Below are 72,089 nucleotides of genomic sequence, written 5' to 3' on the forward strand. Positions count from 1 at the left end.
CCCCATGCCTCCTCTTTTGCCTCATTCACAGGGAAATTCCTAACACCTTTTATACACTAAACCCTTGGTCATGGGCACAGTTTGACCTTCTCTCTTCTTTCCACTATATTCTGTTCATTGAGTGATTTTAAGTATCTCAGATGGTTGTCCACACATGACAGGTCCATGAAAGGTCCATGCTTAGGGCTGTTCAGGTGCTTCTGTGAAGAGCCCTCCTTCTTTTTTCCAGTATAGAGTCCTTCCACTTCTTTCTCCATTCTCTAAGTTGCCCTCTACCTCTTCTTCTCCCCATTCTTATCTGTAAGTTATATCTGAATCTCCTCTTTTACAGAAATTTTTTTTAAGATAAGGAAGAGAAAAATGATCCTAAAAACACTGGTGAAAGAGCAGGGCAGTAGGGGTTTACACAGAAAATATGACAATTAGTATTTTAAGATGCCTCTCTTAAATTCATTACACAATTGATTAGTTGTGGGAAAAAGATAGTCATAATCATATCGCTCATAGAAAAATCCCACAAAAATAGCCATAGTCCTATCATCTATTAAAAACTCACTTTTCGGGACATCTGGGGGCCTCAGTCGATTAAGCATCTGCCTTTGGCTCAGGTCATGATCGCAGGTCCTGGGATCAAGTCCTGCATCAGGCTCCTTGCTCAACAGGAGGCCTGCTTCTCCCTCTCCTTCTAGCTGCTCGCCCTGCTTGTGCTCTCTCTCTGACAAATAAATAAATAAAATCTTTTTTAAAAAATTCACTTTTCATATTTATGCATATAGTTTTCAAGAATGTTATCTCTCTGTTTATGTATTTATCAATAACATTAGAAAATCTGAGTCAATCTATTTATAACCTGCTTCTTTTACTTGTTATTTGTGAGAGAACACGAGCATGGCCGTAAATTATTTGTAGCTCTGTCCATCAAGAGGTAGAGTCTATTTCCTCATCACTTGGATTTAGATTGGTCTTATGACCTGCTTTGACCCATGGAATGTCATAGACATGACACTGTAAATTCTGGAGCCTCAGAGAAGTGAGGCACCACAATCAACAGCATGGACTACCATTCAGATGAGGGAAGGCATCTTGAGTTCTCTAGTCCAGGTAAGCCAACAGATAACTAGAGATGAGTGATTTTAGACAGGACAAGCAGAACCACCCAGACTGCTAACACACAGTATCAGAGGAAATGAATTGTTTTTGTTTTAAGCTATTAAGATTTGGGGAGATTTATTATGCAGCAAGAGATAAATGAAACAACCTTATATAATGAATATTATCACCTGTCACTAGATATGCATAAATAGTTATGCAGTATTTTAATGGCATTATAATATTCCATCATATGAACATTTCAAAACTTACTTAGCCAAATCATTATTATTGAACATTTAAGCCATTATAACTTTCAACTGTTATAAATTACTTTCTTTTTTCCACACAAAGTGTCTTAAGTCTTACAGTTTTATATACAGAATTGTTTCCCTAGGATAAACTCTTAGAAGTAGGATTAATAAGGCAAAACATTACCAGGGTTTCAATGTGTACTGCTAGGGTGGAGCAATTTTAAAGTGTCATTCACAAATGATTGATTGGCACAAAAAAAAAAGAAGGTAAGTGACCTTAAGAGATGATTTCAAAGGACTGGAGAGCAATATTCAAATATTGAAGAACCATATCATAAAAGAATATTTGATTTCATAGAGTCCCTATAAATCTAAGTGGCAATAATATGGTTCAATATATGGAAATAATGTAATAATATAGCTATTAGAGAAAATGCACTTCTTTAAAACAAGGAGCTCCTATTACTAGAAGCATTTAGGTAGAAATTAGTAATTGCCTTTGAAGGCAACATAATGATATTAGGTACCACTATATCCCTTCCCCAGGTAGCCTTCCTGCTCAATGTCAGAGTCAGACAGTGATGACTCTCACCAAAACATAAGCCATGCTTTCAGACTGACAGAGACTAAAATCCACTCAGCTAAATAAATTCATCTTATGACCACTTGCATCTTTCCAGGATTCCTCTAGAATCAGTGACAGAATCTGACACAAGCTTCGATGAGGCGTTTTCAAGAATGAATGGTATCTCCCTAGATGAGAGGTACAAGGAAATCAAATTAATACTTATGGAAGTGCCATATGTATATAGTACCATGTTAAGACTGAATAAGATAGAATATAATTTTTTTCTTTTTGGCATCTTTTTTTCATTATTTTTTAGTAATCTCTCTTTCTCAGTTAAAGCTAAGTATGGGACCAAGCTCACAACAATCAGAGAAGATAGATGAAAAAGAGAATTCTCATAGCAATCCAATTGTAGACTACTAGAACTTCCCTGGTTCCTACAGCTTTTCACTCAGCTCTGTGATCTACCCCAGTATTTTTCAAAAAATTCCCTAGTTGAAATAAAGTTGCTTTGAATTGTTGCCTGCAACCAAGAATCTTGACTAATATAGTTCTTCACAACAAGAAGCTTACAAATGAATTATAACTACTAGCTAAATACCAGATAAAATATTTGCTTCTGATAATCTTGTTAAAGCCTCTGGAAAGCATCAGTCTTTGACACACTAGGTATACTAGCTTGATCTGAGATACAGAATTCAAACATACCTACTGGCACTTAGAACACATTTTTAGCACTACAGTAATGGTGTCTACGTTGTGGTCAATATTTTTAAATATCATGGTTACTACAGTCTTGGCAAAGTTCCCAAAGATGCAGACTCAGATTCAGCAAGTTCCAACTGGTCCACAGTTGCTCCAGGCATTCAATAATGGCAGCTCCTAGTAGCTGGTGAAGTAAGTTTTACCACTTTAGACCACCTCCTCCTTCTTCCCCCTGATACTTTATAGCTATTGCTACCCACCTCCTCTCTCCCTGTTCTTGCCAATTCACTGTTTTGTGTTCAGATCAGGAGTTGTCAACTGGTGACTTGTAGGCCTTAGTCATGATGGGCATGGGCAGGAGGTGGAAGGGAGGGGGGAGTTAGGACCATTTTGTTGTTTCTCACGATGTTTTAAAAGGCAGCATATCTAGACAGATATTATTCTTAAAGAACAAGAGCCTTTTTCATTGTGTTATTAACTCTGTATTCCCTAAAGTTTGCAACTCTTGGTTAATGAGGCTAACAGCTCACAGTACACTTTAAGTAGAGAAATAGTATTCTAGACAGTGAAACCTTTTTGGTACTCAAAATGTACAGCCTCCAAAAGCAGTAAAGCTGAGATCCAATTCAGATCTCCTGAAACAGACCTATGCAACCTAGTCATAGCTAATTACAAACTGCTAGGATTCTGAAAAAGTCAGGAATCAGAAAACAAAACACAGTAATACTGATCTGTCTATATTTTACTCCCTTTTCCTCAAAAGCCAAAATTTTATCCTGACTTGGCAACTGAGTAAAATCAGCAGGGAAAATTGAATAGAGGTCACAAACAAGGTAATATGAAGTGAAGGATATGTCTATGAACTTCCATTGCAATCAAACACCTGAGGAGTAAATTTACTTGCAAATGGGAAAATGTATTTCTTTTTGCTACATATGAACTGTTTAGATATTTATACCACTTACTGGCAAACTCTCTGAAGTGATAAGCCTGAGAAGAAAGAAGTTCTGGCTGAGAATTCATGCCCTCTGGTCCCATCTCCCTCTCCTCTCAAAGATAATCAACAACAAATTGAATAGCTCCAGTAAGATGTAGGCAACTTCCAGAAATTAAAAACAACCTATAAACTGCCTTTTCCCAAAATATGCTCTATAAGACACTATTCTCAGAAAATGACTTATGGAAAATAAGGAGTGGGAAGAACTTGTGTTCAAATAAGTTTGGGCAACAAAGAATATAAACTCTACTGCTAGCCAAGGGATTCTCTATATACATCTCTATATAGCCAAAGCTTTGGGAAGCTTCACTTTAAACAGACATGTTTAACTTTATTTCAGGATAACTCAAATGTCCTGGCTTGCCCTGTGAAACACTTTTTTAAAAGATTTTATTTATTTATTTAAGAGAGAGAGAGAGAACTAGCAGGGGGAGAGGTAGAGGGAGAAGCAGACTCCCTGTGGAGCAGGGAGCCCACCTCGGGACTCAATCCCAGGACCCTGGGATCATGATCTGAGCCAAAGGCAAATGCTTAACTGACTGAGCCACCCAGGTGCCCTGTGAAATACTTTTTGTTGTAATTTTTTTGAAATAGTGTATCCAAAATACACTTTGAGAAATTCTTCATTCAATGAATGAAAGCTTCTGGTATAAAGTGGCAAATATGACTGATGCAGCCTTTCCTAAATTCTCACTGAAACATCTATGAAGACCAAAAGCATGGAAATTCACACCATCCATTAAAATTAGGATTGATGGTCAGCTTAATGTCAGAATCTAAGAGGATTTCCCATTACCCACTACAAACCTCATAGGATCAAATTTTTAAATGTCAAGCTATGCCAGTCCACAAGCTATGCCTCACCTTCTGCCCCTAGACCAGAAACTCAGCGTCTCTACCAACTAGGAAACTGACCAAACATCAATTGCTATAGTTTTTCAAGTCATCAAGAATTGAGCCCACAACCTCAGGCAATATTTCTTTTTATATGTCCAAGAGAAGATAGAGTTCCCAGAAAACTGGTTAATGATGCAGAAATGACTAGAAGTACCATTTGGCATTCTAGGATGCATATTTCCTATGAATAATTTAGTAGATAGGGAATAAATAGCAAAAGAGGCTTGGAAGAAGTAGATTCTGGGGATTATCATTTTCATGTTGAGAATGTTCAATTCAGCAGTGTCAGCATCATAGGCTAGCAGAACCACAAGAGATTAAAACCTGCTTTCAGTAGGAGTTGGGCTATATACAATTTGTATCAACTTGATGACTGGCTGAAGATCTAAAAGAGGTTTGACTACCACTCAAGTGGTCAGAAAAGCCAACTTGATAAACACAGTGTCTGGAAAAACTATTCCTTTTCCAAAAGGATAAAACAAAAGTACAAAACAAAGAAGTCTATCGTGAAGCATGAAGACTCGTAGGAATAGCAGATTTCTAAAAGTGATATACGAAACCAGAAGAAAATTTGAAAAAAAATAATTTGGCATTCTTAAGAAAATACCAGAAGATAATGGCCACTATAAAATTGTAAATCAGTGATGCCTGGGTGGCTCAACTGTTAAGTGGCTGCCTTCGGTTCAGGTCATGATCCCAGGGTCGTGGGATCGAGCCCCACATCGGGCTCCTTGCTCCGCAGGAAGACTGCTTCTCCCTCTCCCACTCCCCCTGCTTGTGTCCCTCTCTCACTGTATCTCTCACTGACAAATAAATAAATAAAAATCTTTAAATTAAAAAAATTGTAACTAAAAGACATTTAGTGAGAATAATAATAGTCTGGGATGAAAGTATAGAAAGGAGTTTCAAGGTGATAAGAAGGATTTTGTGATGATAGGAACCTAGTAATGATACTTAACCAGAGGAAGCCAAATGAACGAGCTTGCTATTATAATAAGTGTGGTCAGTGTGGTAATCAGAACATGCCGATAACAGGGACTTTTGGGGTCATGAGGTTCTTAGGAACAAAATAGATGAGCAGCTCATTGGGATGCTACTTGATTCATAACACTACTGAGAGTCATGACTCCTCAACCTATTCTCAGAACTGAGGCAATTTACACACCTACAGTCCTTTGAATGCAGGGAAGGTTATAACTTGAGGAAGGCCCTTGAAATAACATCACAGTATGTTCTGTCATCTTTCTTCTGGCCTTTCCTGATGGAGCTTGCACCCATTTACTAGGGTTACTGTCCACTAAGGAAGGGGACATCTCCAAAACATTCAGATATTTAACATTTACTCTGAGTTAACATAAATTCATAAAACTCATATTGCCACTGTGGTCCACTTGTCAAAATGGGAGCTTACACAAATAAAGAGATAAAAAGAAGTTTTAGCTAAGACTACCTCATTACTGGCCAGTGATACTCGGAACCCACCATATTATTAACCCTCATTATCTACCTGAACCTTGAAGAATTACTACTACTTCTACTAATAATAATCATCACTAACACTTGAGTACTTGCAATGTGTCAGGCATTGTTATAAATTCTTTACATGCATTCACTTATTTAATCCTCACAGCAAACTTATACTATTATTATCCTCATTTTATTGATAAAGAAATTAAGATACACCCAAGGTTACAAAGCTAGTAAATGCCAGATCCTAGATTCATCCCTGATGATTCTGACGTGAATGCATGCTTCTTCTAAAGGCTATTACAATAGAACCAAGTGGAAACCCCTAAAGCTTCTTCTTCCTACCAAGATGTAAGCCAGAAGCCATAGAACATTTCTGGGTGAATCATGAAGAACATCAAGAACATCCTGGTTTTTCTGCCAAGAAAGTGGAGGAAGAAATCACAAAAGCATCTGTAATTTCATGACTAGTTATAAAAGTAAAGGCTGAAAAATGTGTTGTGTTAGTTTCCTTCAATAATAGGTCACATGTTTATGTATGTGTACATATACATATGCATTCTATACAGATTAAATGTGTATATTATATACATTTAATCATTAATAATTTGTTATTAAATAATAATTGAAAATTAATAAATATAAAAGTATATAAATAATTTTATAGGTATAATTTCTTTTTTCTTTCCCCTGCCACTTTATATAAAGTTATTTTGGTTACATAACTCAATAACTTAGGCTATACATTGCAGAATATCAAGATGGAGTCACAACAGAACTAAAGGGAAGCTGATTACAAGCCAGACTCTGAAGTTGCCTGTTTATGGAGTATGGAGTACTGAGCAGGAAATAGGCCTGTATTTATGTGTATGAAGAAAAGTTATTTTACATTACTTGTTTTATATTTTATATTCCTTTTTTATGAATATGTAAATAAGTCTTTTCAATCAGATCCTAGCTTTCTATGATTCCCCTTGATTTGATGACCTTCTGGAGACCCCTAGGTAAAATTTTTTTTATATTTAAATTAACCGGGGAGCACCTGGGTGGCTCAGTCGGTAAATCACCAACTCTTGATTTTGGCTCAGGTCATGATCTCAGGGTCATGAGATCAGCCCCACATGGGGCTCCGCGTTGGGTGTACAGCCTGCTGAGTATTCTTTCTCCCTCTTCCTTTGCCCCTCTACACTTCCCACTTGCACTCTCTATCTCTCTAAATAATTAATTAATTAATTTAATTAAATAGCCAGAATTGGTTTCCATTTTTTTGCAACTGAAAAACTTAACTACCAACACTTATTCTGTGTCTATACATTTAAGGAAGGGGATTTAAGACTATTTATGGGTCTTGGGAAAGTTGCCATAAGAAAAAGAATTGATATAGAGAAGAAAGAGAGAGAAAAAAGTAAATGAAGTAATGAACAAGAATATGAAGAGACAAAGAGAAAAATGAGAGGATCTCAGTGTACTTATTAAGCCAAAAACACTTGTTAAGCACCAACTATGTGTTAGGGAGGTTAAAAGTCCTATACATATTTTAGCTTGGAAGGCAGAAGAAAACTCAGCTATGAAAATATAAGAACAATTCTTGGCAGAAAAACCAGGATATACGAAGTGTGGTGGAAGCCAAGTAAGGAGAAACATGCAAGAAGGAATAGAGGGAAAGAAAAGAGGAGCACTTCCTTTTGTACCCAATATATACAGGTATTGTAGAGGCATAACAGTGTAGAATGCTACAGAAAGTCAAAAAGAACTAGAATTGAGTAAAGAACACTGCTGAGTAATTAGGGAATAAAAAGGCCAAGTAGAACATTAACACCGAGGAGAAAAATTAAGTGAGAATCAAATTTAAAAATTATAATTCACACTTTTCTGTAAATACAAACCAAATAAAGTACTAAAAGTTAGAGTTGTGAGCTAAAGCAGAATTCAAACCAACTGGAAACTGCCACTTCCAGTAACCAAATAGAAGTCAACAAGAGATGAAACAAAGAATTTCTCAGCATGGTGAACACCCAGCATGAAGTTATGGTGAGTCCAGTAATAGTCAGAAGCTCTGAGAACAGACAAAGGGACAGGCTCACTCAGTCATGGGAGTTGTCAAAACAGGAGCAACAGAAGACCAAGAGGGCAAAGGATTCCAGCACAGATTTGAGTATTCAACTGGTATGTATTTGTGGGAAATCACTTGCTATGAGAGGCACATTTTTACTTTACTTAATAGTACAAGCATAAAAATAAGTATAGCCCCTTTATCTAAAAGAAATCAGGCAGATTGTATTAAAATTTTTAGAATATTTAGTATTCTTATAAAATATTATCTGTGCAGGGCAACGTGATAGTCATTGTATAAAGTGAGTTTTGCCAACTAGGATCAAAATCATCCTATGATTTTGTATTGGCATAGGGATTTACAGTTCTTTTTCTTGTTCTGGATGCTTATTCCAGATACTTGCTTTGTGGAAATTTCATCATCAAGTTGTATACTCAAGAGAAATTTTCTCTATACATACTTGTATTCTACAATAAAACAATTATTTTTTACAACTCTCTACAAAAAACATAACTGAAACTTTAACTATAGTTGAGTATTTTTTTTCTGACTTCCATAGTCATCACCAGAAATCTTTCATACATTAGCCTGAAAGCCAAGTTAGTTCCTACCTGATAAAATTTCCTAACAACTAGAATTCTCAAGCAGAACAACTGTCCCGGAAGAATAAAAATCATCAAGACAAAAATTTTCATTAAAATTAGGTCAGAATTAGATACAAAGCCTTGTTAATTTTTAATATTTAACTAAATAGCTATTTGGTGCAAATAATATTTTAGAAACTATAAAAGGATACACAGTATCCTTTTGCACAGTACTTGCTCTTAATGTTTTCATATTCTAGCAGAGGAACAAAAGAAATAATATTCAATTCTATAATTACAAATGTGTTTGATTTTTGTGAAATTACTGTCCATCCCCAGTGATAGACCACAGGTTCCTAATTTATAGCAAGGATTGGTACATGTTTTCCTAAACACCTAATACAGTTCCAGCAATACATTAGAAAATACTATGGATTGAATGAGTAAGAAAACAGACAGGTGAATAGATGGATGGTTCAGATTCACACTGCTTTGACAGTTCAAAGTAGAAAATACATTCAGTCATCTGGGAGGGTGGTGGTAGGTTATCATGGAAGTTTCATGAAGAATGGCATTTTAGGAATATTGTAGAGAAGGTTTTCTTGGTTTTCTGGTTGTTTTTGTTTTCTATCAATCAAGAGTGTATATTTTGTTAGTGTCAGATTCTCCAGTTAAGCAGGATGGCTAGGAAAAGTTTGTACAATCAACAACCCAACAATTGTTGATTCCAGAATATGGATTAATTGAAGTAATTTTTTCTCACAGATTTTAACAAAATTATTTTTCTTGCTATGAGAACTTTTAAGATCTACTCTCTTAGCAACTTCCGAATATACAGTACAGTATTGTTAAATATAGTCACTGTGCTATACATTACATTCTGGAACTTATTCATCTTATCATTGGAAGTTTGTGCCTTTTAACCAACTTTGCCCATTTTTCCCATTATACCTCTGTCAACTTCCAATCTGTTCTCAGTTTCTGCAAGTCCAGATTTTTTTAGATTCCACATATAAGTGAAATCATTCACTATTTGTCTTGCTCTCTGACTTATTTCACTTAGCATAATGCCCGCAAGGTCCATCCATGTTGCCACAAATGGCAGGATAACCTTCTTTTTTATGGCTGAATGATACTCCATTGTGTATATATGTACCACATTTTCTTTATCCATTCATCCACCAGTGCACACTTAGGTTGTTTCCATGTCTTGGCTACTTCAGTGAATATAGGTGCACAGATATCTGTTCTAAAATAGCGATTTCATTTAACTTTGGATAAATAACCAGCAGTAGAATTCCTGAACTATATGGTAGTTCTATTTTTAATTTTTTGAGAGACCTCCATACTCTTTTCCATAGTGGCTGCACCAATTTATATTGCTACCACCAGTGCACAGGTTTCCCTTTTCTAGAGAATTTTTTTCACTTGAGGACTATAAACAATATTTGAGGAGCAAGAAAATACTTTTAAATTGAATAGTGCGAGTAGAAGGCACGTGTGCTTATTATATGCGTGAAGGGTTTATTTATTGTCTTCTAGCTTTTTATCTCTTGTGAATGCATATATAATAAATGTATGTGATATTTGTATGCCTATATATGTGTGTGTGTGTATGTGTGTGTGTATGTATTGGAGATGGCTCATCTGTATCTTCTCTGTAGCTGGAAGTCATTGGACTATATGCATCCATAAGAGTATCAAGTTATAAAATTTCATTTAAATAACATTCTTTATTTTGTAGCTGTTAGCCATATTTAAAACAATGCCATAATATCAAAAGTTAGGAAAACTTCAGTAGCTTCATCTTGAATTTAGCTTAAGTTAATATTGGAAAGACAAAGTCTTATCCTGGGTTAAACTTTAAAAAAAAATCCACATTAATATTATGAGGTTTTAGGTGGCATTTCTGTTTACAATTCCCTTTTTTTTTAAGATTTTATTTATTTATTTGACACGGGGGAGAGGGGAGAGAGCAAGCATAAACAGGGGGAGTGGCACCGCTGAGCAAGGAGCCTGATGTGGAGCTCCATCCCCGGACTCGGATCACGACCAGACCGAAGGCAGCCGCTTAGCTGACTGAGCCATCCAGGCACCCCTTAGGTGGCATTCCTATGTACTAAATTTGGTGTGATCTTGGTCAAATAGGGTATAGTAGTCTATTCATTCAGGAAAGAGATGGCATAACGAAGAAACTAGAAGGTGGTAGTTAGAGTCAAACTTATTTTTTATTATTTTTTCAATGGACATTTTAATCTTAAGTAAGTGAAATAAGGTGAAAGTTATAAATGTTTTTAAACCACAAAGACAACATATAAACAAGAGTACAAAGGTAATGTAGCCATACTTTGAAGTGCTTGGCTCTTTTATGAAGATTCAACCTTGATTTTTAGAGCTATGAAGAATGGATTTTTTGTACTTATGGAAAAGTGCTGAAATGGATTTATTGAAGGTCATTTTTACAGTGAATATATTTGGAAAAGGGAAACCCCCAGGAAAATGAAACAAAGACATATTGGAGGAAAGATGGCAGAGAAGACAGAAGCTGTGCACGTTCCAGAAGATGAATCTGAGCAGATCAATAGGCTCCTTGCAAATCTGTTAAAGCAGTTTCATGGGTCTGGCAACTTGAGCAAGATGGCAAGCCTCCAAGAAAATTCCTGTTTAAGTTGACCTGTCAAATTTGTGGGAGCAACGAGGGAGAACTTGTCCATTAGAGAATCAGGTTGCATTAGGTGTGTGTACAATAGTTGTTAACTATATTACATATAGACTAAAACATTCTTGTTTTAAAGTGGGAAGACTCATGTGATAATTGTGTTCATTCACAGGCATTGCTCTACAAACCGTGAGCTTTTTAGCCTTTTTCAGTGTCAGTCTCAGTCTCAGTTTTTATAATTAACCATATGTCTGCAGAGATGAAAAGACTTCCTGAGTGATTTCTGATTGGGTGACCTCTGAAGTGCTTGCTAGGCAGGAGCATAAGTGGTGACTTCCTGACTCTATTCATACTTCTCTATGCAACACAATTGTCCTTTATACCCACTTTACATTCAGAAAAGTAGCATTCTGCTGTGGGAGTAGAAGAGCTTTGTGTTTATTGTTCTGTTTTAATTACTTTCAAATGGTCAGAATCTCATCAGATTCTTTGCTGGAATTGGCAATATCTGACCAGTTTGACACACTTGGACAATACCCACTAAATTTAATGGGAGGAGCCATGAAAGCAGCTTTTGATTCTGATGTACACACTTGTATAATCTAAGATAAAATTAATGCATAAGGATCATTTCTGTTTCTGCCAAAGCAAATATACTGCTAGAATTTAGGGGTAACATTCACCTTTTTCTCGTTATTACTTTTATAGACTTACATCTCTATAAAGGGCTTTAGTGCCATTTTTGTCAGGATTTTCTCCCCTATTATTCTGAGTAGGTTAGTGCTATTCACATTTAAACAGATAAAATGATCTCACAGATACTTGAAAATTGATCTAAATGGCATATCCTACTGATAATAAGAGTATGTAAAGAATGAGAATGTTTAAATGTTTTATAAACTACAAAAAAAATAAATCTCTTATTTGCCTAATTTTTGTTAAAATTTTTCAGTATTTGACTGAAATGGCCAATGGTATTGTTCCACCCTGCCTCTATATTTCCTAAGGGAAACAAGCAACATTTTCAGCTAAGATCCCTGGGTCAGACTTGAGAGAAATGAAGTTCTCCTTCATTTATAAAGCTCAGTAAGTTATGAGGGGAATCCTCTATCTGTGACTTTATTCTTTCCAGTGCCATCTAAGGTGTTTGCTAGACCTTATTTTGTAGTAAGAGTATACAAACCTGAGGAACAGCAAAATCCATGTCAATTATATCCTTGCCATCTCTGGTGTCCAAATATTTCCTGTTTTATAGTCTTCCTTCTTTCTTCCCTTTTGACAACTTGTACCTCATGTGTGAGCTATTTTCCACTCCAAAGCCAAATTGCCTGGAATCCCCCACTGTGGTCTTAGATAGACACCTACTCTCATCAGATAAACTCCTAATCCTATAAAAATTTTGAAGAACCCTCCTTTCTGATTAAAATTTACCTGTCATGTGTGCCACCCCTTAAATACCCTACTGAAGGCAAACAGATGTTAATACATGCTCCTCTTACCTTATATATTTGTATTTTTGAAAGTCTATCACTCAAAAACTATCTATAAAAGTGGTAGGTGCTTCATATTGTGCTAGGCTAGGATTGAAGATATTTGGATCAAGCTCACCCTTTGATTCTGTCAAAGAAAAATTGTACTGGGTGTAGTTAAACAGCAAGGAAGACTTTATTCCTGACTATTGTAATAAGAGAGAAACATTGAACTCAACTCTGAATATAATAGTGGCAGCTGGGATTTATAGCAAATAGGCATGGTAAAGGAGTCACTAAATAGAAAATTGCAAAGGGGAATGTAATTATACATCAGGAGTGGGGGGAAAAGCTCATGATGGATATCAAGGGAGGGGGATTCTTGCTAAACTGGCTTAGCAGGATTTTTTGCTGAAAGTGAGCTCGATAGTATTCTTTACCAAAACTGGGCTCAGCCAGCCAAAGATAGGGCCTAACCAAGAAGAGGGCTCAGGGGCACCTGGGTGGCTCAGTCATTAAGCATCTGCCTTTGGCTCAGGTCATGATCCCAGGGTCCTGGGATGGAACCCTGCATCAAGCCCTGCATCAGGCTCCCTGCTCAGCAGGCTCCCTGCTCAGCAGGAGGCCTGCTTCTCCCTTTCCCACTTCCCCTGCTTGTGTTCCTTCTCTCGCTGTGTCTCTCTGTCAAATAAATAAATAAAATCTTAAAAAAAAGAAGAAGAAGAGGGCTCAAAGAATCTGATTGAAGTTTGGTCAAGAAGGGAGTCCTTGTCAGTTGATAAGTATTAAACAGCTCTTTCAGATGTTTGAGAGCATTTCGTATCAAACAGGTATGTAACTGTCCCATTGCCTGAGGTAAGACAACTTTAATTAGAACCTTCTGACTCCATATTTTTCAAATATGGATTTCGTTTATTCAAGTTTCATAGTGTCCAGGAGCAAGAATTCCTGTCCCCTTCAAAGGTCCTTCCAGCTGGACTAAGAATCAAATTGACATGAGACAGATTAATAAGAGAAAATTAAATTTAATAGCTTATGTATGAGAAATACACATAGACTTGGAAATTCCAAAGACAGTCAGGCAAAATGAGGTATCTAGGTCGTCCTGAACCAAGGAGAAGGGGAAAGGAATCTGCGACTTCTGAGGAGATGAATGTACTTCACAGGGCAATAAAAAGAAGAGCAGATGTTTGGTAATTAGATGTTTGCCCTGCCATATAGATGGGTCACTCAGATAAAACGTATCTCTGCTAATAATCCTTATTCTGGGAAAGACCCCAATTTAGATTCTTCTACATAAAGGGAGGAGCAAAAATTTCTCTTGAGGGTCATAGGGTCTCGTTTGCCTTTAGCTCAGAAATAATCTTCATGCAAAGTAGCCATCTTGGGGTGGCCTGCCCTTGGCCCCTACAATAGTTTCTATGTTCTTGCCTGTTGCCTTTACTTTGAGATAGGAAAACCTAAAGATAGCCTCTGAATTACATCATCCAGATGAGTAACATGTTTTTTCATAATATATGCTTGTTTTCCTCCCTCACTATATGAAAAGGAGTACTAACAAGGATTTAATTTTACTTTCTTGCTACCATTAGAATACAAGTTGGAACTGGAGACTGGCAATAGGGTTGATATATACTTTGAAAGAGAGATAACAGACTACTGAGGAGGCTCGGGTACTGTTGATGTTGCTGACTACAATGACATCTGAAGAAGTTGGCATTAGATGACTGAAACTCAGGACAGAGAATAGGAGGAGCAGATGTATAAGCTAACTTTACTCTAGTAGTGCTGTGAAGGCTTGAGATTTGACATAGGCTTTGGTTTGGTAAACTAAAAGTAAATTAACAGTCATTGCATCTAACATTTCTAAATATGTCTTAAAATGATTGCACAATAAGTAGTCATTGAATGACTATGCTTTGTACTTTTTAAAGTTCTCAGTGTTTCCAAAAGATTTAGTTTGGTTTATCTGAACAGTGATTATGATGCATTATATAGGTAATAATGGGAAGTTGAAATTCATTACACATACTCAGTCTTAGAGGAGGCTGCAAGGTAAGGAAAGGAAAACACAAAACACTAAAGCAAAAGAGGCTGGTAGGAAGAATAAGAAACTTAGAATGTGTTTCTCTGAAATTTGAGAATAAGAATGAGGTACGAAAGGATGGAAGAACAGAGGAAACAGAGGGACAGTAATGAGATTATTTCTCAAAACTTTTTTTACCTTAGGCACCTGGGTGGCTCAGCCGCTTAAGCGGCTGCCTTCAGCTCAGGTCATGATCTGGGAGTCCCAAGGATACAGTCCTGCATTGGGTTCCCTGCTTAGGGAGGAGTCTGCTTCTCCCTCTGACCCTCCCCTCTCTTGTGCTTTCTCTCTCTCTCTCAAATGAATAAATAAAATCTTAAAAAAAAACTGCTTTGACCTTAAGATATAACTTATCTCTTCTGAATATTAGGTTTAAGAAAAATTCCTGGTATTTTTGATTCTCTCAGTTTAAAAATCATAAGTTCTTTGAGAACAAAAACAAACTTTCTTTCATGTATTTCTCAGTTCATGGAAGGGATTTGATATATGTGTAGTGAAGTACTCTATGTCTTCCATGTAAAGTGCTTTATCTTTCAAGTACATTATGTCATGCTATATGTAATGAATATGAACAGCATGAATATGTTTTCATCAGGCAAGTGATAGACTCACGTATTTAAAAGGAGAATCATAAAACATAACTATTTTTTGGAGGAAAAAAATATAGTACACCATGTTGTGATATATTGCATGGTATCACAAATGAAAAAGCCAAAAGGTATTCATCATCAGAAAAATTCCAAAATCTATGAGAGTTTACATAATCAGATTGTTTTAATAAGTACTACATCACTTTAATATAGTGCCATTCATTTCAAATCACTTAATTATACCCCAAAATATTTTCCTGTGCTATTTCATCTCAGTTAGCTACAGGGAGAAGGTGTGGGACGGGGAGGGCAATTGGCTAGTCATTGCAAAATGAAACTCAAAAACAATGTGTGTCAAAAAGAGACTATTTAGAATTCAAACTGTTGGTAAAATTGGAGTTGGCAGTTATAATTGTAGGTGGAACTTCTGTGAAAAGAATGTAATTATCCAAACTGGATTTTAACCAGCGCACCTGAGCACTTCAAAAAAAATATTTTTAATACCATAAATAAATGCTTCCTTTGTCCCATTTCTCAGTGGAAAGATACCTGTTCCCAGGGTGGGTTGAATTCCTGGGGTTTTGCTTTAGTTTTAGCTCGTGGGAAAAGTGCCACCTACTGAATTGCCAATCTCCTTCCTGTGGAGATCTTTGATCAAGCAAAGAAACCATTACTAGGTATTTGATGGTTCTTATTAACATTTGGTATCTTAGAAATCTGTGTTCAAATACTTTTCATTAGGTAAGTCAAAAGTTTTAAGTTCAAAATTGTATCAAGGACACAACTAAGGAGCACTGATGCCTACTGGCCTGGCGGGGAGGTGTGGGTGGCCTGAGAATCAGTTTTCCTCTTGGATCTCAATCAAGAAGATAGTCTTGCAATCACAGGAAACGGGTTAGAATTCCTTTCCATCATAGCAGCTGGGGCAGAACACTCAGAGGGCAGAATGTTGAAGAACATTGAAAGCTGAGGTCAGACAGCAATGAGATAGTGGCAAGCAGAAGTTGGTCATTCTTTGAAATGGTATATGGAGCAGACAGGCAGCATTCTTTTGAACATTTCAGAGGAAACAAAGCTTTCTTTTGAACATAACTGTTATTTAAAACCTGTGCATTAATTGTATTTTTTCCTGATTATATTGTTTAATGTACTTTGATGTTTATGCTGATTTTTTATGTACTTTTGGTGATATTTCAATTTTATGTAGTTCTTCTGATATCAGAAAAGTACCACTGGTTGTAGGCAGTCTTATGTAATCAGCCTACGACAGGCTTCCATGTATAATAAAGTATTTAATATTGTGCAAGTGTAAAACATTTCTGTTATGAAAACAGTGTTTGGAAAATGGGAAATTATTAAAAAGTAATATTAATTTCCTTTCCCCACTTTCCCCCTTAAGTCTGCTTACCAGCTAAAGGGTCACCTATTTGTCATTGCAAGATTCTTAGAAAATGTGTTTAATCCTCTTAAATATACTCAATACTAAAAAGTCTGTATTTCTTATTTGGTAAGTGTGGTAAGTTCTATTGGGTATAGAGTACACACTGTAATCAAAGGATGGAGGGGACCTTTACCACTGTATCTCTTAAGCTGTATGATTTTTCTCTAGTGTTTGTTTTATACAGGTTTTGAATTTCTTTAATTTTTACTGTGTGTACTGAATACTGCATATGTACTATTCTGATTGTTTGCTCTAGTTCACTACCAATAAAAGACCTGTTAATCACAAAAAAGATAAAAATAAAACCTGTATATTGAACACTATCATATACAAACTAAAAATGTAGTAATATAGTAATATGGACTCCAATAACCCAAAGTCACATCTTTAGGGAGAACTCTATAGTTAGCAGTTAATTTCATAAGCCCTTCTCTGCCCCTTATAGAATGTGAAAATAATTTCCCACCCTTGTTGAACAGAAATATTAGTAACAACCATCCAAAAGGGTTGTTGTGAGCATTAAGCAGTTAACTAACACCTTAAAACACTTGAAATATGCTGGTTCCATGGTGAATGCTGTATAAATGTTTGCTATTATTACCTCAAAATGAGATAATCTTTTCCAAGAAGTTCAGTGTACACTCAGAAGAGAACTACTAAAAATTGTAGTTCATGTCAAAGAGAATTCAATTCAGGCCTAGGAGAGCAAAACTAATTGTCTTGGTCACACCTAGCCAAAACTTTATCAGTTCTCTAATGATATAGGAATCAATATCAGAGTCTCTCTGTTATATAAAATTATACTTTGGCTGACTATAGTAAAAAGCATGTAATTCTTTTTTTCCAGTTTTATTGAGATATAATTGACATATAACACTGTATTAGTTTAAGGTGAACAACATAATGACCATATATTTATATGTGTGTGTCTGTGTGTGTGTGTGTGTGTCTGTGTGTGTGTGTGTATCTCAAAATGATCACCACAATAGGTTTGGTTAACATCCTTCACCTCACACAGTGACAATTTTTTTATGTGATATGAACTTTTGAGATCTACTCAGCCACTTACAAATATACATTACAGTACTGTTAGCTATTGTCACCATGCTGTACATTACATCCCAGAACTTACTTATCATTGGAAGTTTGTACCTTTTGACCACCTTAATTCATTTCCCCCACCACTATGCCTCTGTCAAACACGAATCTATTCTGTTTCTGAAAGTTCAGGTTTTTTTAGATTCCACATATAAGTGAGATCATACAGTTTTTGTCTTTATCTTATTTTACTTAACACAATGCTCATCCATGTTGTCACAAATGGCAGGATCTCCTTTTTATGACTAAATAATATTCCCTTCCGGGCGCCTGGGTGGCTCAGATGGTTAAGCGTCTGCCTTCAGCTCAGGTCATGATCCCAGAGTCCTGGGATCGAGTTCCGCATCGGGCTCCCTGCTCCTTGGGAGCCTGCTTCTCCCTCTGCCTCTCTCTCTCTCATGAATAAATAAATAAAATCTTTAAAAAATTAAATAAATAAATAAATAAATAAATAATATTCCATTCCATATATATGCACCATATTTTCTTTATCCATTCAACTATCAATGGACATTTAGATTGTTTCCATGTTTTGGCTCTTGTAAATAATGCTGCATTAAACACAGGAATACAGATTATCTGTTCAAGATACTGATTTCATTTCCTTCAGATATATACCCAGCAGTGGAATTACTGGATCATATGATAGTTCTATTTTTAATTTTTTTATGAACCTCCAAACTATTTCCCATAGGGGCTGCACCAATTTACATTCCCAAGAGTGCACAAATTTCCCTTTCTCTACATCCTCACCAAGCCATCTAACAGGTGTGGAGTGATGTCTCATTGTGTTTTTGATTTACATTTTCCTGAGGATTAGTTGTATTGTGCCTCTTCCTGTACCTTTTGGCCATTTGTATGTCTCCTTTGGAAAAATAACTACTCAGTTTCTCTGCCCATTTTTTAATCAGATTGTTTGGGGTTTTTTGCTATTGAGTTGTAGGAGTTCTTTATATATTTTGGATATTAACTCCTTATCAGATATAGGATTTGCAAACATTTTCTCCCATTCTGTAAGTTGCTTTTTCATTCTGTTGATGGTTGGTTTTGTTTGTTTTATTTTGTTTTGGGCAGGGTGTTGGGTGTTTTTTGTTTTGTTTTTTTGCCATGCAGAAGTTTTTTAGTTTGGTGTCATCCTACTTGTTTATTTTTGCTTTTGGTGTCAAATCCAAAAAGTCATAGCCATGAACAATGTGAGCTTTTCCCTTATGTTTTCTTATAAGAGATTTACAGTTTCAAGTCTGTAATACATGTTTGAGTTTTAGTGTATGGTATAATATAGTGGTCCACTCTCATCCTTTGCATGTGGCTGTCCAGTTTTCTTCCCCCAAAAATCTTACATTTAAATCTTTAACACATTTGTGTTAATTTTATGTATGGTATAAGATAAGGAACAAATTTTATTATTTTGCATGTGGATATCCAGTTTTTCCAACACCATCTATTGAAGAGACTATCTTTTCTCCATTGCGTATTCTTGGCACCCTTATCAAAGATCAGTTGACAATATATGCAGAGGTAAGTTTCTGGGTTCTCTATTCTATCCTGCTGATCTATATGTCTGTCTTAATAGCAGGGCTATACTCTTTTGATTAATGTAACTTTGTAATATATCTTGAAGTCAGGAAGTGTGATGCCACTACCTTTGTTCTTTCTCAAGATTATTTTGGCTACTTGGAGTCCTTTGTGGTTCCATATTAATTTTAGGATTGTTTTTCATATGTCCACAAAAAAATTGGGATTTTGACATGGATTTCACTGAATATGTAGATCACTTTGCCTAGTATGGAAATTTTAACAATATTAAGTCTTCCAATCCATGAACTTAAAATATCTCTCCATTTAAATTTTCTTTGATCAGTTTTATAGTTTTCTGTACATAGATCCTATATATATTTTGTTAGATATACACCTAAGTAGATTTTTGGCATTATCATAAATGGAATTTTCTACATTTCAAAATATATTTATATATTCCAGTTGTTCATTGCTGGTATATAGGAAAGAAATTGACTTGTGTATATTAATCTTGTATCCTGCCACCACACTTTTATGCATCTTATCTCCAGGAATGCCACCAGGTTCTCACAGTGAGGAACCAAGAAAAATCACCTCATTTCTTTGACTGGGGAAGGAGGAAAGTATCTATTTCAAAATACACTATAACAAAGCCTTACTCCCCAGTGAAAAATTACTAGGGTCCTATCTCACATAGACAGAAGGGAAATACTCAACTTCAGCCCTCTCCTAGCCTTCCTGTCTCACCTAAGTGGGAGAGAAAATGAATGTGAAAAACACCTGTGAAGGTCACTTCAGGGACATAAGCCCACTAAAAGATTCAATCATCAGAGTACAGAATGCTTCCCTTCCACCAGTCCTTACTACCACATCAACAGTATAAAAATAGTGGATTGAGTTGAAAGAAATGCAAGGTTCAGACTCTATTTAAGAAAGAGGTCTTAGGGAAACCCAAAGACAACAGAGGAGACAAAAACAAGGATGCTGGAGGAATTTAAACTCTCTGATACCAACAACTACAGAAAGTATTGAACATAGTCCAACTGTTGCTATCACATTAAGATAAACCATCATGCCTATTTACTTCAGTTCCTGTTACCCAATATATCAAGTGCAGATTTCAACAAAAATTACAAGGTCTACTAAAAGGCAGGTAAAAGAACAATTTTGAACTCAATTCAAAAGGGAGAAAAAAAATAACTTTCTCAAGCAAAAGCTGAGGGAATTCATAATCAGCAGATCTGCCCAAAAAGAAACGTTAAAAGTTTGAGAAAAGAAAAATGCTTAAATCAGAAATTCAGATCTACATTTTCTAAAAAAGAAAAAACATCAGAGAAAGAATAAATGAAGGTAAAATAGAATCTGTTATTTTTCTTACTCTTAACTCTTCTAATAGATAAGGTATTTTTTTCCAAAAATAATAATAGTAAATTTGTATACTGCTATCTCCCAGTATTTGCTTATTAGTTACAGGAGCTTTTTAGTAGATTGCTCGGGATTTTCTACATAGATAATCATATCATCTGTGAATAAGATGGTTGTATTTCTTCCTTTCTGATCTGTATCCCTTTAATTTCCTTTTCTTGTCATATTGCACTATGTAGGCCTTCCAGTAAGATGTTGAATAGGAGTGGTGAGAGAAGACATCCTTGTTTTCCTCCTGATCTTGAAGGCATCTAGTCTCTTACTAATAAGTATGTTTTATGTAGATTTTTTATAGATATTTTAAGAAAATTGAGAATTTTCCCCTTAATTTTTTGTTTGCTGAGAGTTTTTTTTTATAATGAATGGTTAACGGATATTGTCAAATGTTTCTGCTATGTCAATTTATATGATGATTTACATTGATTAATTTTCAAATGTTGAACCAGCCTGGCACATCTGGAATAAATCTCACTAGGTCATGACATATAATTCTTTTGCTTTTTTAGAAATATAATAGAAATGTCCAAGAGATTTGATTTCAAATCAGTGTTTGGCAATAATATCATCAAAGCTGCCTACAATTCAGAGCACAGATGCTTAAGCAATTAGAATAGTAGTATTCCTAAAATGCTTTTTCCAGTAATGCCAACACATTGTTTCTTTTTCCCCTTTTATAAAAACTGCCTTCTACCTCTTTTTATTAGCTTTGTGGTTTCCTTTGTGTCCATACAGAAATAATGAATACCAAGAGTACAATTGACACTGAATCTCATGTGTCTTTCATAACACTTGAGAATAGTCTAGTATTAAAAAGAAATTACTGCACTCCAAAATACATTTTTAGAGATGTATTGCCTGACACTTCAGATATGTTCAGTTCTAGAATGATTCTGTCTACAATCTGTTCATTTTTCTTTTACTTCTTTTCTCACTCTGTAATGTTTCTCTCTCCTTCTTTAGTACTTCCCTCTGGTTTCATTTTAGCGTTTCCCCTTGAGTTCTCACATTTCTCCCTCTTTTCAGTCTCAGGTTTTTTTTTGTTTTTGTTTTTGTTTTTGTTTTTGTTTGGTTTGTTCTATCTTACTCTGCTGGGATTCTACCCAGTCACTCTCTGGCTTCATGTACATGCATTTGGAAAACTAAATCTGACAAAAACCTAAAAATTGTTCATGATGACACTTTCTCTGCACAAACTAAGTGGTGGGGGAGCTGGGGAATGGAGGGTTTTTTTTTTAAAGGTTTTATTTATTTATTTATTTGACGGGGTCATGGTGGAGAGAGAGAGAACACAAGCAGGGGAAGTGGCAGGCAGAGGGAGAGGAAGAAGCAGTCCTCCCGCTGAGAAGGGAGCCCAGTGGGGGGTGTGTGGAATGTGGGGCTCCATCCCAGGATCTTGGGATCATGACCTGAGTGGAAGGCAGAAGCTTAACCAACTGAGCCACCCAGGTACCCCAAGGGAATGGAGTTTTTTTGCATGTTACTATGGGGGATTAGGGATGTTGTCTTTGAGGGTTAGTGATTCTACCTTTTTCATTTTAGCACTTGTCTTGGATACCTACTTAAGGCAAATTCTATAAACTTCAGGTGAAATCTCTAGGTCTTCTGTGATCAAGGCAGCTAGAAACAAGAAAGAAATAGTGTTGTTCATATGTAATGTTTGAAAGGTAGTATGTTGATAGACATACATATATCAATATGCAGTGGTGAGTAGTGAATTAAAAGAAGCTGTATTTATGAAAATGGTATATAAAAGATAAGGCATATAAGTATAGTCATTCAAAGTGATCAGAGAACAGTAGAAAATAACTATCTAGATTCATAAATCTTGAAAGAGACGATGAATTGAGACCTGAATTATGGTAACAGAATTGGAATGGGAATTCCAACCATACATATCAATAGTAAGTTAAAAAAATTTTTTTTAAATAGTCAAAAACAACAAGAAATTTCTTGTTGTGTTTCTGTAACTAGAACTTCTTAGTCATTAAAATAAATCTATTTTATTAGTCATGTCAGAGGAAGCCAAGTGCAAAGTGTATCAAAACATGATAGAAATACTGATTAATACATAATGGTGACTTCTCTAATGTCTTGACCTCTGAAATTGTACATCTTCAGAATGCATACCGTTTGGCAATTTCCATATCTATTTCATCCATCCTACTATCTGCTAATCTATTTTAATAAGTGAAAGAGGTAAGAAATGGGTGAGGAGAATGAGGATTGGAGAAATATATTAAAAACTAAAACTTAAATAGCTCTTCCTTGTAAAGAATGAAAAACAATCCACAGAATGATGAAAATAGTTTAACATATTAATCTTGTGAGGTTTTTTTTTTGCAGACAGCTCAACTAAATTAAACAAATATTGGTTTCTAACCCAGCATATTACAAAGAGATTTCATGATTGCTTTAAAAATTGCAAAGGTGATTTTTGACAGAGTAAAAACTAATTAACACTAATATATCAAGTCAGTATTCTTATTAATATTGCACTTGTTGTTTGAAAAAAGAAATCAATGTGTCCTGGTCAAAATGTAAATATGCACAATGACACACCAGCACTGGAGAACTTATTCCGTCCAACCAGGCACATTCCAGAGAGTAGAAAAATGTATTAGGCAATTGTTTTTTAACTCACTGAAACAGTGCCCTCTGCTACAACTATGACTAGTAAGATTTTGGTTGTTTTAGAGATGAACTATTATTCTCGGCATAGATGAGCCAGCCTGGTGCCACCTTGAATATTCACCATTCACAAGATGCCACTTTTGCCATAGGAAATCACACATGTGACTCCTTTCCATGGCAACCTGTAAATTACAGATCCCCAAGTCAGCTGCAAGGGAAAAAATAAATAACTTTAAAGAAGAAAAAAAAAAAAAAAACACGAACCCTAGCTCTTAGCAGAGTTATCCTGGGCATCTCTGAAACATTTTTGGCTTGGTTCAAAACCATCTCTATTATAAGGGTGACAGTAAGATTGTGTTTTATCCTACAGATTGTCAATTAGACCAAGCTGTCTATATATAGCAAGAATCTAAAACTAGATTTGGGGAGTAAAGAAGGCATCTTCATAAGTTATGTGTCAGATAAGTATCTCTTCATGACCAGGACACCCTGTCCTGCTGTTATCTCTTTAAAGATCTCTTGATAAACTACAACTGCTTCAAGGAAGGTAGAAGCATCAGAACTCTGACTTTCTAATGAATAACTAATATGAATATGAAACAGTATTTTAAGATTTCCTTTATAACACATACATACTTTGCAATAGAGGATAATATAAGAAGATTAATGCATCAATCTTATCAATGGTTTCACTCATTTTAAAAAAGAAAGAGACAGAGAGGAGACGAGGGAGGGAGGAAGGAAGAAAGGAAGGAAGGAAGGAAGGAAGGAAGGAAGGAAGGAAGGAAGGAAGGAAGGAAGAAAGAAAGAAAGAAAGAAAGAAAGAAAGAAAGAAAGAAAGAAAGAAAGAAAGAAAGAAAGAAAGAAAGAAAGAAAGAAAGAAAGAAAGAAAGAAAGAAAGAAAGAAAGAAAGAAAGAAAAAGAAAGAAAGAAAAGAAAAGAAAGAAAGGCATTTGACACATAACAAACCATTATGTATCAATTGAGTTTCTCTGCACGTAGTTCAAGGACATCATAAGGCCTAATATAGGGACCCTTCTTGATTTGTACTTTATTTCCTATAGAACAACAGATTACAGTATGCCTTTTGTTTCAGATAAAAATCAATACATATAGGGCAGTAATGTACTGATTTCCACCCAATGGTAACAAATTTATACAGAATTGTTTTAAATTTATACAGATTTTGAATTTATCACCAAGTCTGAAAAACCTGGCTAAGACAGTCATTGTGCCATACTGGGTTTGTTTGGATCCTGTGTTGTTGACATTAACCCTAAATAATCACAGAAGCAGTGCTTTTACAAATGTATTTGAGTTGGTCTCTGTTCTTAATTCATTTAAATTTCAAGGAGCTGAGAATGTACTGAAAATCTTGCAGTCAGCTAGCTTTAGCTTTTTTACTTTTTCAGGGTGCTTTCCTAAACTAAATGATAATTTTAGTTTAATTCTATATAGAAGACTACATCCACTTCCATAGAACAATTTAATTATATTTTGTTCCCGCCCAATTGTATGACCTGAGTCAAATCTTTAACTCATACTAATGACTATAGCACTAATATTAGCAAAAGAAATCCTGGAAAATTCATGCTTTCCTCTTTCTATATGATGGACTATTCCTTTCCTATTACTTATGTTTCTTTGACTTCCTACTGCATATACATAAAATTCAAATTTCCACTGCATACAAGGCTCTTCACAAGTAAACTTCCCTTAACTGTCTTCTCTTCCATGAATCAGAATACAGAGTTTAAGGCTTGGTTAGACTTAAATTCAGATCTTGCCTCTGTCATTTTCTGTCTATGTAAATTTGAGATATTTTTGGTTTTGTTTTTACTTTATCTGGGCTTAGATTTCTTTTGTGTAAAATGGGGCTAATAATACTTAACATTTTTGTGATGAGTTAATGTTAGAGAACATGTAAAACATTGAGAACAATGGTCATTCCCAACAGCAGGAGCACCCCACCCAGCCCTTCCCCACTTTCAGTTTTTCCCCAAACTCCCCTCTACTAACTTTATTTTCTTTCTGAGCAGGGAACATGACACGGGGCTCCATACCAGGATCCTAGGATCATGACCTGAGGTGAAGGCAGATGCTTAAGTGACTGAGCCACCCACATGCCCCCCTAACTCTATTTTCTAACTACACTGAACAATTTTCCTTTCTCCAAATAATAAGTGTTTTCCTTCTCTCTACCTTGACACATGGCATGCACACTGCTTGAAACTCCCTTTTTACTGCACTTCTCCTTTGATCATCTGAGTGTCATCTTTATGATGCCTTCCTTGACCTCTCTCCACATGAATTCAGAGTCTGCTTTTATTCTGAACTTATGCAGAATCTTTAAACACCTCTGTTACAGCACTTATGATATTGTATTATAATTGCATGTGTACCTTTAGGCTTCCCTGTATACCTGAGCCCCTCAAAGGCAGAGTTGCCATCTAAAGCATGTTTGTGTCCCTAGCACCCAGTGTTCAATATTTGTTGAATGAAAGTATCCTGTGCTCAAGAAACTCTTGGCCACTATATTTCTTTTCTTTTTTGATATTTTTAAATGTGGATTCTCAACCATAATTAAGACAAGACTGCTCTCTTGCTCTGGGACTTGCATTAGTAGGCACTGAACAAATGTCTGTCCAGTTAAATATAGTGTGAGCAGCAGACACTGGTATTGTTTGAGGTAGGAGACTGATAATGGAGGGGAGAAGGAAAATTAAGTGAATTTGAAAAAAGAAGAGATCAATAGAACACTACCTTCATTTATCATCCCCAATTTAATTTCACCTTTGAAAACCTGACAGGTATGTAGCAGCAAATACGTGCTACAGAAAACAGATTTCTTTTTCTCTTTTTAACTTTTTAAAATCAGGCTTTAGTCTGATTGCTATGGCTAGGACTTTCAGTACTATGTTGAATAAGATTGGTGAGAGTGGACATCTTTGTCTTGTTCCTGATCTTAGAGAAAAAGCAAGAAATAAGAGGCATCCATATTGGTAAGGAAGAAGTTAAACTGTCATTCCTTGCAGATGACATATTACTATACATAGAAAATCCTAAAGATTCTATCGAAAACTACTAGAAGTAAAAAAATGAATTCAGAAAAGTTTCAGGAGACAAAATTAATACCCAGAAAAAAGTTCCCACAAAATTAATAAAACAGTAGGGTTTCTATATACTAATAACAAAGTAGCAGAAAGAGAAATTAAGAAAACAATTCCATTTATAATTGCACCAAAAATAATAAAATACCTAGGAATAAACTTACCCAGGGAGGTGAAAGACCCATACTATGAAAACTACAAAATACTGATGAAAGAAATTGACGATGACATAAATAAATAGAAAGATATTCCACACTCATATATTATTAAAATGTCCATACTACTCAACGCAATCCCAATCAAAATACCATTTTTCACAAAACTAGAACAAATAATTCTAAAATTTGTGTGGAATGATAGAAGACCCTGGATAGCCAAAGCAATCTTGAAAAAAAAAGAACAAAGATGGAGCAATCACAATTCTGGATTTCAAGATATACTACAAACCTGTCATATTCAAAACAGTATGGTACTGGCACAAAAATGGACACATAAATCAATAGACCAGAATACAGAGCCCAGAAATAAACACACATTTAATGACCAATTAATCTAAGACAACAGAGATAAGAATATACAATGGGAAAAAGACAGTCTTTTCAATAAGTGGTGCTGGGAAAACTGGACAGCTACATGCAAAAGAACGAAACTGGACTACTTCCTAACAACATACAAATAAAACACACAAATAAACTCAAAATGGATTAAAGACCTAAATGTGCTACCTGAAACCATAAATATCCTAGAAGAGAATATAGGTAATAATTTCTTTGACATCAGCCATAGCAACATTTTCTAGATATGTTTCCTAAGGCCAGGGAAATAAGAGTAAAAATAAGCTATTGGGATTATATGAAAATAAAATGCTTTTGTACAGTGAAGGAAACCATCAACAAAACAAAAAGGCAACCTGCTGAGTGGGAGAAGATATATTCAATAAGGGATAAATATCCAAAATATATAAAGAACTTATACAACTCAACACCAAAAGACAAATAATCCAATTAAAAATGGGCAGAAGATATGAACAAACATTTCTCCAAAGAAGACATACATATGGCCAACAGATGTATGAAAAGATTCTCAACATCACTAATCATAAGGGAAATGCAAATCAAAACCATAATGACATATCACCTCACACCTTTTAGAATGGCTAAAATTAAGAAGATAAGGTACAAGTGTTGGTATGAATGTGGAGAAAAAGGAACTCTGGTGCATCTATTGGTGGAAATGTAAATTGGTACGGCCACTGTGGCTAACAGTTTGTAGGTTCCTCAAAATATTCAAAATGGAAATACCATATGATCCAATAATTCCACAACTGGGTATTTACCCAAAGAAAATGAAAACATTCATTTGAAAAGGTATATACACTTCTACATTTATTGCAGCTTTATTTACAATAGCTATGATATGGAAGCAACCGACATGTACATCAATAGATGAATGGATAAATAAGATGTGGTATATATACACACAATGGAATATTATTCAGCCATAAAAAGAATAAGATCTTGCCATTTGCAACAACATGGATGAACCTATAGGGTATAATGCTAGGTGAGATAAGTGAAAGAGAGAAAGACAAATACCACATAATTTCACTTATATGTAGAATCTAAAAAAACACATTAATAAAGAAACCAAAAGCAGAATTTGACCTATAAGTACAGAGAGCAAACTGAGGGTTGCCAGAGGGGAGGGGCCTGTGGGGAGGGCAAAATGGGTGATGCGGAGTGGAAGATACAGTCTTCCAGTTATAGAATGAATGTCATGAAAATAAAAGGCACAGCCTACAGAATATAGTCAGTGATACTGTAATCATGTTATATGGTCACAGATAGCAGCTACACTTGTGGGCATAGCATAACTAATAGAGATATTGAGTCACTATGTTACACACCTAAAAGTAATGTAACATTGTGTGTCAACTATACTCAAATACTAATTAATTAATTAAATATAAAATCATGCTATAGGAGGTGCGAATGCAATTGGGAAATGTGGTTTTGTATTAAAATTATGAGATAGATAACCTGAAAAAGCCTTAGCGATGAAAAACAGCATAGAAAAAGGTAGGCAGTTTTCCTGAGATAAAAACATCAACTTCCCTTCTTAAAAACAATAAGTTTTTAAGAAGTTCACAGTTAAAATTAGGATGCATTCTGGAGGGAGAACTATATCATGAAATTTGTTCTTAAGTCAAAAGTCCCTTCTAGTCTGCTGACTGGGCTGGTGCTCAGGTTGACTGACTCCATCTCTATCACCAGTAGAGGAAAGGCAGTGGTGACTGATGACTTTCTCAATACCCATCTTTTTTTTTTTTTTTTTAAGAAGTGAGAAAGATATCTTGAAATAGACACTGAAGTAGGTATCATCTGTCTTTTTGGCCTGATATAAAGTTCATGGATTTCTTAAGAATGTAAGTCAAGGGAATTGAAAAAAAGCAGAACAAGTGTTCTTGAAAACCAAGTAAAAACTTTTGCTAACTTCTAGTAATTCTGACATCTTGAAATTTCCTGAAGTATATATAAAAGATAGCAGTAGCCAAGATGGAAAAATCATGTAGACACAGAAATGTGTAAGTGTGTCCAGTTATTTGCACAATCTGACCACCAGTAGTATATTTGTAGGTTTGTTTTGTGAGATGTAATACAGTAATTTGTCACTCACACACACACACACACACACACACACACGCCTCAAACCTCATCTCTAGTTTCTCCAATCTATCTTGTACAAACAGGTAAAACTTCGTAAAATATAGGTCCAATAACCTCATACTTCTGCTTAAAACTTAATCCACATAACATAGTCCAACCCTAAAAACCATACACAAACATTTCCAGTTCAGTTTTTCAGGGTTTTTTTTCTTATTTCTTCAACATATAACCAGTACATCAGACAAACCTGACTAGGCAATATGTTCTTGTACTTTGGAGCACTCAATCCCCATAATACTCCCAGCTGCCAATTCTCTTTTTTGCTCATTGACTTTTTTTTTAGTTTTCTGCAATTGTCTTTATTTAAAATAATTTTAATTATACAATTACAATGTTAATTCATCCTTGCATAGGATTTCAAATAATTTAGATAATGGTAAAGGTTCTTTGGATTTCTATCAAATTTCCCTTCTCTTACTAGATGAACAATCGCTGTTAGCATTACTATTAAATGTATTGACATATGTATATATAAAATATATAAATACATATATACATATAAAATATGTGACTTTTGCTTGTATGTTTATGTTTATTTTACATAAAAAGAATTATACCTCGAAAATATTAACCTTTTTTCCTTACCTGTTTTCTTAATGATCTTTTCCTGTCAGTAATAGAGATCTGCTATAATACTTCAAGTGTGAATCTGTCATCTTTTAACAATCCACCCACTATGGATAATTGGGTTACCTCCATTTTGTTGTGTTTGTTTTGTTTTATTCTCTCTTGTTTTTTTAAAGACTTAAATTTTTTAGAGCAGTTTTAGGTTCATAACAATATTGAGCAGAAGGTACAGAGATATCCCATATACTCACTTCCCCACACATGCATAGTGCCTCCCATTATCAACATCCTGCGCCAGAGTGGTGCACGTGCTACAGTTGATGAATCTACACTTCTACATCATTGGCACCCAAAGTTCATAGTTTACATTAGAGTTTACTCTTGGTGTTGCAAATTCTATGGGTTTGGATAAATACATAAAGGCATGTATTTATGTATTTTTAGCATTTTAGTATCACACAGAGTATTTTCACTGTCACAAAAATGCTCCATCTATTCATCTTCCCTCACCTATCCTCCATTTTTAATATCACTGTCAATTTCTCCCTTTATGTCTATCAATATTTGCTTTATATATTTAGGTGCTCCTGTATTGGGTGCATAAATATTTATGAATGTTATATCCTCTTCTTGAACTGATCCTTCTATCATTATGTAATATCTTTCTTTGTCTTTGTTACAGTCTTTGTTTTAAAGTCTATTTTGTCTGATATGAGTATTGCTCCACCAGCTTTTTTTTTTCACAGTCATGTGCATGAAATACCTTTTTCCATTCCTTCACTTTCAATGGGCATGTGTCTTTAGGTCTGAAATGAGTTGCTTGTAGGCAGCATATAACGAGTCTTATTTTTTAGCCATTCAACCACTCTGTCTTTCGATTAGAGCATTTAATCCATTTACATTTAAAGTAATTATTGATAAGTATGTATTTATTGCCACTTTGTTCATTGTTTTCTAGTTGTTCATCTTCCATTTTTTGCCAGTGAAAAAAATGTTAAAAACTCAATGAACATGACTATACATTATTTTTTTCTAGGATATTGTATTAGTCAGCTCAGACTGCCTTAAGAAAATACCATAGACTGATAGCTTAAAGAAGAGAAATTTATTTTGCCACAATTCTGGATGCTGGAAGTCTGAGATCAAGGTGCTATCATGGTGAGGTTCTGCTGAGAGCTTTCTTCATGGCTTGCAGAGAGGAGGCTTCTTGCTGTGACCTCTCTGAGACAGAGAAAGTAAGCTCCCTCATGTCTCTCTTTAAAAGAACCCACCCTCATGACTTCATCTAACACTAATTACTTCCATAAGTCCCCATTTCCTAATACCATCACATTGGGAGTAAGAGCCTCAACATATGAATTTTGTAGACACACATTCAGTCCATAGCAGATATATACTTGGGAGGGGAGTTGGGTGGAAGGTTCTACCAGATTGTTTCCGAAAGGACTACCAACTTACTTGAGTACCAAAATGCATGAAAATATCCTGCACCCCACCCACCACTATCACTGGATTTTCAATCTTTCTTACTTGTTTCCAATTTTCTGAGGAACATTTGCTATCTCATTGTTTTAATTTATACTTAAGAGGTGCAATGAGGTTTGTTTTTTTTTTTTGGAGAATCATTCCTTTATTTTCTTTTTTTTTTTTACTTTTTTTAATTATGTTATGTTAATCACCATTCATTACATCATTAGTTTTTGATGTAGTGTTCCATGATTCACTGTTTGCAATGAGGTTTTAAGAGGTGCAATGTTTACTGGTCCTATGTACTTTTACCTTTGAATTACCTACTCATTTCCTCTGCTCATTTTCCTGTTGTGCTTTTGTTTTGTTTTGTGTTCTGTTGTTTGAAGGAGATCTTTATATATTCTGAATACTGATCCATTGTAAATTCTGTGATGGCAGAGGGTTTTTTTATCTGCTTTGTTCCCTGCTAGATCCCTAGGACCTAAAACAATACCTGGCACATATTGTATGCTCAATAAATGTTTACTGGAAGAATGAATAAGGAAGTGAAAAAAGAGATTGTAAACATTTTTTTCAGTATTTCCTGTCTTGACTTTATAGTGTCTAATTTAAACAGAAATTTTAAAACTTTGATATGATTATATTTATTTCTTCTACTAAGTATTCTACATTTTGTCTTATAACTATTTTTCCAACCAAAGCTTATAAACAGATTCCCCTTTATTCCCCTCTAATTCTATGCTATTTTTTCCTACTTTATTCATTTTTACTCAATTTAATCCATTTTTCTTTGCTCTTGATGTCTATAGTCAATACAACAGTAATTGTATTTATACATATTAATTAAGAAATCAATTTTATGTAATTTCATGGGATAAATCTTTATAGAAAATCACATTACAGACACATGATTTTTTTTATTGTTGAAGAGCTTAAAATACAATGTGATTGCCTTTTATCTTGGATCTTGCCCTCCCAATGCACATTCAAAAATGGAGTGGTACAACAGATTATGTTTCTACAAAGGTATCCTTTGATAGTCACAGCAATCTCAAGAAATGGGCTCTAGGAAATGTGTTTTGGAAGACAGCACACTATTTCCATTTGTATTCAATTTATTATTTAAAATTAAATTACACAGTACATTGGGCCCTGGATAAAATATTCTAAGTAAGATAGAGAATGTCAACACCACTATTTCTTTGCATGCCTGCTAAGTAAAACTCACAGAAGCAAAACACTAGGATATGATGTCAAGCAAAGCCTTCAGAAACTTAGCAAAAGTATACATTTGGGAAATAAAAAGTAAGGTGTACATACCAAAGTTACCTTGAGAACAAAAACAGAAAAGCCTCCTGTGAATGTTTCTTATCACAGCAATATTCTGTGGAAAAGATGAACAGTCATATCTGTCTTTTTGACCACGTCCCCACTCCTGAGTAGTAGCACTGTCAACATATAATATGAAAACCATCAATACATGTGACAGCGTTTGCACTCCAGGTGGTGAGAAACTCTATGAGCTGAGAAAGGAAATACAAAGATCAGGAAGTAATACCTTGGACTGAGACGAGAAGTATAGCAAACCACGGAAGAAGGGAGATGGAAATATAAAGTGATCTAAATAAGAGAGAAGAGAGAACTGATATTTAAGGAACAGAGGCAATATATTCATGTTAATTTAAATAAAAACAAAAGCATCTGTTATATTTTTTATTAAAGGAATGCATACCAAATGACTGTTGCAGGTATTATCTATGTATAGTCATCCACTGGAAAGGCCAGCACATGACTAAGAACTTTTCCTCTGGTTGAATAATTATTTATATAGCGCTTGTCTTCTACAAGTAAAAGTTATCAATGATCAAATGTAACCTGATCAATTCTGAACTATAATTATAGAAAAGAAGTTAACAGATGGAATAGCTTCACAGAGAGAAAAGTAACTAAGACACAGTGATGTAAAATAACTTCCCCAAAAAGACACTCTACCCATCAGTAGTATGTAAGTCAACTTATTTAATAAAAACAACTAGCTGTCTGTTAGGTCTCTATTGAGCATGGTTCTGGCAAGCCTATGTTATAGATTCAGAAATTAAAACATTCTGCCCTTGAGAGATTTAACACTGTTAGGGTCCCATGATCCACACACAGATGGCAGCTACACACAAGTCAAACAAAGACAGTGTGTATCTAAGAGTGATTTAGCCAGTAAATTATCATTTCTACCAGTTTTAAAATCAAATCTGCCTCTAATTTAGCTTTATAAATTGAAAGTACATAAATTGGAATCATCTCCAATTGCTAAAAAAAAAAAAAAAAACTTTTAAAAACACACAAAAGTGTTGTTTTGGAAAATAAATTAAATTCAACAAATATTGATTGAGCAACTACTGTGTGCCAGGAGCTAGAAACAATAAAGTAACTGGAAAATGGTCCCTGTTCCTAAGGTGCTGACAATCTAATAAAGTCTTTTTGGAAGAGTTTTATAGAGCTCAAAACACAAGAGAGACATTAAACTCTGCTTGAACAGCAGAGGTATCTGAAGAAAGAACTTTCTAATAGAGGGAGCATCACATGCAAAAGCACAGTATATGAATACTGTGGTAAGAGTTCTAGATGGTGTTGTGTTGCATCTGAAGGGGCAGGAGATGAAAACTAGGGAATTGGTCAGGGTTTTATGTGTCATACATGAGAATTCAGGGTGTATTTCATAGCCACTGGTCACATTATTTCCTCTGTGAAGCAAAAAGAAGCTCCTTCAATATTTCACCTTCATTCATAAACTTATATCCATGTCACTCTTCTTTTTTCTAATCTTCATTGCACTGGATGACTAAATCCTTCCCTGATTCTCTATTATCATTTCTCTGGCCTTACTTCATCATTTAATCTTTCTCTGGCTTCAGTTTTATTGACATCTTCCTCAAAAACTATAAATACACTCTCATCCTTAAAAATAAAACAATAAGAAAAAAACAAACAAAACCCACCACCTCTGAGGCTTCCTCTCTTCTCTTCTTTTCAGAACCAGGTACCTCAAGCTCTTCAAAGGAAGTTTCTCCACACAGCTTCTGTTCTCACTCCTCCACTCATTCCTTACTTGATTCCTCTTCTGCACTTGACATTACTGATCACTCCTCTGATGCTCTCGTGACCATCATGCCCATGCTCACCCAAAAATAACACATTGCTTGCTCCTCTCCTTCTTCAGTTGTTCCTTTTTAGTCTCTTTTGCTACTTTAGTCCCTGAACTACTACCTTCTCTATACTAAAAGAAAATCCTCAGTGATAATACTTCCCCTTGGCTAATAATGCTTCTCTCTTAAGTTACAACTACCTTTCTGTTATCTCCAAATTTTGTTCTTGTCAGACTAATTTATACTTGTTCCCTCTTACTGTTCTCAATCTCCCTTTACTTTACCCATCAGTTTGAAGCCCCAACACTGGACTGAATCTGTTCTGTCAATTGTTACAAGGGTTCATCTATGCAGGACGTCCAATCATTTCAAGGCTTTTGCTTGCTCAATCACTTACAGCAGTCAACACTTTGTTCTTTCCTAAATGTTTCCTATTATCTGAATCCATGGCACTCAAAATACCTCCTGGTTCTCCCCTACTTTCCTCAGCCTCTATCTAAAAGTTAAATATTCTCCCATGTTCAGATCTCATGACTGTATCCCTGGATAAGACCAACCTGATATCTTAAGAATATTCCCCTAGACCAGAACCCCAACTGGTAAAGGAATGGTTATTGGACATTTGGTATTTGAATAATTTTTTCTTGAATTACCCTTCAACCTCACCTATTAATTGACCTTTGAAGACTTCAACTAGCTTTCATTCTTTTCCAAGGGAGACAGGCAATGTCCATGATAGCCCATAAATTATTTCCCATTGCATAACAATGTTGAAACCCTCAGCCAAGCACTGGAAGCCTTCCACTCTGGGCCCCTACCATCTCTACATCCTACTGTAGCTTCTTGCCACCCATTCAGCGCTGAGACTGATTACAATCAACTTAATTATGAAGAAGTGAATGGGGAAGAAGAAAAAAGGATAGGTTTAGCCTTGGTTCAAATGCAGCTTGTACCAATGGACATGTTAATTTGCTTGATTATAGTGACTATTTCACACTGTGTGTGTGTATATATATATTATATATGTGTATATATACATTTGTATATGTATTATATATACATATATGTATGTATATATTTATATATATATAAAATCATCAAATTATACACCTTAAAGACATACAATTTTAAACTGTCAGTTATACTTCAATTTTAAAAAATGTACCCTGTATTATCTTTAGCAAGTTAATTAATTTTTCTAAGTCTATATTTCCTTATACGTAAAACTGTAAGGATACCTAATTCTCCATCTTCTGATAGAATTAGAATTCTCCTTATAGAATGACTAGCATAAAACACAAATATGCATAATAACATCTAACATTTATTTTTATGATTACAGTAATATTTATTACTACGGCCAGGTACTATATATATGTTTGTTCATTTAATCCCTTCAGAAACCCTTTCAGGTAAATACTCTAACCCCATGAGGGAGAAGCTCTCATCATTAAAGTTAGTGCTCTTATAAGAAGACATATAAAAGAGCCTGCTTCTTCTCTCTCTGATCTCAACTATATGAGGATAAAATGAGAAGATCTGCAAACCAGCAGGTAGGTTCTCACAAGACACTGGATCTGCCAACACCTTGATCATGGACTTCCCAGCCTCCAGAACTGTGAGATAGAAGTGTTGATTGTTTTAAGTCACCCAAGTCTGTGGTATATTTGTTACAGAAGGCTGAACTGAGACAAAAGTGGTATACAGTCAGGTTTTAGAGCACCTAACAGAGAACATAGAATATATCGGTCCCTGAATAAATCAATAAATCCAAAAAGAACACAATTCTCTATATACTGCTTTGCTCACTGCTTTGCTGTTACAGTTCTCTTATTGGGATTTCTATTTTCCCCTTCCTACTTCATGTTTAGCTGAAGGCCTGCCCTCCTTTCACAGCCCATCTCAAATCCACTTCAACATTCCTTCTTTATTCTTTCTTCCCTATACCTATTGGTAATCTGTCTATCACTTATGAAACTAATTTGTATGGTATGGCTGTATGTTTCTGTCCCTCCAAAATTCATGTGTTGAAATCCTAACCCTTAAGCATGATGGTATTAGAAATGAATCCTTTGGGACATGCTTAAGTCATGAGAGTGGAGTCCTCAAGAATGGAATTAGTGCCTTATAAAAGGGGCTCCAGAGAGACCCCCTAGCCCTTTCCACCATGTGAGGATACAATGAGAAGTCTGTGACCTAGAAGAGAGCCCTCCCCTGACCATAACGACAACTTAATCTCAGACTTCCAGCCACCAGAACTATGAGAAATAAATTTCTGTTGCTTATAAGCTACCCTTCAGTGGTATTTTATTATAATGGACTTAGACACTTATATCTCACATATTTATGCATATATCTATTTTTGCAATTAGCTTGAGAGACGTGAAAATGCATATTATGTTTGGTTTTTGTTTTTAGTCCTTGAATCCTCCATAACAATCTGGCACAATGCATTGCCTCAAATAAGTGTTCAGTAAGTCTTTGTTGAATTTCTTTTTAATATTATCAGAATAAATTGCCTAGGATTATTTACTTTAAAAAAATCATATTACCTCCCCCTAAATTCCTTGTTATTTATGCATTTTCAGACAAGGCTGGATTTTTTCATGTAGATGCAACAGAGGTTGGGCCTGAAGTTTGTAATGTGCTTTTGGTAGTAGGCCCATTCCCTGGTCAAAAAGAGTACTCCATCAGATTTTATTGTCCATGTGAATGCATTAATTGAAAAGCAGACCTCCAAAAAGACTGGTTGAACCATGCTGGGGTTCAATCATGCACAGATAAGTGACTACTTACTGCAAGACATCCACTTAGTTTCCTAGCACATATGAGGCTTTCCAGTGTGCACAATGAACTAAAAGTTGCTGAGCACAAAATGCTCTTTATCTAAGTAACACCAGTGCCATCTGCAGGAAAAGCTCAAGCAGCAGTTGTGCTTTTATTCATATGTTTCTCTTTAGGCCCATCAGAAAGCTTTGTCATGCTTTTTACCTGATGACAAACATTACAGGGTTCACCTCTTATGGAAGGTTTCCGTTGATTCTTAGTGAACGAAGCAGATGCTGTTAAAGTATAAAAAACCATAGAACAGCTGAACTAGAGGAATGCTAGTGTTCAAAAGGTCATAAGGAACAGAGGTTCAAAAGGAGTAAGATTTAAGAGATATAAACAAAACCTGGGAAGTAGATGGAAGCCCTTGCCTATGCTAGCCTGGAGAGTCTCATGATCTTATCCATGCAAACGGAGTCTATATCAGAAGTTTCAATGTAGTTTCATTAGACTGAAATATCAAAAAGCAAGGGATTTGAGAAAATATCATTCGTTTTATAACTATTTTTTAGAAGAGACTTTTTATTATGTAAGTCTCTTCTAACCTAAATTTACATTTGATTTCTGGTATGCACAACAAAGTCTTTTAGCCTTCTTTTTGCCTTTTTCTTTCTCTTCCAAGATTCAGGTACTCAAATTCTGGGTTCTATGTAACACTTACCAAAAAAAAAAAAATCCATTAATTTACTTTTGGTAGAACTACTTATAATCTTGAGCAGTTTTTATAACAGATAACCTTTTGACTGCCTATAATCCAGTGGAAATACACACTATAAATTCCAAGCTAAAGTAACAATGCTTCAACTCCACCTCCAATAATGTAACATTCTCTTATCCTCCAAAACAAGGAAGTCAATATCTCACCTCTATAACCATAGTTAACAGCAAAAAGATTATTGAAATAAGAAAAGCACTATTACAGCATGAATGGCATTGGCCAAGGAAACTATTTAACCACTAAATATCTTGGCACCAGGCTTTGTAGGGTTATAAGCCCTCTTCATTCAGTTCCCCAAACAGCACTAGGAATGAATCAATACTCTCAAGAAGTGATAAGCAAAAGAACCAAAACCACTGTGTAAAACAAAAATCAATAGCATTGAAATAATGCTAATGAAAAATAACATTCTGTCCATATAAGCACTAACATTAGAATCATTAACAAAGTACAAAGTAGATTCACAAAGAAGAATAAAATCTATTGAGATAACACCTATCTCTAAAGGTAAACATCATGATCTTCAAAAGCATAAAACTAGAATATTGAACTAATGATCTATCATGAAAAATCCACATCATTTTACTTGCTTAAATAAATTGGGTTTTCATGCTCCCTGTAGGTTAAATAACACTTAATGGTCATCTGTAGTTACAGAACCAGTCTAATAGAATCCATTCATAACATCAAAAGCCAACTGTGCATTATTATCCAGAAAAAATTAAATAATACCACATTTAATTCCTTTCATTTTTCAGTTCTCTCCAAATACATTCATTTTGCTCTTTGTTTTACAATGATGAGTACAATTATGTGTCTCAATCTGATGATATCCTCAAACTGTGATCTATGAGAGGAAAAATTATTCGAGTTTTATTGTGTGCAAAGCTTGCTAAATCCCCAATGAGTGCATGGTTAACGCACTTTCCCACTTTTTCTTCCTCATATTTTCTGCCACTCTTAAAAGAAATCTCTCAACTGGGCTTATACATCATGAATGGTTAGCACTGCACATAGAGTACACAATTATTTCTGAGTGTTACTGAGAATGTTGAAAGTTCTACCTGCCCAACATGTCTCTCCCATCAACCTGCTAGAAAACCTAACTGGAGAACAGATGTTCAACCATTACCACAAGAAAAAATTTTAAAGATCAGAAATGCTACATACAATTACTGATGTTAACATAACAATGTAACTATGTATAGAACCCTGAAAAGCAAATAGATTGAACTGAATGAACATTAAGCTTAAATGTAAAATATAGATAACAACCATGATCATGTAGGCATTATTGATAATTGATAATATTGATATTGATAATAAGCTTAATTTCAGTTGTAACAATAAGAGGAATTATCCTATTAAAAAAAAGACTCTCTAGGTAGGTAGAAGGTAAGTGCAGTAAAAGTAAATTAATGAAGATAAACATTTTGGTAGAAATTTGTGGGAGGAAAGAAATGAAAGGTATTATGATATTATAACATTCCTGAGTCACTTCTAGAATGTGCTACTAAGGTCAGAAAATAGACACGGTCATAACTGAGGACCTTAATCAGTTCTTGTCTGTCATTTAGTTCAAACAAAGCATATGAAAGCCTTCATAATTTGGGCACTAAGAAGTCAAAAATTACCTCAGGACTTAAGACCAAAAAAGAACTGGTTAGGGAAACCAAAGTAATGGAAGTCTTAGGATTCAGGGGCCCTGTCACCTGGAGGCTTACAATAACCAGAAGAAGAAAAAAGAGTTAGATGGCTTTAGATAAGTCTAGAATGTAGTAAGACAAGAATTTGAAAGTTCAGAGAAAAATTCAAAATTCTATGGCATGGAAACCTAAAAGGAAAAATAGGTCAAAAGACCTAGAGCCTTCACATGACATTCAATTCTATCTAGTAAATCTCAAATTATCTTTAGGAGGAGAGAAGAGAGTGAAGTAAGCAAAATAAATATGGTAGTCCATGCAATTCATAGGCTAGCTAATACAATGGCCTACAGTTTTAAAGTCTACATGCCAAAAATGAAAAGATTATGCCAAAGACAAGAAAGACATAACCATCAAGGGTGAATGTGAGAGTTGCAGGACACTGTTTAATATAGAGACCAGGAAGAACCCACATTTATAAAATACGTAAATTGACCCCAGCTGAAATGAGTATGAATCTCAAAGCCCTGTTCACTCCCAACATCAGGTGCCTGAAAAGGTTCTTAGAGCACTGTCTGTAATCATAGGCCTGGATTAGTGTCCAAGATGTCCCGCACATATAAAAGACCTTTCTTATTCCTTGCCTTGCCTACCTTTCCAGCTCCACCTCTTGCTCCCTAGGTACGCATGTGGGCACATACACACACACACCAGTCACCACACCACCATGTTGATTTCTGCCTTTGTGCAAGTTATGCCCTCTGCCTGAAACATCTTCTCTACTGAAGAACTTACTCTTCAGACCCAGCTTCGATGTCATGTTCTCAGCAAAAGCTCCTTTATCCTTTCCTCTGCAGTTGCAGTTATTAGCCTCCTCCTCTATATTTCTTCTATTCTTTGAACTGTATTCTCCTATAAGAAGTTGAAGATTGTAAAATAAATTAGCATAAACAGGAGCAGAATTTACCCACTGTGTGTGATCACCTTCTCCTACAGAAAGACCTTTTTAGGGCTTCAATTTAAATGATTTTCTCACCTTATTCAGTGATGTAAAGGAGCTAAGAAAATGTTTTCTCTCTCAGGTTTGGTTGTAAACTGATGGGAAATGATAATGCACCTGTCCTCATTTAATTCACTTTTAAGTTCTTCTTCATCTTAAATTTTCCAGGTGCGTGATCAAGCAAAACAGTTTACTATACAATTAAAACCTGTCGGAGTTTTCCATCTGGAGGTCCAGCCTGAAGCTCTTCCTACCAGGCAGAGACAAGCAATCCTACAAGTATGAGGAAGGGGATATGAAATGTGGAGGGGATGGCTCTGCAGGGCAGTATAGCTACCCTCACATCTGTGTGAACTTCTGAGCTACAGAGAAATTAGTGAAAAATGTGAGTAGCAGTATCTTGATGTTCTCTCAAAAGAATTATAAATTAATTATATTACTTATTCAATTTTTTCTAAATCTAAATTTCTAGCTGGTGTGAACTAACCTAAGCCAGAAACCCAAAGCAATTGTTTTCCTCTTTTTAAACTCTCTGGCCTTGCATAAAATGCATTAATTGGAAAAATTAACATTTCACAGATCCACTAAAGTGTTCCTCCTTTGTGGTGGTTTAACACAAACAAAGAGTCTATAGAATAGTTCCTTGCCTGATTCTCTTCCCATCAGAATATGAATATGGGCAGATTTGAAGCCTATAAAGGTTTTTAGGTACATGTTAGGACAAAAATCTTTGTTGAGACCTTAATATGTCATGCCTTGTAAAGTTTCTGTAATCTTATAAGGACTTTGATAAGATCAACATTTTCAAAGATTTCCATTCCAACAATTTTTTAAATTATGTAGTTGTGTAGAATTTTCACTGGTAGCTACTAAAACAAAGTCAATCTACTAAATACTGAACCAACACTTTTTTATATTGTCTACACTACTGAGCATACTGTGTCATATCAACGAAAAAGTTATGCCAAAAATGCTTCTGTGTTGTTCTGTCATGAGACAAAGTCCACAGAGACTAATAACCAGTGGATAAAATTAAAGTTATGTGAAAGTTAAAGAGAAGCAATAAGGTTTCTAGAGGGAAAAGTCATCTTTATTCTCTAACCCAGGTGTAGATAGTAAAGTAGATAGGTATAGATAGACAAAAGTATATATAAGAAAGATACCATACTGATAACTGTGTGAACATCTTACTATAAAACAAAGTCAATTTAAGAGAGAAAATAATGGGAAGAGTAAACTGGTTCAGCAGATAAGGAGGAAGAAAAAAAGACAAAGGTTGAAAGTCCGAATGTAGCAATTTGTAGTCAATTAAACAAACATATTATATTACATTTTTATATAGATAAATGTATAAACCCAGGCAAGAACTTCAATATGCATAAACTGATTTGTTCTAAACATATGGTACCAGGTATGACATATATAAAGAATGATTTACTAAGCCAGTGACATCAAAGTATATATGAGTGGGTGGCATGCCTGATCTATTCCCATTACCAGCCTCCCCAACCCTGGAATGAACACTCCCACTCACTCTATGCCCACAAGACATTTATTTTCTTTAATGGAAAAGAAAAAAACAAATAGCAAATCAGTGGCTGGGGGCATTCTGCTTTGCCTCATTGCCCCTTCTCTATTGACTTCCTACTTAATATTACTTTTTGGAAACTTGAAACATTAAACTTCTTGCCATCTCCCAGACATGCAATGTAAATAAAGTCACATTTCAGGATGAAGCAAGGGTTGGGGGGAAAAATCTTCAACTTCTCAGAGCATCCTTATTTTCTATTCAACACATTTAATAATCATCCTCTCTATGGTTTAGAAATACTATGAACATATTGTTTTGTGTAGGTGAATAATAAAGTAAAAAGGTTTTAGTATTAATGAAAATATACAGATGTATTGTATAAACTCACCTTTATAAACTAAAATAATAGAAATAAAAGCATTATCTAAAACGTTTTTTAAAAGCCGGGCAATGAGTTTATATTTTTTTAAAGACTTATTTGTTTATTTTTGAGAGTGAGAATGAGAGAGAGAGAGAGAGAGAGAGAGAGAGTACATGAGAGGGGGGAGGGTTAGAGGGAGAAGCAGGCTCCTCACTGAGCAGGGAGCCCGATGCAGGACTCGATCCTGGGACTCCAGGATCATGACCTGAGCCAAAGTCAGTCGCTTAACCAACTGAGCCACCCAGGCGCCCCTGGGCAATGAGAATATTAAAAAATTCCAGGAATGTTTCAGAATAGTGTGGCTAGTAGTCAGTCCTGCTTCTAAACTTCAGGTAGAGAGAGATTAAAAGTACAAATCCACCACCACTGCTTTTCACTGCCTCATAGAACAGCTACAAGTTATCAGGCCAAGTCCAAAAGAAACTATCCACTGCTCCAGGAATGCCCTTTCTGGGCTGGATTCCTGCCAAAGCCCCGTAATTCCTTGTATAGTCACAGCACTCTGGGTTCACAGGAACCCCCTTATATAAAGCTTATCCGTGTGGTGGGGGCAATGATTTTCAAAGTATAATCCCTGAACCAATAGCAGCAGCATCACCCAGGTCTGGTTGAAAATAAAAACTCTTAGACATCACCCTAGACTTATTAAATCAGAAACTCTGGATGTGGGCCTCAAACATCTGTGTTTACCATCCCTCCAGGAGATTCTTATGTATGTCAAAGTTTGAGAACTACCATGCTAGAGTAACTCGTCTTGGACACACACACACACACACACACACACACACACACACACACACACACACACATACACGATGAAAAACAGTGTGGTTCACAGACATTTGGTCATTTGTGTTAAGCTTGCCTGACTAGGACTCTATCTGCTCAACGCCATTTTACTTCTTTGTTCTATTTCCTGTCCTTGTCACTGGAACTTGACTGAGGCAACCCTGGTAGTTTCCAGCTCTAAATCCTGGGGAGAAGTGATGAGGAAAGCTCTTAATGCAAACAAATTTTCCTTTTGCAATGGAAGTTCATGTTTCCTGGTTATATCCTATCTCTAGGAAAGCTATTGGATAGGGTGAAAACAGACAAGCCAGAATCTGAGTCTGTAGATAAACTCTCCTTTTCTTACACGTTCACCCATAAATACTACAAGCACCAACTTAGTGATTAGATTTAACCTTTTCAAACACTTCATAAATATTTAGATATTTTCTTTTTAAGTGTTTCCAAAGGAACAAATGTTCTACATACATTGAATAATCAATTTATTGCATAATTTCCTAAAAGTCAGTAATAACCTGTAGTCGATATCCAACCCATAAAGGAATCTGAAAAATACTTTATTCAAATGCAAAGAGAAAAACTCAAGAATTTGATTATTACTTTCTTCAAACATCATTAGCTAGAAAGATATACAAAATGGAAATTAAATAATAATATTCATTTGTGATTCAAAATTCCCATAGAGGATAGATGATAAGGGTATATATTACATATTTCATTGGCTACTAAAATAATCAACATTGCATTGCATTCGTGTAAAATTTAGCAAATGACAAATTTCCTTTAAGCAGAAACTTTATAGTATACTGCATGATGTTGATTACTGCTGAAGGAGATAAAATCTTACAGCTACTGCTAAGGATTTTAAGCACCACCTGTATACAGCCAGAGAGTCTATCAAGTGCACCGATACGCCACTCAGTTGAGACCCTACCACACTAAGCTCTCACAGAGTCGTGACTACTATTTTGTGACTATTGGCCCTCCTCAAAGTAAAAATGAAGCTGGTTGCTTTAAGAATTTATGTTCTTTTTTAATGTGACTCCCCCTCCTAATTCCCCCCTTCATTTTTCCCTTGTGAATATTAGGGTAATTATAAACCATTATAAGGAAATACAATTTAGTTTTCTTATTTGTAAAAACAATACTGTATTCACTTGCTAAATGAGAGCAATTCTGAGATTTTTTTAAAAAAACTAGTCTATTCAAGAAATCATGGGAATGAAGAATGGTAATGTACCATTAAATGAAATTGAAAAATAATAAACAAAGTTCATTTCCATTTTCTCCTTCATCGAAACTTTTGCCAAGGCAGTTATTAATGAACAGAATTAATTAACTGCATTCTTTCTTCTAGTATATATAAAATGGTCAAAGGGTAGCTGCAGGAAAGAAAAGAACATAGGATCTAAAAACTTCAAACTAGACCATAATCAGTGATCCAGAGCTGTTTACAAGTGGCACTTGAGTTTTCTGTATTGCTAAATTTCTATAAAGCAAATCTCTGTTTAAAATATCCCATAACATTGAATGCTTTTTTTTTTCAGTTTCTTCAAAGAAAATTTTATTGGATAAATGTCATTGTCTCTTTCCTATTGCTGCTATCACCAATTACCACACTGAGGGTTTAAAAGAAACAAATTTACACTTTTCCATTCCTGGAGGTCAAAGCTGAAAATGAATCTCATTGGGCTAGAATCAAGAGGTCTCTGCAGGACACAGAGACCTTGAACTCCTACTTCTTTGTTATGTGATTTTGGGTCACCATTTTTTTTTAATCCACAAAAATACGTGTTCTTCCAAACTTTTTGTCATAGAATAATAAAACAGAAAAAGCATGTATTTGGAGACCGACAGATCTCTATATAAATTCCCACTCTGTGACATTAAGCAGTTCACTGAATATCTCTGAATATCATCATATTTACAAACTGTGTTCTACCTCATAGGGGCTGAGGAAAAGATTGCATTAAATGAGAGAAGTACCTCATGTAGCATCGGACACCTAAAAGGCATTCAGTAAATGGTAGCTATTCCCATACTTTTGAATAAAATATTTAAATGATCCTCTCCATTCATACCTACTTCTCATACTCCACTCCCAATCACACACATCAATAAAAAGATTTTAAGCGCTTTCATCTCTGTCATCTAGAATAATTACAAAACAAAAACATCCACATAAACTAATGCATATGCTGCTATATCTTTGGTAGGGATGATTGGGATAATGCCTTTACTAGTCTTACTTTCTTATTTTCCTTACAACTTTGCTAATGGGCTCTTAATGGTTATTAGAAAATATCAAGAGACAGATTTTTCAAGTGAGGCAGTTTCTGTTGAAGTTGGTCTAGCTATTCAGAATAATTAATTCCTTATAGAAGCCTAGCAACAGCAGGAAGTTTCTGCCAAGCTACTTGATAATCAGCCAGGAAGTTAGCAGGTAAGTGCTCCTTTTAGGTCACCAGTTAATACAGGTGTTTTGAGTTTCTGGAAGTTTTGTTCTCAGAGGAAAAACATTTCAGTGCATCTGAGAAAGCATCAGGGCGACCATAATAAGTCTGAGACCAGTTGCCAGTCATAATTTTAGGCCAGCTGCTACCTCCTTTCGATTTTGAACAAAGAAATACCCTCTGAGAGCACAGTTCTCACCCTGCCTCAGGACTGCTATCACAGAGAACTGTACAAAGCAGATTCTGGCAGGATTTAAACATCATGCTGGGCTGTAGCATAGCTGCAGTAGAATAAGGTCTTAGGTGGGATGGGGATTTGTCAAAACTATGTGTGAAAGAAGACCGGCCTGAGAAGTATAGTTGGTCGATGATAACGTGTTAAGTTTAGAGAAACACAATGGTTTCAAATAAGACTCTCAGAACCTCAATTAAGTTTTATCCCCATCTGACAGTATGTTGGAGGAGATAATACCGAAGCTTTAAAATCCAACAATAAGTTTGAAACTACACACTAGCTAGGTGATCTTGGGTAATTCCCATGATCTTCTAAGTTTCATTTACCTCATCTATTAAATTGGTGAAGATAATAGCACCTATGTCACAGGATTACTGTGATGACTAATTGAGCTAATAGTATAAAGTTCTTAGCACTGTGCCGAGATATAATAGGGCTAAATAAATGGTGACTGCCAGGATTATATGGCAGTTACATTGTCATAAACAGAAAACCTAAATTAGCCAAAAGGACTCATCCCAGCTGCCTATACACTTTCAAGGCGCCTTCTCATTCTGTCAACAACTTCCATCCAACTTCTTCTACTTACATCTCATTGGCAAGAACTAAGCCAAGCCTTGCTACACAGGGAGGACAGGAAATATAATATTTTAGCCATACAATAAAAATTAGGGTTTGCAAATAAGAAGGAAACACGGATTTGGGTGGGAAACCAGCAGACTCTGTCACAACAGGTGACATTGGTTCTTATCTATCATTCCAGTCTTTTACTGTCTTTACTAAATCTACCATCTCTTTCTTCTATCTGGAATAATGACTACTAAAGTACAAATTTTTTTTCCTCTGGTATTTTTCCCTCCAAGAAGTCCTCTATTATTCATCATCTCTATATGGGGTAGCTCAAAAAATTAAATCTCTAGCTTTGCCTTAAGTCAGAAGTTGGCTGGAGTCAAGCCTCCTGCAACTTGGTAAGTTTTGTTCAAATCCCACCTTCAAGACCTTCCCCAAGATTTCTGCCAACTCCCAGGGCTTCCGTTCTCCTAATTATATTTGATTTCAGTTTCCTGCTACCATGAGTATCCACTGTTCTATATGCAACACAGTTGTAACACACCCAGACCCAAACCCTTTGTTGAATAAAAAAAGTTATATGATAGATAGACAAACATACACTCCCACAATACAACTATGAGTAAAATAGGCTTGCCTGGAAATCTGAAGCAGAAACAGAAACATGGCAACAATTTCAAAGGTCATATTTGACATTCACCTTCTTAAAATGTCCCTTATCCACCCCAAATGAGAAAACTTCATTGGCCATGTCTCCTTATACCTTCTCTTTGGACTCTCCCTTCCCCTCCCATCTCTTCCCCCTTTCATCTCAGGAGAAAAATTAATTCCTCTCATTTTCTCACCTGGATTATTGCATTAACATTCTAACTGGTCTCTATACTTACACTTTGCCCTTCTACTGCCCATTTTCAACAGGGCAGCTAGAGAGAGCCTTTGAAAACGTGTCAGTTCATTTCATTCCTCTGCTCAGAATCCTCAAATAGCTTCCCATGAGACTTTGTAGAAAAGCCAAAGCCCTTATAATATGTCCTCCTTGACCTGGTCCCCCTAGTAACTCTCCGACTTCTCTCCTACCAACTCCAGCTTTGTTCAAACAAAAGTCTCCTTGCGGTTCTGGAACACTCCTGCCTCAGAGCCTTTTTTCCCTCTGCCTAGAATGATCTTCCCCCAGTTATCTAAGTGGCTTACTCCACCTGCCTCCTTGAGCTTCTGCTCAATTGTCAGCTCAGTGATAACTTCCCAGACACCATTTTTATAATAGCAACCCTTCACTTCCCAATAACCTATCCACCTTCCTTGCTTTATTTTTCCCCATAGTGCTTATCACTTTCTGACAATCTATATAACTTGCTCATTTATTTGTTTTATTATCTTTCTACCCACTATAATGTAAACCTCATGAAGGCAGAGATTATGGTCTGTTTGTTTGGGTTTTTTTTAGAATTTATTTATTTATTTGAGAGAGACCATGTGAGAGAGAGAGAGAGCACGAGAGAGCCCAAGGAGGGGGAGGGGCAGAGAGAGAATCACGCTCCCCACTGAGTAGGGAGACCCATGCAGGGCTTGATACCAGAACCCTGGGATCATGACCTGAGCTGAGGGCAGACATTTAACCAACTGAGCCACCCAGGTGCTCTGATGATGGTCTGTTTTTATGGCTGCTCTATCTTCACAATATTTGACATGACCTAAGTGCTCAGTAAATATTTGTTAAGTAAATCATAAAAGCATTTTCCTCATGCAGAGCATCTTAACCATCAGTTGTATTATTTGGGCTTCTGCAGACAGCCTTTTTATATCAATTGGTTTATTACTTTTGCCAATCAAAATGTTTCCTTCATAAAAGGAATGCTCTGCCAACTATTGGGAAGACAACCTTCCCACATTTTTAAACCTGTGGTGGCCTTTGTGGTGGCCATGAAGGAATGTTGCTCAGATTCTCCTTCAAGTAACAACCTGCTCAAAAGACTGTAGTCAGCTAACAACCTCTATCTTCAGGACTTACCACAGCATTCACACCCACGCTGAGGCCTTGTCTTGCTGGCTGTGGCCTGTTGAGGACCAAACATAAAGGGTACACTGGAACTTGGAACACCTGATCAACACAGGACATGGGGGGACAGTCTCTGCTCTGGGGCTCCCACTGGCCTGGCCAGGACTTGCTACTTCACAGTAGTCTGGAGCGATTTTTATCCGACCGTCCTCCTTTCCTTTCAGACTTTTCACAGGTGTCACACCTGCATCTGCCAGTTCCCCGTGGACTCCTGACCCCTCCCTGCTTATTTCTCACAGGTATTTTCCTAAAAACTATCTTATATTTCAAATTCTGTCTTGGTGACTGCTTCTCAGAGGACCTAGCCTGGCACAGTCTTCTGGGCATTTTCAGTTGGATATACAGTAATCAGCTCAAATTCAGTGTGTTCAAAACCAAATTCTAGAGGCTTGTGTGAAACTTGGCCCAGAACACTGTGAATCAAATTGGAGCCATTTGGGGACTGAGACCCATTGTGGGAAGGGAAAAAACAGCACTGAAAACCATTTCCTAGGACTGAGCATAGCAGCACCCCAGGCCAGGGCATCCCTGGTAGAAAGGAATTACTCGGATTCAATTCATATACAAAGAATATCATCTAGGTTTCTAGATATTCCAGATATTTTGCCCTTTTTGGAATATAATTTTTTGAATAATTTTAACCCTAAAGTTTATTAAAAAAATAGTGGAAAATAATTTTTAAGAACTAAGTTCTGGATAATTTTGATGTGGTTTTTATCAAAATAAAATAGTAAAATTCTAATTTTTTTAAAGATTCAGACATTTCTTCAATATTTAGGTTCAGAACAGATTATAAATGGCTAGGAATTTAAGTTGATGGAATTTTTGCCTTCTTCCCTTTCATTGGTATTCTTCAGCCAGAGCTGTAAGATATTTTTGATCCATATGCTGAGTAGTTTAAATAGTTTCAAATCACTGTTTAAATATTGCTGAAGTTTCATGATACATATTTTTATCTTCATTAAACGTTATAGGAATTTCTGATGTTAGCTTGTTCCATGTCACAGTGGGACCACTTTTCTAAACGAAGACATTAAAAGTGTAAATTTGTTTAAGATGTTGCCATTTCACAGGAGCATGGTAGTGGCAAGATACCTACATGTCTCCATGATGATTTGAAATGTTTTTCCTTCAGATATGAAATTCTCTTTTGGTTTTGTTTTTAGCTCCTGAAACCTATTTCATCTGGAAAGGATGTCAACTGTACAAGTACATGGAACAATATAGAAACAGGATCCAGAATACATTATGATCTTAAAAGCAAAGAAATTGGCTAATTTTGAAGATCGCCATATAAAAATTTTTAACAGAATTGTAAAATTCTGACTTGAAATTTTATGACTGACTTGAAATTCTATGTCAAATATTTACATGTTTTAAAGATATATATTTATATATCTTTAAAAAAAACCCAAACCTGGGTATTAATTCAAAGAAAACAAAGTTTAAAAAACAAACTGAAAACACAATTTCAAAGAAAAATTCTAACACATTTCTGTGCAGTCCTGTTGGATTTGGGACTTGCCATGAGATATTGAAGACTGTTTTTTACTGAATCAGACTTCACCCAAAATGGCACAGAATAACTTTAATTTTTCTTCTCTACCATCAAAAATCATCATTGGATTTTGAGAAGCATTATGAAAATTTTTCATGGACAAAAAGTTGCTATGATGTAAATCATAGATAACAAAATTCTCCAAATACTTTTGACTCTCGTATTCGGCATCCTAATGAAGATAACACGGTAAGGTAAGAAAAATTGGGTGGTGTATAGAAGGAATAAATGCTATTGAAAACATAAATTATGAAAAGGGATATACTGTGTTAGTCTGCTTGAAATGTTACAACAAAACTCCATAGACTGGATGGCTTAAACAACAGACATTTATTTCTCACAGTTCTGGAGGCTGGGAAGTCCAAGATCAAGGTACCAGTATGGTCAGGTTCCTGGTAAGAGCTCTCTCCTTGCCTTACAGATGGCCATCTTCATGCTGTGTCCTGACATGGTGGGGAGAGAGATAGCAAGCTCTCTGGTCTCTTCTTCTAAGGGCACTAATCTGATCATAAGAACCCAAATCTTAAAACCTCAGCTAAACCTGATCACTTCCCAAAAGCCCCCATCTCCAAATACCACCACACTGGGGGTTAGAACTTTAACATATGAATTTGTGGTGAACACAAACATTCAGTCCATGACAGATACTATGGTAGAAGTTCCTATTCTTATAGCAGTAATTTCCATTCAAGAAAAAAAACGACTCCACAAAAATAATGTCCCTAACAATGAAACCAAGGGTGGGAATGGGGGATGCCAAGAGGAGACAAGTGAGAATTCAAACAGGTTGAGGCTGAAGATCTTATATCCTTAACTCCTGAATATGAGCAATAACTAAATTGAACATCTTTAGCTCTAGGTATATAGGGCCTACATGCACAAACACATAAATACTCAACCAAAAAATCTCCTAAGCTTCTTTCTTAGAATAGCCTCTAAAACCTTTATCTAGAGTACTAAGAACGATTGTCATTGAGGAAGATGATACAAAAGCCTGGCAGAGGGGTGCTTGGGTGGCTCAGTGAGTTAAGCAACTGACTCTCAGTTTCAGCTCAGGTCATGATCTCATGTGTTGTGGGACTGAGCCCCATTTCAGCCTCCATGCCCAGTGGGAAGCCTGCATGAAGATTCTCTCCCTCTGTCCCTCCCCCCATTTACATACGCTCCCTCTCTCTATGTCTAAAATAAATAAATAAGTCTTTAAAATAATAATAATAAAAATAATAAAAGACTGGCAGATATCTGGATTCCCAGGAGTAGAAAATTTTTAGTTATAGCCAGCTAAGAACAAGGCTGGTTCAAGTGGTATAAAGTCTTAGTCCCTAAATGTGCTGCTCTTCCTACAAAAGCTCACCAACGTAAAGCCAAACTAAAGAAACTAGAGATGGGATTTCTTTCATTCATAAGTCCACCTACAATATTGGTAATTTTAATACTTTTGAATCAGCTGCCAAGAATGTTAGTGCAAAAAATTTAATAAAAGAGTATAATCACTCAAATTCTTAATCAACAGCCTCATCTATCCAAACTGATTTGAATAGGCACTGATAAAAAATGTGAATTCTTGAAAACATTGAAAAGGGACAGAGAGGAAGAGGAAACTGAAGATGAAAGTCAGGTTGATCCTGACTTCGCGTAATAGCAATTGTATCCTCCAGAAAGGGCTATCAACCAAAACTTTGATGAAAATTATATTCCTCAAAACAATAACAATGCTGCTGTGATTTCCCAACAAACCATTCAGTCTTCAAATTTTCCACAAACTGATGTGAATATATAGAAGACATTTGGAACAGTGCCTGGTACATAGCAAACCTGCGATAATGTTAAGTATTATGTAATATAGTAGGAAATATGGTGCTATCAGCTTTGGACTTAAAACAATTATAGTTTGTACTTGTGTCAGTCATAGCTCAATATCTGCCATGTTGGCTATTACTTGTAGGTACCAGGGCAAGTACCAATTTCTGGAAAGTCTGGTGATAAGATATAAGATAAGCACTCAAAACTATAATGTACATGCTAAATAATAAAAAAATTAAATTGTAGAGTACAAACTAATTGCTAATCAAATCTGAGAAGAAAGGACATCAAAACCTGTAATTCAGGACTTCTTGGAAAATGCAGAACTGACTTCAAGGAAGAATTATTTTTGTGAAGGTAGAATGTGTATGTGAGTAGGCATTTAATTTGAAAAAAATTCTAATGCTCAATTTTTTAGATTAGTCTTTTTACTTACATATTGTTTATTTTGTAACCCCTTTTTAAGCAATAAAATCAGATTAATATAAGGCAAGCATTCAGTGATACAGGAATGTAAACTATTTTTTTACAAGAATTGGTTTAGAAAACCAATTATTACATCTTTCCTATATGTTCTGAATTTCTATAAATGACTCAATATGAATTGGATATTTGAGTTTTGTGAGATTGTAGAATATTCCAAATCTTAGAAAAGCATGGGAAGATAGACAAAACTCCTTAGGTCACTCAGGCAAATTACTGCCATGTGTCATACCTTGCAGCAAGTTTATTCACATGTTACCTTGTGCTCTCTGTGGTCTGGCCTCAACAGGACTAGTCTACAAAATAGATGCTTTTAAAAACCAAAACTCAAACATGCATCATGGCCTTATCCCCATGTCTGTAATGGGACAGGTGCATCCTTGATTATTTACACAGAGTGCCAAGAAAAGGGGATTGTAGACAGAGCCAGCATGCCTTCCCTGGGCTTCTTCAAGAGAGCTCATCACTAGCTGAACCCCAGGGATCTGGAAGTGGGATGAGAGTAAGCAGAAGGAGAGCAATATAAACAGAAGATTAAAATCGTAAGTAAAAAACAATAATGGCTGAGGATGATGAGGAAAAATATATTTGGTTTCTCTCTTAATTTCCTTTGCTTTCTGAAAAGCTGAGGAATTTTGTTAAGAATAGCTTAAGAATCATTTTATATCAAGGAAACTAAACATGATGCTGATAAAATATACAACTGCCAAACCTATGAACAATGTTAAAATATGTATTTTTTCAATTTAAAAGATGAAATGATTATGTAAGCAAAAATAGTAAGTCAAGAGAAGCTGTGACATAGAAGAAAGAGCACTGGTCTTAGAACGAGGTTTTGGTTGGTGTCCTGCTTTTCCACATGATGACTATGTGATTTCAGCCTCTGCTTACTCATGTGTGAAAGGGGGATAACATTGTCACCCATCCCACAGACTACTGAAGAATCTAATGGGTTGAATAGCAATCCCAAAAAGATATGTCCTAATACTCAGTACCTCTTAATGTGACCTTATTTTAAAATAGTGTCTTTGCAGATTTAATTAAGAAATTCAAATGGGAGATTATACTGGATTTAGAGTGGGCCCTAAATCCAATGACAAGTGTCTTTATAAGAGACAGAAATGGAGAAGACAGAGACACAGAGGGGAAGATCACATGAAGACTAAGGAAGAAAATGAAGGTATGCAGCTACTAGCCAAGAAGTGCAAAGAATTGCCAGCAGTCACCAGAAGCTAGGAAAGAGGCATGGAGCAGATTCTCCCTCCAAGACTTCAGATGGAGCCAACCTTGCCAACACCTTGATTTTGGAATTTTGGCCTCCAGAACTGTTAGAGAATAAACTTTTGTTATTTAAAGCCACCTAGTTTGAGGTAATTTGTTAAGTAGTCCTAGTAAACTAATACAGAGTCAAATGAAATATTATATATGAAAGTGGGCATAACAACTGCTGATAGCAGTCACTCGATTTTCTTTACTAAAATTTATTGTAATCCCTTTTGAAAGAGTTATTAATACTTTTGGAGTAAAATTATTATAAGATTTGTGCTTTTCCTGGGGGTAGCCATCTTCCATTGCCTCTTATCATAAAGGGATAGTGCAACCACTTAGAATACATAATTAAAATATTTTCATTGCAAGCAACAGAATCAACTCAGGCTAGTGCAGAAAAAAAAAAAGGAAAAACCCTACTAAATAAGAGGGTGGGAATTTTGAAGCGAGGTTACAGGGTACCTCTGAAACTCAGAGGAAGAGCTAAACAATCAAGATTCAGACTCAATAGCAGGTGTTTCTGGATTATAACCACCAAATCAGAAGGCATGTGATTCTTTATCCCGGACTGAAAAATATTGTTTCTGCAGTATTTTCCTTTTAGAAAAACTGACAATTGAGGTCCAAAGGATCAAACCTTAGAAAAAAGTATCTCAACTGTGTTATTTGAAAGAATTTTAATTCCTGAAAAAAAACTTGATATTTACATATAGAGATTTGTAACTCTCTCATTAGCTTTTAAATAGATCAAGAAGCATCCTTCCATCCCAACCCTTCATAATGAACACATTGTTTTTACTGGAAAACAGGGTAATGGAAAGCATCCAAAAAACAAAACACATTGTTTTTGTTGTTTTCATTTCCATCTCCGTCAGGAAAAAAAGCCTGGTTTGAATGTTCAGACTCATTTGAATAAAAATGCAACCATGACTTTTGAATTCTAAGACCTGCCTAAATGGCTGAAGTCTTAGGAAATATGTCCCTTAGATACATTATGCACCTTAAAATCTTGCTTGAGGAAATTATCATGTTTGAATTATTTCGAGATGCAGACAGAAACAAGGCATTTTTCAAGAATATATTCTATTTGCCTTTGGCAATTTGCTCTCAGCTTCATTCAGAATTCTCACTAAGAGAAGAGTTAGTGCAACTGGTAGGTTTCCTGCCCTAGAGATTTAAGTGAAAATAAAACTTAGATCACAAGTGAAATCAATTTGATAGATTCCTTCAAACTAAAGCTAAACCCAGTAATCTTTATTTGGAAAACAGTGGTCTATGGAGGAATAAAAAGACTAAGCTTACAAATATTTTTCAGGTAGGAAAATAAGACATTTACTGGAAACCCAAAATACATAACAAAAAGGGTAGAAAACATCCATGCTACAATGTTTTGAAAAATTTTTAAATAGATAAGCTTCTTAATATCATGCAGATAAATTTCTTATAATCCTAGAATTAGAATCATTAGTATTTAAATCTTGACAACCACAAGCTAATAGGTATGCAGACATATATAGAAACAAAATGACCTCTGTTCTCTAGATGCTTTGGTCATAAATCAGTACAACACATCCTTCAAATATAGTCATTTTTTTTCTCCCAGTTGCTAACACACAACCATAGTTTGTGAATGTTAATAATACCATATATATTGGCTTCGTTTTTATAAAGACTCTCCACATGAAGACAAAGACAGCTCCTACATAATCCCAGTTTACCATAATTTCAGGAAAGACTGCCTCCTTCCCAGTAGTGCTAGAAAAAATAGCAAGATAAGAAATGCATCTGGCACTGAGCCCATACATAAACCAATAACTCAAGCTAGAGGGATAGCTACTCTACCAAATCTGAGTTATGTGCCAATCCCTGGAGCAATGGGTAGGATCAGCCCCATGAACTCCACATGGAGAAATGGTGTTTTTGAAAGGAAAAGAGGAATTTTCATCCAAGGGAAAAGCAAAAGAATGCTTGTTGAGTTTACCAGGTAAGAGTCCCAACAGGAAACAAATGGAACACTCAAATTAAGGTAATTCAAGAAAATTTGTTTATGAAGAGATGAATTGCAAAGGTATAAATGGGGTATAGAGGGATCATAAGAGATAGTATAGTACTTAGAAGATTTGTCCAAAGGGATAAGGGAAAGGAGGAGTTACTAAAATCAAGAAGCAAAGGGTCCTGTAGAGAAACCCTATTGTGAGTCACAAAGATCTTCAGTAAGGCACACAACTAATCCAAACTAAACTCACAAGAAGAGAGCCTGGGAAATAAACCCTCTCTCCCTCCAATCCCCTTCAAGGAATAACCATTGGCTAAATTCAACTGAAATCTAGAGGACATGGGAGCCCATTAACATAAGGCTTAAAAGGCAGGCCCCAGGGCAGCAAAATAGTAAGGGCAGATAATGGATCCTGAGGGGCAAATGAAAAATATGCAACACACTGAGCAAGCAAAAAGAATGTACATAATTTACCAGATCCCTTGGCTGCTCATCCATTCATTCAAAAAATAGCAATTGTGTCCCTCAATGGACAAAACACACTTTTAAGTAGGGAAAATACAAAATTAAAAGAGACAAAGTCTTCTCTCAAGCAGTTCACAGTCAAAAAAGAAAAAGGAGCCTGAAACTTTTTTAAAGTGCAACAAACACATTCACTCCAAGAATTTGATTCTGGAGCAGTTTTTCAATAATTTGTTATATTTTATCCCTATAGATTTGGACAAGCAGACTTTTTCTATATAGGAAATTACCTAATACATAATGGAGACCATAAGTGATCACAGACATAAAGCTTTTGTTTTGTTGTTGTTGCTGATTTTTAGAGCGATCAGGTGCTCTCTAGCTCTAAGAAAAGGTACATGTACACAGTACTGAAGGAACACAAAGAAAAAGAGTATTTTTAATAGTACATTAAGGGAAGGAGTTACTGAGGAGAACTACCATAGAGGGAGTGACTCTTCAATTGAATCTTTATAGATAAGGAAGCAAGCAGGTCAATCAGGAGAATAAGGGAGGAATGACATTCTAGAAAGAGAGAATATTATAAGGAAAGGCATGCAGTGGTATTATAATAAATACAACATATTAAAGCAACTGTATGAAATCCAAAATGACCAAAAATTATATAGTCTACTACTCAATGAATGAGAAAGCCAGAAAATGTTATTCTGTGCATGTTTATATGTATATATATCATTTTTTTTAAATTGAGAACTGATAATATGCCTTACATTTCTTTTCTATACCCCAACATACTCCAAGGTTGTAAGTAATGAAGCTGAATAAAAAAATTGTCAGATTAAATTTGTGTTTAGGGCACCTGGGTGGCTCAGTCATTAAGCGTCTGCCTTCGGCTCAGGTCATGATCCCAGGGTTCTGGGATCGAGCCCAGCATTGGGCTCCCTGTTCAGCAGGAAGCCTGCTTCTCCCTCTCTCACTCCCCTTGCTTGTGTTCCCTCTCTCTCTGTGTCTCTCTCTGTCAAATAAATAGAATGTTTAAAAAAAATGTGTTTAATTTTCATCAGTAAATAAATATTCTTGATTGGTTGATTTTTTTAAATAAAATTCAAATTGGGGCACCTGGGTAGGTCAGTTGGTTAAGCATCTGTCTTCGGCTCAGGTCATGATCCCAGAGTCCTGGGATCGAGCCCCGCATCAGGCTCCCTGCTCAGCCAGGAGCCTGCTTCTCCCTCTCCCTCTGCTTGCCGCTCCCCCTGCTTGTGCTCTCTCTGTCAAATAAATAAATAAAAATTCAAATTAATATTATTTTGAAGAAAATACTAAGTAGAGATTTAAGAACAAAAATTATGAATTATTTCTAGGATTATTTTAGAACTCATTTGCCAACAAGATAATAAATTCTTCTAAAATAAAACTACCTACTCTGACATTGAAATAATAACATTAAGGGGTTATTTCCAAATAAAGTCATACCAAAAGATTGAATATTCATAGTGACATCAGTTTTTTTTGTTTTATTTTTTTAAGTCTAGAAAGAAGTTTAAGAGAATAATTTCTACAAAATCATTCATAGTCATCATTTATGAAAGAAAATTTTTAAATCCCCAAATTACAGTAGAGTAGAATGAAATGAATCATGAAATATATATAATTTTTTATAGAATTCTAGGTTTAAAAGAAACCTAGATAATATTAATAACTTGATTATAAAAATTTACCTTGCCTATTAACAATATTGAAAAGAACTTCTAAGGACAAGAATAGATTAAATCATTCAGAGGTGCTTGTCTCTTTCCTGTCTGTTTACCTGTCTCAATTTAAGTTTAAAATCTTTTTTTTAACTATCTGCAGAAACTCCAGGGAACATGAGAGAAAGGTATAGGGAAAAGTCTGCTGCAAAGGGTAGAGAAGTAGAATCCAGTTTTAGTGGCTGAATACTATGGTGACATTGAAAGCAGTTACCAGAGTGTTCTGACATGCTTGCCACTGAGACTTTGGGCAGAAGTGTAATTTTAAATGTACAAAAATCATCCTAAGATTAAAAGCCTAATTTTAAGTCTACCATCAACTTAGTTTCTTTGAGTAAGTCCCTCATCTTTGAGCAAGTCTCTCACACTTGCTGAGCCTAGAATTATCTTCACTTCTAACAAAAGGATGTTGAATCAAAGCATCTCTAAATTTCTTTCTAAACTCTTCTGTTTGTATGATTGGCTAGTCTTCTCAACATCTGAATTTTCCCCGATCATTACATTAAGAGCACAAGTTATCTCTGAGTCTCAGGGTTTTCAAGGTCTTGACTCCACCATTCCCAATAAAAAACCTAGGTTAGCTTAATTTAAAAATTAAAAAAAGGGGGGGATTAGTCTTCCAATCTGTGATGGAAGCCTCCTATGGTTCTCATGAAGGCAAATGGACTTAGAAAACCAGACCTGAGCAATGTTCTCAGGCTATCTCAAAATAGAAACAGAAATGAAAAATCTAATACCAAAGAAGGAATTCTAAAACCAGTCTTGACTCCAAAGACACAGTGCAAAGTGGAAATTTGAAATTACTGAATAACAGAACTTAGTACTTACCATACAGTTGCTAGAAAAACAAGTCATTATGATCCTATAATAGCCAGTTCTCACCACACTGCACTAGTCACCATACTTCATCCTTAACAAGTACAGAATCAGACTGAGCAATAAGACCACTTAAGAGTCAGCAGCCTCCACCTTAAACATTCCACAACTGACTTGAGGGAAGGAAGTCATTACAATTAGACATTTAATCTAAAATACTTACAAATGAGGAAGGGACAATTCATATGAAATTAAGGGAGCAACTAGATTTGAGTAGAGTGGAATAAATTATATGAAAAATAAATAAGAAGACAACTGGTAGTAAGGAAATACAAAATACTCAAATTGAAGCTTCTCAGATTTTTCTTCTGATATAATGACAGAGGACAATGAATGTATTCCCCAAGCCCTTCACAAGGAAGAACTCTCTCTGAAATCATATTCTTTCTCTTAAAATAAATTCATATAAATTTTGTATTCTGCAACAAAATACTCAGGGAAAACAAGGCATGTGTGTCCTGTGTCCTGATATCTCTATGGTGGTTATATCAGTTTAAGAAGCACAGAACTAAAATATACAAGTAAGAATTATGAAAGTATCTGATAAAATAGAAAACACAAACAGAAGATTCAATCTATAATTAATGTATTAGTTTCAGACAATACTGCTGATTTGTAAATCACAGTCCTGGTAGGGATATCATAATGTCCCTAGGAGACTTTCTCTCCTTTAAACTAAGATAGGAAATGCTACTGTATATTCTGATAAATCCTAGTAATTGCCTTGTCATAAAGCTCATCATTCTTAATTACTATCACTTACGTGATTTTTCTCCCTTCTCCATTAGTAGGCTTTATAAAGACAGGTACTATCTTCTTATTTACCACTGTCTTCCAGTGTCTAATGTGATGCCTATAAACAACCATTTTTGTTGAATCTCCAAGCCCTTGCTAGCCCACCCTGAATACCTGAGAGTCAATGCTAAGACTCTTAACAACATACCAAAAAGAAACTAATCCATAGTATTTAAATTAGGGACAATACAAATGAAATTTTTTCCTTTGCCTGAAGATTACAGGTTTTTTTAAAAAGCTTAAAGAAAAATTTACAAAAATTTAAAAGAGACAGAGTTGATACCACAAAAGAGTAAAAAGCAAGACACTTTTCCCTTCAAACCAAAAAAAAAAACCCTGAAACAATTTGTCAAAAAAAGTTTTATAGATATAATGATCAAAACAAGGAACCATGAAAGTTAAAAGATAAAAAATATTTCTAAAAGATAAACAGATTTGACAATGAAGAAAGCTAAGATAAATATTATTTTATTAGATGACACAGCCTTGCTAAATTGAGAACTGAACTTTGAATTTCAGATAGATTTCAGACTATTGAGATAAAACAATAAAGAAAATAAGGGGATTGGAAATGTAAATCCAAGTAATTGTTATTTTTAGATCTTCTTGGAAGAGTATATTATTTGCTTGGTGACAGTATAAATAACAGAAGTTATAAAAATAGCTATTTCAAAATATATCAGTGATAATAATATTGGAAATTTGTGGAATTTCTGATTAAGATGGCTGATGAAGTCCACAAATTTTACCTTTCCCTCAAAATGAAATAATATTAACAAATATTTCATTTTTAAAACATTGGAAAAAAACAAGGAAAATGCCAGCAGAAGTAATAAGAAATTCCTGGAAAATATATAACACATGAGAATAAATTAATGGGGAAATCCAACATTACCAGAAATCCATAACCACACACAAGTGAAAGGAAGAACCCTCTAAACAAGAAAGTTTTCCCAGCAGATCACAGAAATGGTACAAAGATCAGAGACATGGGTGTGTGGGGCTTAGAAAAGGAAAGGCCCATGGGGATTCTACCAGGTAATTATTGAACAGCAGAATATTTGCAGCTATTTCTATTTTTCCCCCAAGATAATGTTCTAAATAAACTCTGCAGAGGGAGTTCTAACTGAAGATATATTTGGATTGAGCATTGGGGCTAGAAAAGTGAGCAGTACCCTTATAGCTACTAAAACAAACAGAGAACATCCAGGAAGGAAGGAAGGAAGAGAGAGAGAGAAGGAAGGGAGGGAGGGAGGGAGGGAGGGAAGGAGGGAGGGAGGGAGGGAGGAAGGAAGGAAGGAAGGAAGGAAGGAAGGAAGGAAGGAAGGAAGGAAGGAAGGAAGGAAGGAAGGAAGGAAGGAAAAAGAAAGAAGTTACTTACCCATCCCACCAGGACACATCCCCTCGCATCCACACATCATCTGTACAGCTCCTATAATGAAAATATAATTCATTGTCCTACAAACAGATTTTTCAAGAATTCCTTGCTAGGTGGACAAAGCTAAAAATACATACTAAAGAAACAACCAGAACTCTCATATAACACTAGCGGAAGTGTCAACTGGCACACCCTCTTTGGAACCAATTTGGTGGGAACTACACCTCCCTCCTCTCCTCTAATTTATCTTCCACACTGTTTTATGAATTGTTCTCTTATTAAAAATGTTTTACAAAAAAGAAAGGAAAGGAAAATTGGACTTCTGTAGCCAGGAATGACAGGTAAATCAAATAAACTCTCCCACTTAGGTCAATGACAAAATCTTGCAAAATATATACTATATTAAAATTATCTACTTGAATGCATGACAGAACTAATATTATAGTGAAGAATTACATAGCCAAGACCTATGACAGAAATATCCAGAAAAGTAAACCTATCATTTGTGGTTGCTTGACCCCTGAGGGTATTTGCCAATTCCAGAAGTGATAGATGAGAGGTTAAGCAGTACTATGAAAGCTTCATGCTGGAAGTCAAAATCCATGAAGGATTGGAGCTCTAATAAAGCCCCTCACAAGTTTACCTGGGAACTCCAAAAGGATCAGAGTGAATCAGAAGTAGCATAATCCTTACACAGACTACAGTCTAACTTTCAGTCATTTGCATTGAGCAAGAAAAATAACTGTGGACTACCCAATCCAGAAATGGAGTCTTCTTTGAAGGAAAATATTATCATAGGCCTTATAATTTTTTACCAACAATTTTGTCAATACAATGTCTAGCAAACAATAAAAATAAACTGTAAATGAGAAGATCAAGACAGCATGGACAAAAATAAGTAGAATCAACACACCATAAAAATAGAACCACTAAAACTAAAGATAATAAAATTTTCAGGTATAGATTTTGAAATAATTATGCTCATTAAAGAAATAAAAAATTAAATTCAAAATCTGAGCAAAGAACTAGAAACCATAAAAAATGGCATAACTTTGAAAGAAAATCAAATAGAAATTTTAACACTAAAAAGTAGAACTGAAGTTAAAAACTTTCTGGAGGGGTGCCTGGGAGGCTCACTCAGTTAAGTGTCTGCCTTCGGCTCAGGTCATGATCCCAAGGTCCTGGTATCAAGCCCCATATCGGGCTCCCTGCTCCATGAGGGGCCTCCTTCTCCTTCTCCCTCTGCCTGCAGGTCCCCCTGCTTGTGTTCACTCTCTCTCTCTCTCTCTCTCTCTCTGTTAAATAAATAAATAAATAAATAAATAAATAAATAAATAAATAAATAAATAAAATTATTTCAATAATTATTATATCCATAATTAAGCACAGCGGAATAGCATGAAAAATATGGACGAGAAGGTAAGAGAGACAATGTGACAAGTTATAATACGCATTATAACTAATTGTAAGACCATGAGAAAGGACAAAGAAAATGAAGTAGAATCAATATTTGAAAAGACAATACCTAAGAATTTTCTAAAACTATTAAAATAAATCAATTCACAGATATAAAAATCCATATAAGCATAGCCAGAAAAAAAGAAAGAAATTCACACCTACATGCATCATACTAAAATAACAGCAAAACAAAAAAGGAAAGTCTAAAAAGCAGCAACAGCAATGAAACTGATTAATTTCAAACACCTTTATGCTAACTGCTCAACAGAAAAAAACAAAACAAAACAAGAAAGTCAGAAGACAATGGAAGATACCTTCAAAGTATTAAAAGAAAATAGTTGCCACAAAGAAATGGAAAACGTCCATGCTCATGGATTGGAAGAACAAATATTCTTAAAATGTCTATATTACCCAAAGAAATTTTCACATTTAATACAACCCCTATCAAAATATCAACAACATTTTTCACAGAACTAGCACAAACAATTCTAAAATTTGTATGAAACTACAAAAGACCCTAAATAACCAAAGCAACCTTGAAAAAGAAAGCAAAGCTGGAGACATCACAATTCCAGACTTCAAGTTATATTACAAAGTTACAGTAATCAAAACAGTATGGTACTGGCACCAAAAAGAAGATACAAAGATCAATGGAATAGAATAGAAAACCCAGAAAGGAACCCACAAGTATATGGTCAACTAATATTTGACAAAGCAGGAAAGAATAGTCAATGGAAAAAGGACAGTCTCTTCAACAAATGGTGCTGGGAAAACTGGACAGCAACATGCAAAACAATGAAACTGGACCACTTTCTTACATCATACCCAAAAATAAATTCAAAATGGGTTAAAGATCTAAATGTGAGACCTGAAACCATAAAAATCCTAGAAGAGAGCATAAGCAGTAAGGTCTCTGACAGAGGCTGTAGCAACTTTTTTCTAGATAGGTCCCCTGAGGAAAGGGAAACAAAAGCAAAAATAAATGATCAGGACTATGTCAAAATAAAAAGCTTCTGTACAGCAAATGAAACAATCAAGAAAACTAAAAGGCAACCTACTAAATGGGAGAAGATATTTGGAGATGACATAATCAATAAAGGGTTAGTATCCAAAATATATAAAGAACTTACAAAACTTAACACCAAAAAAATGAATAATCCAATTTAAAAAATGGGCAGAAGACATGAACAGACATTTCTCCAAAGAAGACATCCAAATCAACAACAGACATACGAAAAGATGTTCATCATCACTTACCATCAGGCAAATGCAAAACAAAACTATAATGAGCTATTACACCTACCAGAATGGCTAAAATCATTAACAAGAATCAACAGGTATTGGCTAGGATATGGAGGAAAAGGAACACTAATGGACTGTTGGTAGAATGCAAACGGATGCAGCCACTGTGGAAAACAGAATGGAGGTTCCTCAAAAAGTTAAAAATAAACTACCTACAATCCAGCAACTTCACTACTGGGTATTTACCCAAAGAAAACAAAAACACTAATTCAAAGAAATACATGCATCCTTATGTTTATAGCAACATTATTTAGAATAGCCAAGATATGGAAGCAGCCCAAGTGTCCATAGACTGGTGAAGGGATAAAGAAGAGATTGTATATATATAACAGAATATTATTCAGCCATAAAAAAGAATGAAGTCTTGCCATTTGCAACGACATAGATGGAGTTAAAGAGTATAATGCTAAGAGAAATAATTCAGTCAAAGACAAATACCATATGATTTCACTCATACATGGAATTTAAGAAAAAAACAGATGAATATGGAGGAAAAAAAAGAGAGAGACAAGCCATAAAACAGACTGTTAACTCCAGAGAAGAAACTGATGATTGCTGGAGGGGAGGTGGGTGGGGGATGGATTAAATGAGTGATGAGTATTAAGGAGGGCACTTGTGATGAGCACTGGGTATTATATGTAAGTGATGAATCACTGAATTCTACTACTGAAACTAACATTACACTATATGTTAAATAACTGGAATTTAAATAAAAACTTTAAAAAATGATCAAAGGGAAAAAAGAGAGAGAAATCAATAAACTCTAACTATAGAGAACAAACTGATGGTTGGTTATCAGAGGGGAGGAGAGTGGGGGTCAGGTTAAATGGCAATAGGGATTAAGGAGTGCACTTGTCATGATGAGCACCACGTGATGTATGGAAGTGTTGAATCACTATACTGTACACCTGAGACTAATATAATACTGTATGTTAACTAACTGGAATTGAAATAAAAACTTCTTTTTAATTTTATTAACTAATTAATTTAAAAAAGAAAGAAAAGAATATGGTTACCACTTTAAAATTCTCCACCTAGTGAAAATAATATCTAGAAATGAAAGTAAAAGAAGCCATTTTCAGAAAAGCAAAAACTGAGAGACTTTTTCCCAGAAAATACATACTAAAAGACTTACTACAGAGTGTTCTTCAAGCAGAAGAAAAATTATCCCAGATGAAAGGAAAGAGATGCAAGAGAGAATGAAAGAGAATGAAATACATGGGTAAACATAAATAAATATTCATTGTAAAACAACAATTATGTTTCATGGGGTTAAAATGCAATAACAGCACAAAGGTAAATAAAGTCAGCATACTCTAAAGTACATATATGGTCTGAGAGGTAGGTAAAAAAGTTAATATTAGACTTTGATTAGTAAAGGATGCAGGTAGCAATCTATTAAATCTCTAAAACAGTAAAAGTAATTGAGGGGAAAAAATGACATAATAATAATTCCTCAATCCAAAAGATTAAGACTCATTATTTATATTTATAAAGAAAAACCTGTCATATTAGCTTTTACCATGTACATGCTGCTATTCTAAGTGCTTTACAAACTCTACAAAATAGATATTATTATTGTATCCAGTAATAGGATTAATTGTACCCACTTATAATAACAGGAAACTGAGGCATAGAAATGATTAAAAAGCTTTCCCAAGATCACATAGCCAAGAAGTGGTAGAACCTGTATTCCAGCCCAAGCACTTTGGCTGCAGATTCCATTCTCTTAACAACTTACTACTAATTAAGAGCCTACTCCTTGTTATGCTAGACATTTTCATATCTCACAGCAGTCCTTTTTAAGCATGCATTATTATCATTTCTGTGTTTCACAGACAATAAATTAATCAAGGCATCATTTGCCTGTGATCATTCCAGTAATGAGTAGTACAGGTGGCTTGGATCCTAAATTCAGGTCTGCATGACTCCAAAATCTATGTTCATAGTAAGAGAGATGGGCAGAGCAGGATTCAAAAAGTTATAAAGGGCATTCTACTTTGGTGGTATTTTAAAGACTTTTTAAAATATTTAAATTGTCTTCTTATTATAATTTTCATGTGAAAGGATGTTTCTAGATAAGCTACTGAAAGTGAGCCCCACGATGGCTGTTGTATATGTTATCAGTGGTTCTCAAACTTTGGCGTTTATCAGAAACACCTGGAAAAGTTGGCAAAAATCCAGAGGTCTAAGCCCCATCCTGCTTCTACAAGTCTGGTCTTCCCTAGCCTTTATTAGCTCTCTGAGTGATAGAGAATCACACAAAAGTTTGAGAACCACTGGGCTACATAGTATTTGCTGCCTATCGCTTACACCACTTGTCTGTTAACCCCCAGATTATCAGGGGATGTTCTGGTAAATTCTGCTGACAGTCTGTTATCCAAAAGGTAAAACTTAAGCTCCATTAGGGACACAGGACATCTCACAGTCTAGGCCAGCCTAAGAATCCAGTCTCATTCTCCACTATTTCCATAATTTTCACTATCCCCCCAACCTGTACGAACACCTACTGCAGTCTCAACTACTGTATTATGATTTCCCAAATGTAGCTGGTGCTACTGGGTCTTTGCTTTGCACATATGATTCCCTCATCCTGGAAAACCCTTTTCCTATTTCTCTGCCTAGAAATCATATTTATCCTTCAGGACCTACCTAAAAAGTCATTCCCTCTTTCTTAAACTTTTTTTTTTCACTTTCTTGTACTCTGCTATCACACCTCATTGGGAACAAAAAGCACTTCTCATATCTCAGTTATGATACTTAGCATTTTATATTATGTATGTATTTTCTAGTTAACATATCTACTCTCTCACCCTCATTCCACATATTCAAAATTGAAAGCAAGAATTGTACTTTATTTATTTGTTTATTTGTTATTACTATAACCCTAGTATCTGGGTGCAGATGGTATTCAGAAAATGCTTATTGGATGAAAGAAACAAGTACTATAGACTTTCTAATTCACAAAACATATACACAAAACTATAGAATTATGAAAAATAAACATTTCAAAGAATGAATAGGTGGAGCATAGGGGACATTTAGGGCAGTAAAACTATTCTATATGATACTACAATGATGGATACATTTCATAAAACATTTGTCAAAACTTACAGAATTACACCAACAGTGAATCTTAATGTAAACTATGGGCTTTTGGGTAATAATGATGTGTAGATGTTGGTTCATTATCTGTAACAAATGTACCACTCTGGTGTGGGATGTTGGTGGAGGAGGTGGTAAGTGTGTAGGAGAAAGGGGTATATGAGAACTCTCTATACCTTCTGCTCAATTTGCTACAAACCTAAAACTGCTCTAAAAAATAAAGTCCATTTTTTAAATAAATATTTCAAATATGTCAATATGTTGGAAGTGTATTTATATAGATACAGATAATACCATTAGATATTATGAATTGCAAAATGGAACCTACACTGGAATTCACATACTGTACGTAGTTACTTAGCTATTAATGTAAAATAAGAAAAATAGAGTTTAATTTCATTGTTTACTTTTTTTTCCTTTACAGTTGTTGAATTTCACAGGAGGAAGGGAAATGAAAGGCAGAAGGAGGGAAAGAAGATGGGAAAGCAATTATGCTACTTTTCTGTATGAGAGAAATTCATGTCAAAACTCTAAGAACCACTTCCGGGAGCAGTTCTCAACCTCCATTCCATTGTTATTATGATGATAGGCTTGAAATATACTTTTTGCAAATGTTAGGTTATTTTTGTCCATAAAGACTGCTGTGGTTTGGGCCTAACTTAAAAACGTCAGCCTTCTCAAGCAAAGAAATACAAACTTCAATATTCATTTCAATCTGCTTACCTCATAGAAAGCACCCATTATCCATTATATGAATTCAAGCCAAGAAAATAGTTATAGGCTAGACTAAGTTGGCTCTAAAAATGCAATTGCAAAATTCACAATCTGCTCTGCAGGGCTTCAATCCTACTTATGTAACAATTTTACACACACAGCAGTTTTTCAGTATGTTCAGAGGCAATTAACAGAAATGTTACTAACTTGTGTGTTTGATAAATCTGCTTTAAAGATGCAAAAAGCAAACAGTTTAACTTTGTAAAGGTGAATTTTATCCAAGTTCACACTTCAGATAAGATGAAAATTAGAAATTGGGTAAATGGATATTTCAGATCATAATTTTCATTAACATGCTATATTGGTATGTCATTTTTCCTTTTTTGGTTTACTTTTTTACCAAAATAATACTTCTCTGATTAGTAGCTCTTTTTAATCAATCATATGTCTCAAAAATCTACATAATATACGGTAGAGAGAGAATCCATTGATCTATTTATTCCTGTTTTCCTTTCTTACTTGAAAGAACAGTAAAAAGTATAATATTTCACAGAGGAATAGTAATATAACTGTGTGCACATTTTAGGATGTGCACAAGAAATGACTATATACTTCTTACTTGTACCAATTGAGGTCACCAGGGTTGAAGTCAGTTCTGTGCAGCACATAATTGAGGTAAAGGAATAAGGGGTTTGCACTGACTTTTACTATCAGGATTTCTAAACTAGCCATTTGCTTCAAAACACAGACTGACAAACAGATTGCCAAGCTTTCATTGTGTCCCTCTACAAGATTCTAGCCAACTCTCTTGCTGACACAACTGTCCTACCTGGGGGCAAGGGGATAGAACAGATGACCTCTCTACATGGACCTTCACCCACAACTCTGCAAGCAAGCTAAAATAATGAGAGCAAATGATGGAAAGTGAAGATTGAAATTTTGATACAGTACATTAGCTCATAAAAATGGAAGCCAAAACCATCTAATTCAAAATTGATATATTAAGGATGAAATTTTAAAAATTAGAAACAGAAGATTAAAGTGCTTATTCATAGAAAATCTACTGCATTGCTTCTTATACTACTTGTATAAAAAATAATCTCTCAGGTTATCTATTTGGAGACATGTACAAAATAATGCTTTCAAAGAAAAATTATCTGGCCTTAGGAATAGACCCTGAATGCAACTGCCTTGAATACTATCTGTGGATATTACTGCATGGTCCATGTGTAGCTCTTTGCCTCCTCTCAGAACCTATGTCACCTGCCCCATAACTTCCCCTATTAGTCTTTCTATCATAGATAACATATTCATGCAATGTGATGAGATTGTGTTGATTACCTACAATGTACCAAGCAACATACAAAGTGCCGATAATTCAAAATGAATAGAATGTGGGGCCTCCCTTAAGTTGCTGAAAGTATGGTAAGTACACAGTTCAGTTTGTAAAAGAATTTGTGCAAAGACCCTTGACAAAGGAATGTATATGGTTCTTTGCAACAGAAATCATATCTGACACAGCACAGCATCAGGAAAGACATGTAGGTTGGGTATTGACACTGAAACCAAGCCAAGAAAGGCATTCCTGGTAGAAGAAGCAGGAAGCAAGTACAAAGAATGACAGTGGTAGGAGAAAGCTGAAGCTCAGGGAGCTACCTGTGTGACTGGACTGCAGGCCAAGTCATGGAAACTTGTTATGAACTACTCTTCTCCTGAGATTGTTGGGGGAGCTTTAGGCCCTCCGGGGGCCACTGCTCAAATGCAGAGCAACACGCAGGGGAAAGAAAGCCGAGTTACCTTTGGTTTTGGCCCTCTATGATGACACATCAGTATGCACACTCCATGGACTTGTCTCATATTGTCAGCAGAACCGAAAAAGGATCTTATCACAAGAAGGTTCAATGAAGAACCTACAGCTCTGGAGGGCAGCAGGCATTCAGTCACAACAACATGACACAGAGCCTCAGTGCCAAGCCGGATGGAGCGGGGCAGCACAGGGTCCTGGACAGTCAAAAGGCAGCACAACAGAACTCCCGCTGATCAGAGAGAGCAAGTCAGAGTAACAGGCGGCTGGCCCTGTGATGGAACACAGCTGGCCTCTGGGAGCAAAACAATAATCAATCAGCAAAATAAAAAATAGATACTAAATTACAAAATAAAGACAAAAAGGAAGTGGCTCTTTGGGTAATTTTATGGCCTTTCTCTTTTTTTTCCCCTCTACCTTCTTTGCTTACTGAGGGGGGGCGGGGTGCGAGGGAGAATCAGAATATACATCCCATTTGGAAATAGTGAATAATATACCTACATCACTCAAATAGAAAATTAAAGATTTCTATGCCTGGGGAACTCCCAGCCAAATGAGGACTTGCGGACACAAAGAATGAAGTCAGATATGTTCATTACTTATATCTTTTAGCAACACCTATAACCTGTTGCTACATTTTCCTCTCTTCATCTCTCTCCCTACTTGTGGCCCAAACCTACCTTTCCCTTTCCTCTCCTCAATACAAAGAAAAGATGGGCAAGATTCAGGGGAAAAAAGGACACAGGTTAAGATGGAAAGAAAGTATAGATATCTAAGAATGTAGTCTGGGTGAAAGGAGCAAGAAAAGGAACGCTTGAAAGAGGAAGAAAAAGGAGGGACAAGAACGAAGGGGAAGATAAAAATAGTGTGTCATGGTTTGTTTTGTTTCAAAATATTTTAAGATTTTTGAAAAAGAAAATAAGAAAGATGGGAGATTGAACAGGGACAAGATGCAGTGGTCAACAAATCTTACCTCTCCCCATTTTGCCTAAGTTCAAAGAAATCATGGCCCCTTGAGGAACTAACCCTTTATCTTTCAATCCTAAAGTAAGACCAAAAATAAGGATGGGGGATAAGTCTCCTTTATACATTAATCCTGAACAAAGATGTGCATTCCCTGATTCATTTAATGTAAGTCTGTGAAGATACCATCCTCTCATCTAATCACTGTTCAGATTCTTTCATGTCTCTAGGCTACAAGAGGATACCTCTCTTCTCTGTGGTCCATCCTACCAGACTCACACTGTGCCTGAGCATGCACCTGAGCAGATACTAGGGACTCTAAGATCTTTTGCAGGGACCTTTCCCCCCAGCCCATCCCCAAGCACTTCAGAGTTCAAGGTGTAACTCAATTTGATAACTAAGTTTATTTTGTGCTTACTACATGCCAGGCACTCATCTAAGTGCATTGCATATACTATCTCACTTAATCCTCCTCACTTCCCCTTGAGGTAGATTACAATATTTATCCCTCTTATATAAAGAGGGATAGGGAAGGGCTGTGCATGTTGCACAGACACAGGTATACATTCAATTAGTGCACACATACATGTGCACATTCCCTTACTTGACTGTGGGTCAATTGGTCACAAACTCATTTGGGGTCTACCTCCTTTATAACGCCATCCAGAACCCTCCCTTCAACCTTACTGTCTTACACTCTCACTTGAGTTTTGGCCATGGCCTATCCTCTGCCACAATTTCTAAAATCCACAGTTTATCCTCTACCATGAGGCTAGAGCAATAAACAATACACAAATTATAGACTTGTACTGCCCTTATAACCTCCTGAGAGAAAGTATTCAACAAGTGATTGCTGCCATTTCACATACAAAGCTCATGAACGGAACCCATAAAATCACCAGTTTTTCTTCATAATTTGTCAAATTAAAATACAAATAAAAACATTATCTTTCATGCTTTTGCCATTTTTGGTAAGTTACTAAAAGATAAGTGCCAACAAAATAAGGGAGTGAACCAAGAAAAAGACAAGTGTGACACGCAAGAAATAGTGGATCCAGAACAAAGAATGACAAAGAGAAGCACTGAATTTCAGTTATACACCAAAGCCTAGGGAACAACTAGTTCAGACTATAACAGCAAGACAAAAGACAGGGCGGTGGGGGGGGGGGGGGGAGCACGGAGGCGGAGCTCTTCAGGGAGACAAAAAGAAATTGATAGGTTATTTGATGTGTACGAGTGTCTAAAATTATCAATAGACAAGAAAAAACTAATGATAGATAATACATAGAAAACAAAACACAAAGGACAATTTTAGCCATGTGAAATGTTATACACAAGAAGAAACAATCATAAAATTCTTGTCTCAATAGGGAAAACCAGTACATGTGGCTATTAAACACTTGATAAATGGCTACTCAGAATTAAAATGTGCTGTAAGTATAAAATATACATTGGATTTTGAAGTCTTAGTATTAAAAAAAGAATGTATACCATCTCACTAATAATTTTACATCAATTATATGTTGAAATGATAATATTTTGGATATATTAGGTTAAATAAAATATCCTATTAAAATTAGTTTATC

At 35.5% G+C, this 72,089-nt stretch overlaps 1 pseudogene; it reads left to right on the top strand.

Annotated features, from left to right (window-relative positions):
• The first annotated feature begins 7,981 nt into the window (after positions 1-7,981).
• On the top strand, positions 7,982-56,803 carry LOC113909305 (annotated as a pseudogene).
• Positions 56,804-72,089: the final 15,286 nt, after the last annotated feature.

This window comes from Zalophus californianus, chromosome 6 (assembly GCF_009762305.2).
Source record: "Zalophus californianus isolate mZalCal1 chromosome 6, mZalCal1.pri.v2, whole genome shotgun sequence".
NCBI lineage: Eukaryota > Metazoa > Chordata > Mammalia > Carnivora > Otariidae > Zalophus > Zalophus californianus.